A 71,837-nucleotide genomic window follows, 5' to 3' on the forward strand; every position below is an offset into this window, starting at 1 on the left:
AAAAACTGATCTTTGCAAATTGTAATGCTTAGGTGTTTACATAAATTTTAAAAAAAATGTTTGGAGACCTGGTTTTTATTACATGCTTTTTTCTGTAGTTGTATGATTAGCTTTCACCTGTTCATCTGTTTCTAGCCCAACGCAAAGAGCATTGCTTTCTTTTCAATAAAATCATTATCTCGTAAGAAGCTCTCTGTTTATTCTATTGACACGAGATCTAAGAACATAAGAGAAACCATGTTGTATCAGGCCATAGGCCCATCCAGTCCAACACGCAGTGTCACACAGTGGCCAAAAAACCAAAACAAAGCAGTTCCCATCAGGAGGTCCATCAGCGGGACCAGGACACTAGAAGCCTTCCCACTGTTGCCCCCCAAGCACCAAGAACACAGCATCACTTGTCCCAGACAGAGTGTTCCATCTATACCTTCTGGCTAATAGCCACTGATGGACCTCTGCTCCAGATGTTTCTCCAGTCTTGAAGCTGCCCATGCTTGTAAGACTGCTGAGCTAGCAGTAAACCCAGATGCCAGCTTTGCTGCCGCATACAGCCAGATAGTACAATCGCTAAACCTAACAACATCAGCTACACTATCTGAGGCTCGTTCACATGCTCACCTTCTAATTCTATAATTGCCATTGAATTCTATCCGGGCCTTTCTGTTCTCTGCACTGGGCAAGCAGGTCAAAACCTATGCCAAAGTTCCTGACCTGGGAAGCCGATGTCGTCAGATCTCAGAAGCTAAGCAGTGTCGAGTCTGTTAAGTTCTTGGATAGGAGACCACCCTGGAATACTGGGAGGTGGGGGCGGGCTCTATTCAGCCAGCTCCCTCAATATTCTCCTGCCCCCCAAATAGGGGGTCAGAGGTCGCCATGACTTCCAGGTACACTCACATGCACATATAAATATACAAGGATAACGAAATCCCTACACTGAAGGACAAATTGACAGAAATCCGATATCAAGAATCACAAGACTGAGAAACCTGAAGGAGAACACTTTGACCTTCCAGGACATTCAGTGTGAGACTCAGAATAGGTGTTTTGTTGCAAAGGGACTTCAGGAACTGAGTGGAAAGGAAAGTTGCTGAATTACAAATTACACAACCCTCGGGACAATGGGATCCCCAGGAAGAAGATGGTGATGATATTGGATTTATATCCCACCCTACACTCTGTATCTAGAGTCTCAGAGCGGTCACAATCTCCTTTACCTCCCTGCCCCCAAAACAGACACTGTGAGCCGTGTTCCCCCTAAGCTGAGTTAGCATGAGCTAGCTCACAGATTTGTAGCCTCCAGCTGACATGTTTTTGTCTTAGCTCAGGAAAAATGGTCCCAGAGCACAATTTATGCAGGAGCTCACAACTTTAATACCAGTAGCTCACATAGTGGAATTTTTGCTCACAAGACTGCAGTTTAGAGGGAACATTGTGAGGTGGGTGGGCCTGAGAGAGCTCTCCTAGAAGCTGCGCTTTCAAGGACAACTGCTGCGAGAGCTATGGCTGAACTAGGGTCATTCCAGCAGCTGGGGAGATTGGTTTCTACCTATGCTAACCACATTGAAAGCAGAGTCCTGTCCCCTCCCAGGCTCCACAAATAGGGCTGCCAGTTCCTCCCTGGCCCCCAAAGGGGGGTGGGTGTGGGGTGCCAGATCCAGGTTGGGAAATTCCTGGAAGTTTGGGGGTGACGCCGAGGGGGACAGAAACCTCAGTGGGACACAAGGCCACAGAGTTCACCCTCCAAAGCATCCCTTTTCTCCAGGGAAAGGGAGCTCTGTGGTCTGGAGATGATCTGATTTCTTCCCCTCCCCTCCCCCCCCCCCCCCACACGGATCCCGAGTCCACCTGGAGGCTGCTCCAAATCTGTTTCCAGAGAAGGACACCCCCCACCCCACCCTGGCATGATTCTCTCTCTGTCCCTTTGCTGGGAGAGATCAGAATGTCTTTCACTTATTTGCCTTTTTCTCTCTCCTGCTCTGCCTGCATTTTCCCTTCTGGCTCCCTGGAACGGCTGAAATGCTGAGAGATTCTGTGGGGTATCAGTCACCAGTAGGGTTGCCAATCCCCAGGTGGGGGCAGGGGATCCCCCGGTTTGGAGGCCCTCCCCCCTCCGCATCAGGATCATCAGAAAGCAGGGTGGGGGAGGGGAAATGTCTGCTGGGCACTCCATTATTCCCTATGGAGACCGAATCCCATAGGGTTTAATGGATAATTGAACTGCGGGTATTTGGGGCTTGGGGGGCTGTTGTTTGAGTTAGAGGCACTGAATTTGCAGCATCGCATCGAGTGCTTCTCCCCAAGAGGCTCTCCAAGTTTCAAAGGGATTGGACCAGGGGGTCCAATTCTATGAGCCCTCAAAGAAGGTGCCCCTAGTTTTCATTATTTCCAATGGAGGGAAGAACACTACAGATTTATACCCCGCCCTTCTCTCTGAATCAGAGTCTCAGAGCGGCTCACAATCTCCTTTACCTTCCTCCCCCACAACAGACACCCTGTGAGGGGGGTGGGGCTGAGAGGGCTCTCACAGCAGCTGCCCTTTCAAGGACAACCGCTGCCAGAGCTATGGCTGACCCAAGGCCATTCCAGCAGCTCCCGGTTCTCCCAGATAAGAGTCCACGCACTTAACCGCTACACCAGACTGGCTATAAAAGGTGCGCTATCCCTTTAAATTGATAGATCCAAGTGGGCAGCCTTGTTGGTCTGAAGCAGTTGAACAAAGCAGGAGTCAAGTGGAACCTTTAAGGCCAATCAGAAGTCTTAAGACCAACCAGAAATAAATAAAAATTGGTTGGTCTTAAAGGTGCCACTTGACTCCTGCTTTGTCGCTTTAAATGTGATGGCCACATCTCCCTTTGGAGTTCAGTCATGCTTGTCACAGCCTTGCTCCTGGCTCCACCCCCAAAGTCCCCAGATATTTCTTGAATTGGATTTGGCAGCCCTATCCTGGCCCCACCCCCAGAGTCTCCTGGCTCCACCCCCAAAGTCCCCAGATATTTCTTGAATTGGACTTGGCAACCCTATCCTGCCCCCCCCCCAAAGTCTCCTGGCTCCACCCCCACTCTTCTGGCTCCACCCCCAGAGTCCCCAGATATTTCTTGAATTGGACTTGGCAACCCTATCCTGGCCCCCCCCAAAGTCTCCTGGCTCCACCCCCACTCTTCTGGCTCCACCCCCAGAGTCCCCAGATATTTCTTGAATTGGACTTGGCACCCCTATCCTGGCCCCACCCCCAAAGTCTCCTGACTCCACCCCCACTCTTCTGCCTCCACCCCCAAAGTCCCCAGATATTTCTTGAATTGGACTAGTGAAATCTAGTCACCAGCGTGGACTGAAGCACCTTTTCTTTGGGGGGGGGGGGGGGTGTCCCAATTTTCAGGGAGGAACTGGGCGCCACCTTAGACAGGAATTTCTACCTCCCGCCCCCTTTCCCTTCTCCTGTTGCAAAAAGAGCCCCATCTCTAAGGGTTAAAGAGAGAGAGAGCCGCAGTCCTAGAGAGGTCAATGTTGGGGACTGGGGGGGGCGGAGCCATTTCCTCTTCCGCCCCTTGCCTTGGAGCCCCTTTAAACCCCGTCGGGCTTCTGCTCCACCGGCTGGGAAGGGATCAGGTGAGCTCCGAGAGGCTTTGGGTGGAGGGGGGGAAAGAGGGTTGGGGGCTGCAATGCAAGACCCAAAGCAGAGGGAGAGGAGGGGAGGGGGTGCAGCAGGGGCTGAAAGAGAGCCCCCCCATTTCTTCCTTGCCTCCCTGGGGAGAAGCCCCCCCCCACACACACACACACTCCTGTCCCAGGAGAGCCGCTTCTCCCCTTTGCGCGGAGCCACGTGGTCCCTGCAGCCGACTGGAGCGCAGGATCCGAATGCGGCACTTTGAGGGGTTGGAGGAAGTGCAAGTGGCTTCCGGAAGCACATTTTAGGAAGGCGGTGGGGGATGAGCAGGAGGGTGAGCTCTCCTCCCCACAGGTGATTTGCTGTGGCTTGGATGCTTCGGGGAGTTCATTGTTCCCACTTCCCCACAGCACCTGCAGCACTTGGGTATCTGCCGGGGTTTCCCTTGGCTTTTCTGCCATCTTGCCCAAAGCAGCTTTGGGGTGAAGTTGAATATGGCAAGAAAGGCAGGATGGCTGCCGTTTCAAACCCCCTAACAGCAGCAGCTTTTCCTTCCCGGGGTCCGAGGTGTGTGAGTCATATATGAACATATATATGAACATATGAAGCTGCTTTATACTGAATCAGACACTTGGTCCATCAAAGTCAGTATTGTCTTCTCAGACTGGCAGCTGCTCTCCAGGGTCTCAAGCTGAGGTTTTTCACACCTATTTGCTTGGAGCCTTTTTTGGAGATGCCAGGGATTGAACCTGGGGCCTTCTGCTTCCCAAGCAGATGCTCTACCACTGAGCCACCGTCACTCCCTAAGTCAGTTTTGTTTTTCTTTTAATTTGCAAGCTGACTGGTGTATCTGTGTAGCCACAAGACTCTCTGGCTGTACAGATATATTCATATAGAACTGATGGCTTTTAACACACTGGAACAGCCCACTCTGCAGAGAGTTTGCAAAAAGCAGGGAAACCCTGTCGCAGTGGGACAAGATGATGGGTTGGACAGAATTATTTTGTGCTTAAAATTTTCTCCTGCTTTTTCCATGCGTCGATTCAGAGTAGGTTCCCATGAGACGGCAGGCGGAGGAACGTTTTTGGGAGGCTCCCCTCTGCTGAAAGCTCCCTGCTACAAAAAGCATTCTGGTCAACCCAGGGAGAATTCAAAATCTTACTCCTTGAGGGGCTAGTTTTCTGTATGCGGGGAGAAATTAATTCTAAGCTGGCATCTGTCACCTTCCATCTCCATTCAGGCTCTCCATCCCATCCCTTTAGGGTTCCCTCACACCATTCCCAACACACTCCCCTAAAAACGGGGGGCGGGGTGGGGGAGGGCAGGCAGGAGTGTCATGGCCTCCCTCAGATGGGAAAAAGGCAGGGAAGGGGACTCATCTCCCAGAAAGGGGTTGATAGAGTTTGCGAGGAAGCCTTTCTAGGGGAGGAGGGAGATGGATGAATAAGGAAGGTAAGATCCCCCCCCCCCCAATGGCGGGTTGAGGGGAGAGATTGGGGGACCAAACACTCCTGAGAGATCAAATCCAGTATCTTGAATGGTGCCCTGAATCCAGACCGGAGAAAGGTTAGAACATAAGAGAAGCCATGTTGGATCAGGCCAGTGGCCCATCCAGTCCAACACTCTGTGTCACACAGTGGCCAAAAAAAGCTCCAAGAGGCACGGACAATGTGTGAGAAGCAAAAATGGATTTCCACCCTCTTTCTTTCTTTCTTTCTTTCTTTCTTTCTTTCTTTCTTTCTTTCTTTCTTTCTTTCTTTCTTTCTTTCTTTCTTTCTTTCTTTCTTTCTTTCTTTCTTTCTTTCTTTCTTTCTTTCTTTCTTTCTTTCTCTCTCTCTCCCTTCCAGGCAGGCAAGAAAAGCCTCCTTTGATGCCTCCTCCACCATTTCCTGTGTGTGCTGAAGGAAAAAGGGCTGCCATGAAGCCACCTCAGGTATGAGGGGAGAACATAAGAGAAGCCATGTTGGATCAAGCCAGTGGCCCATCCAGTCCAACACTCTGTGTCACACAGTGGCCAAAACCCAGGGGCCATCAGGAGGTCTACCAGTGGGACCAGGACACGAGAAGCCCTCCCACTGTTGCCCCCCCTCCCCTGCAAGCACCCAGGATCACTGTGGAGATGTGGCAGACAGTAGGGATACTTCCTTCTCCGTTGTGACACTCAGAGGAGCGGGAATTCTAGTGTTCTTTGCTGGGAAGGCAGAAAATCAGTCACCCCCTGTCTAGAATGGGTTTTTATTGATTATATTACAAATGTCAGGATTCCCTTATCTGCTAAAATCTGTCTCTTAAACGTTTGGGATAATTTTGAGATTCCTGTTTTAAAGGAGGAGTTAATTTCTCTGCAGCTTAACGGGGCTAAGTTCGCTATAGCCTTGCTTTGGCAATTAAAGACATGCCCTTCCATAGACGTTTGGTTGAATAAATGTCGGGAGCGGTGTTTCCTCTAAGCTGAGTTAGCGTAAGGTAGCTCATGGATTTTTAGCCTCCAGCTCACAGATTTTTGCCTCAGCTCAGGAAAGATGACCCCAGAAGACAATCATTTATGAAGCAACTCACAACTTTACAGCCAGTAGCTCACAAAGTAGAATTTTTGCTGACAAGTCTCTGCAGCGTAGAGGGAACATTGGTTGGGAGTACTTTCTTTTAGGTAAAATCACTTCTAATTTGGATGGTAGGAGGTCTTTAAAACAGAGGCCTAATATTTTAGTAAAGTGGTCCCCTTTTCTGGGTTATTTTTCACATGGAAATTTTGGTCCAGATGACGACGACTGCAGATTTATACCCCGCCCTTCTCTCTGAATCAGAGACTCAGAGCGGCTTACAATCTCCTATGTCTTCTCCCCCCACAACAGACACCCTGTGAGGTTGGTGGGGCTGAGAGGGCCCACAGAGCAGCTGCCCTTTCAAGGATAACTCCTGTGATAGCTATGGCTAATCCAAGGCCATTCTAGCAGCTGTATGTGGAGGAGCGGGGAATCAAACCCAGTTCTCCCATTAAGAGTCCACACACTTAACCACTACATCTCACTGTGAAGTGAGATGAACACAGATGAGCAATGTATGCTGGTTTGTGTTACTGGTTTGTATATGCTGGTTTGTGTTACTTGACTACTGTTAGTAACCTGGGTTTCTTCAGGGTTTTGTGTTTTTTTGGTGACTGGGTGGGTTTGATCTTGTCTATAATTCAGTAGATGATTCTGTGTGTATCTCTGTATCTCGAAATAAACTGAGAAGCAACAGAATTAGAACAGTACTTTTGATTGGGCCCAACTCCAAAAGTCTCTGTATCGATTCTGAATTTCCCACAGAAACCTATTTGGTCCTTTCTCCTATGGACTTCTCTGGGCTCTTTCTCACAAGGCTGCTAGCCCAATACAACTGAGGACAGCCCCTCTGGTTCCAAGATGCCCCCAAGGGGGGCTGATGCGGGGGGAGGTGTCCCCATGGGGCTCTTCTCATCACCTCTTCGTGCTGCTCTTCCACTGTGAATCGACTCTCTCTGTTTTTGGCTTCCCCCCTCCGGACCAGCTTTCCGGTGAGGTAAAAAATGCCTCCTTCTCCTTCTTGCAGGCGGGGGTGTCCTTCGAAGAGGTGGCCGTGATCTTCACCCCGGGGGAGTGGAGCCTGCTGCGCCCAGCCCAGAGAGCTCTGTACAAGGAAGTCATGCTGGAGAATTATGGGAACGTGGCCTCTCTGGGTGAGGAGCCTTTTCTTCTTCTTTCCGTGAGGAGTGGCTGTGAGGTGTTCCTTAGGGTGGAAGAAGGTGGTCAGGCTGTCTGCCCTGGTCCCAACAGCTGGTCTCTGCCCCCCTCCGCTCTCCTCCCTCTGGTGTGGGGAGGGTTCTGTGCTCTCCTTGCAGAGAGGGAGCTCCTGCCTGGCACTTCTGAGCCTGAACCTCCTGAGTGGACATCGGAAGAGGTGCCGAGGGAGTCCTGGGCTTGAAATGGGGGGCAATTTAAGCAGGGGGTTCCCTCCAGGCTGGGCCTGGGCTGAGATGAGGCTGTGGAAGGAACTCGGCTGTCATTTCAGTTCTCATCCAGCCTTTCCATCTCAGCCAGGCCCAGAACTGCTAGTGTAATGTCAGCAGGCCTCTGGTTGCCTAGGGCCTCAGTCACCAGGGGTGGAATTCTAGCAGCAGCTCCTTTGCATATTAGGCCACACCCCTCTGATGTAGCCAATCCTCCACAGCCCCGCAATTCTCTTGTGGGCTGGCCATGAATGAGACATAATTGGGCAACTTAATCCTTTCAGATTTTAGGAATGGTTGAATTCGGAATGACCTGAGTGGATATTTTTTTAAAAGTGTTTTGAGTGCCAGCTGCCTTTTATATATTCCTGTCTGTCTTGTCTCCGGGAGGACAACTCTTTTAAAAGAATGCTATTGCTACTCTGTGGGAAAATGCTGCACCCCCCCCTCCTCTGCAGTCTGTGCATGCAGAGGCTGAGGTCCCAAGAGGCTAGTTGTGTGGACGTGTGTGCAGGGCCTTTTTGGTCCGGGCCCCTGCCTGGTGGAATGAACTCCCTCTGGAGGTCTGGTCTCTGTGGGACTTATCAAGGTTTTGCAGGCTCTGTAAGACAGAGCTCTTCCACCAGGCTTTTAATTAATCCAGCGGGCGTCCTTTGAAAGTCATCCCTTCCCCAGCATTTCACCATTACGGTGTTACGTTATGCTTCTAGCCATCAGCCGCTTGCTGTTTACCGCCTCTGTCTGTAAGACTGTTTGCTGCCCTGCTCCTGTTTTGCAATGCCTGTTTTTACGATATTCTTTTAACACGGTTGTTTTATTGCTGTAAGCCGCCCTGAGCCCCCTTGCGGGACGGGGCAGGGTATAAATCTAAAAATTGAACATATATGAACATATGAAGAACATATGAAGCTGCCTTCTACTGAATCAGACCCTTGGTCCATCAAAGTCAGTATTGTCTTCTCAGACTGGCAGCGGCTCTCCAGGGTCTCAAGCTAAGGTTTTCCACACCTATTTGCCTGGACCCTTTTTTGGAGATGCCAGGGATTGAACCTGGGACCTTCTGCTTCCCAAGCAGATGCTCTACCACTGAGCCACCGTAAATGAGAGAGGGATGAGTCTTGACACCATACGGTACTCCATCCCAACCCTGTTACTTGCCTGTCGGGTGTTTCTGGAGGGGCAGTCCATTGGACGGAATGGTTGAATTGATGGGCATACAGAAGAGGCGCAATTTTGTGTGTGTGTGTTTTCCCTCCCTTATAAACAGGACCTCTGATGGCCAAACCTGACCTGATATCCCAGCTGGAAGAAGAGGAAGGGCTGTTTCTCGTGGGGTGTGATGAAGAGGCAGAATTGGCAGGTAGGGGTTGAAGAGATCTGTCCTTGGACTGTGCATTGCCTGGGCTCCCTTGGAACGGCTGGTGAATTTTTGTGACGTTGATAAGAACATAAGAGAAGCCATGTTGGATCACGCCAATGGCCATCCAGTCCAACACTCTGTGTCACATAAGAACAGAACAGAAGTCATGTTGGATCAGGCCCGTCCAGTCCAGGCCCATCCAGTCCAGTCCAGCACTCTGTCACACAGAGTGGCCAAAAAAAACAAGTGGGGGGAACATTTAAGCTTCCAAGACATTCAGTTTCTGACTCAAGAGTATAATTTCTGTTAAAAAGGGATTTCACAGGGAGATGAAGAAAGAGACTGCCGAATGGCACCCGATAAGGAAGGATTGAATTGACCCCGAGGTTCCCTGTCTCATTACCAAGACCTGCTTTTGTCCATTCAGAAGAAAAGAGCCAACAACGGTGTATGCAGAAAAAATAAAATCCAAAATCTTTAGTCTCTGTGTCAGTTTCTCTGTTATATATGCAGACACCACATCACAGCGTAGAAAATGATCTCATTCGCAAGGGAAGTTTCCACTGCAAGAGTCTCATGTAAAATTTTAGTCTGCTGTAAAAAATTTTGCTGCATGATACTGAAAATGTTTGCTTCGTTCTGACAATTTTGCTTCATACAGAAGATTTTTGCTCGATACTGCTTTTTAATAAGGAGCGTTGTGCTTTATGGAACAGATGGACTCTAGAAAAAGCATTGTTACGCGAAACGTGGTCCTGAGTCGACTGACACGTAAAGAGAGCCTTTCCCTTTGGAGGCAGATCTCTTCAGGGGACTACAGGATTCAACGCAGAAATCCTGGCAGAATTTTACATGAGACTGTGTGTCCCATATGACCTTTTGTATATGAACTTGGATGTCCTCAGTGAGGGCGGACTGTCTTCTTCTTGCGGTGGAACCTTTCCTTGAGAATGAAATTATTTTCTACTGTGTGATGTGGTATCTGTATATATAATAGAGAAGTTGACACAGACACTAAAAAAAATGTATTTTGTTTATTTTTCTGCATACACAGCTGTTTGCCCTTTTCTTCAGTTCCATATTGCAGAAGTGGCCAACGGTAGCTCTCTAGATGTTTTTTGCCTACAACTTCCATCAGCCCCAGCCACCATGGCCAATGGCTGGGGCTGATGGGAGTTGTAGGCAAAAAACATCTGGAGAGTTACCGTTGGCCACCCCTGCTTACTGTGTTGCCACTTGTTTCATCCATGCTATTGTCCTTTGGCATCTGAAATAAAAAAAAAGGGACTCGCGGCTATTTCTAAAGGAGTGAGCAGGGGCTCTCCAAAGCTCATGGCCTTCACAAATGTTGTTAGGTGCCACTGGACTCTTCTTCCTTGCTACTAAGAAAGATTGCAAAGTGTCCTGTTAGGTTTATTTCCCCCCCACCCCACCTTCGTCTGTTTAAACTGGAGAGTGAAATAAAGTGTTGATTTCAGACAGGGCAAAAGGCACTCAGCACTAACGATGATGGGAAAGGAAAGGAAAGCTCCCCTGTGCAAGCACCAGTCGCTTCCGACACAGGGGTGACGTTTCTTTCACAACGTTTTCACGTCAGACTTTTTGCGGGGTGGTTTGCCGTTGCCTTCCCCAGTCGACGATGATGACAGCAAAACAATTTTTAAAAGCAAAGGAGGAGGGAAGGCAGGCAGCCAGGGAGGTGGGAGCAGAGAAAGGGAGACATATTGAGCTGGAATATATGAAACCATAAAAGTCTTTTAAATACTTAGCCATCAAATTCCAGATATTAAACTGTAGTTCCGAAGGAAGAAGAAGCAGAAGAATTGCAGATTTATACCCCGCCCTTCTCTCTGAATCAGAGACTCAGAGTGGCTCACAATCTCCTTTACCTTCCTCCCCCACAACAGACACCCTGTGAGGTGGGTGGGGCTGGAGAGGACTTCCACAGCAGCTGCCCTTTCAAGGACAACCTCTGCCAGAGCTATGGCTGACCCAAGGCCGTTCCAGCAGGTGCAAGAGGAAGAGTGGGGAACCAAACTCTGTTCTCCCAGATAAGAGTCTGCACACTTAACCTCTTAACCACTACTATGTCAGTATTTTTAGTCTGTTGCTATAAAATAGGGCCGGTGCATGGGGTTCTGCTGCCTGAGGCAGAACCCTGATGCACACCCACCCCACTCCCATGGTGGAAAAATTTTGCGCACGCAGGCAACGTAACAACGTCACCCAGAGGTGACGTCATCACGATGGTCACTGAAACACCGTTTCTAGACACTGAGGGACCGGGGGAGTTCCTCCGATCCCTCAGCAGCCAGAAAGGACATGTGGCGCTCCAAGTTCGGAGAGGGCCGAGGCCTGAAAAGTGCCATTGTTTCTGGGCGCTATGCAGTCAGGGGAGTTCCTCCAATACCTCAGTGCCCCGAGAGAATGCGCTGCGCAGTCAGACCTCGCTGCTCTCCGAGTTCAGAGAGCGCTGAGGCTAGATTACAAAACACCATTCTTTCTGGGCACTGGGGGGTCTGGGAAGTTCCGCCGACCCCTCTGTGCTCAGAAAGAACAGACGGCGCATTCAGGCCTTAGCTCTCTCTGAGTTTGGAGAGCGCCAAGGCCTGAAAGCGGCATTGTTTCTGGGTGCATTCACAGGAAAACCTCAACCTAACTAGGGCTTCAAGTGTCCTAAAATAAAACGTTACTGGTAATCAAGGAGACACACCACGGGAATCAAATTTGCTCTCTCTTCTGCCTCCGGGATCTTTCCAACTCTCTCTCCCTCTCCCAAAAAGGGAATCCGCAGTCAGCCAATGGAGGGAACAGAAGCTTGGATTTGAATCTCGTTCACGCGAAGTAGGAGAGAGAGTTGGGAAAAAGCAGCCCTGGGAAAAGAAGTGAGAATAGCAGGTTGCGTATGGGAAGGATAAAAGCCCTGCAGGGGCTGGAGGCAACCTGTGTGCAGCATCACTGACATTCCTGCTTTAGGTGCTACTGGAGTAGGTACTTGTGGAAAGTGTCATGTTCTCATGCCAGGTATCCCTTTCTTTCAGCTGGAGACATGTGGCAGTCAGTGAATGGAGCAGAAGAACACCAATTGATGGGGAAAGAGAATGTACAACCACATGCAAAAAATAAGTTTGAAGATTTGGATGCACCCAGGAAGGAGGAGGGAAAACACCCACCAAAAGAGAAAAATAATTCCAGTCCTACACAGAGGGATGACTCCGTACAGCAAAACGTATGTCAAGGAGACACCAGGAAAGAGTGCACTGCAAGCAGGGGAAATTACACTGAAGTATCTGTTATTAATACTCAACCAAAGGTGTTTAACAAAAAGAAAATATATAAATGCCAGGAGTGCGGGAAAAGCTTCACTTACAGTTCCCGTCTTACTTCCCATCGAAGAATTCACACAGGGGAGAAACCATATCAATGCCTGGAGTGTGGGAAAAGCTTCAGAAAGAGTTCCCATCTTAGTTCTCATCGAAAAACTCACACAGGGGAGAAACCATACAAATGCCTGGAGTGTGGGAAAAGCTTCACTCAGATTTCGCATCTTAGTTCTCATCGAAAAACTCACACAGGTGAGAAACCATACAAATGCCTGGAGTGTGAGAAAAGCTTCAGGTTCGGTGCTGAACTTACTTCCCATCAAAGAATTCACACAGGGGAGAAACCATATAAATGCCTGGAGTGTGGGAAAAGCTTCAGGTTGTGTGCTAAACTTACTTCCCATCGAAGAATTCACACAGGGGAGAAACCATACAAATGCCTGGAGTGTGGGGAAAGATTCAGGATGTGTGCTAGACTTACTTCCCATCGAAGAATTCACACAGGGGAAAAACCATATAAATGCCTGGAATGCGGGAAAAGCTTCACTCAGAGTTCCAGCCTTACTTCCCATCAAAGAATTCACACAGGGGAGAAACCATATAAATGCCTGGAGTGTGGGAAAAGCTTCAGTCACAGTTCCACTCTTACCTCCCATTCAAAAACTCACACAGAGGAGAAACCATACACATGCCTGGAGTGTGGGAAAAGCTTCAGGAAGAGTTCCACTCTTACCTCCCATACAAAAACTCACACAGGGGAGAAACCATACACATGCCTGGAGTGTGGGAAAAGCTTCAGGAAGAGTTCCCATCTTAGTTCCCATCAAAGAATTCACACAGGGGAGAAACGCTATAAATGCCTAAAGTGTGGGAAAAGCTTCAGTCAGAGTTGCATTCTTACTTCCCATCAAAAAAACTCACACAGGGGAGAAAGCATATAAATGCCTGGAGTTTGGGAAAAGCTTCAGGAAGACTTCCCATCTTAGTTCCCATCGACAAAGTCACACAGGGGAGAAACCATACACATGCCTGGAGTGTGAGAAAAGCTTCAGGTTGCGTGGCAGTCTTATTTCCCATAGAAGAATTCATGCAGGGGAGAAAACATACAAATGCCTGGAGTGTTAAGAAAGGTTCACAAAGTGTTCCAGTCTAACTTCCCATCAAAGTGTGAGTTCCAATCTTCCCATCAAAGAACTCACACAGAGGGAAAAAGTATGAATGCCTAGAAAAGGGGTGTCAAACATGCTCTCTGGGCAGCCGAATGAGGCCCTTGGAGGGCTCCTATCAGGCTGTCATCTGCTTCCTTCTCCCTATATCTTGCTTCCTTCTGCATAACAGTTTGCTTTGCCAGCCTTGCGCAATTACACAGGAGCTATGGAGCAAAATGTTTATTTTCTCCATTGATTGAGGCTCCTTCCTTGGGGAGCAAGGCGGGGAGGCAGAGCTTGTTTTTCCAGGCTCTCTCAATCACAGAGCAGAGCTACTGAGCCAAGCCTCATTTCCTTCTATTGGCTGAGACTCCACCTCCCCCAGTCCCCTGGGGAAAGAAGGAAAGAGCCAGAACTTCCTTTGCCCAGTTTCCTGGATCTCATGGCAGAAACACAAAGAAAGCACTTTTAAGATCAATGAGTGCCAATGTTTTAAACATGTTTTATCTTAAATATTTTGTAACAAAAAAATCTTGAATTGTGTTTGTGTCCTTTATAAGACTATATCTCTGCCAGTTAATCTTAAATAGGAACACACATGGCCCGACCTGACATGGCCTGGCCCAACAAGGTCTCATTTATGTCAGATCCAACCCTCGTACCAAATGCGTTTGACGCCCCTGGCCTAGGTGGGAAAAGCTCCAGAAAGAGTTCCATTCTGTCTTCCCATGAAAGAAAGGACAGAATGAGTAGGCACATTGATGAACACGGGTTATTGAGGAAGACTCAGCATGGGTTCTGCAAGGGAAGATCTTGCCTCACTAACCTGTTGCATTTCTTTGAGGGGGTGAACAAACATGTGGACAAAGGAGACCCGATAGATGTTGTTTACCTTGACTTCCAAAAAGCTTTTGATAAAGTTCCTCATCAAAGGCTCCTTAGAAAACTTGAGAGTCATGGAGTAAAAGGACAGGTCCTCTTGTGGATCAAAAACTGGCTGAGTAATAGGAAGCAGAGAGTCAGTATAAATGGGCAGTCTTCGCAGTGGAGGACGGTAAGCAGTGGGGTGCCGCAGGGCTCGGTACTGGGTCCCATGCTCTTTAACTTGTTCATAAATGATTTAGAGTTGGGAGTGAGCAGTGAAGTGGCCAAGTTCGCGGATGACACTAAATTGTTCAGGGTGGTGAGAAGCAGAGAGGATTGTGAGGAACTCCAAAGGGATCTGTTGAGGCTGGGTGAGTGGGCGTCAACGTGGCAGATGCGGTTCAATGTGGCCAAGTGTAAAGTAATGCACATTGGGGCCAAGAATCCCAGCTACAAATACAAGTTGATGGGGTGTGAACTGGCAGAGACGGACCAAGAGAGAGATCTTGGGGTCGTGGTAGATAACTCACTGAAAATGTCAAGACAGTGTGCGTCTGCAATAAAAAAGGCCAACGCCATGCTGGGAATTATTAGGAAGGGAATTGAAAACAAATCAGCAAGTATCATAATGCCCCTGTATAAATCGATGGTACGGTCTCACTTGGAGTACTGTGTGCAGTTCTGGTCGCCTCACCTCAAAAAGGATATTATAGCATTGGAGAAAGTTCAGAGAAGGGCGACTAGAATGATTAAGGGGCTGGAGCACTTTTCCTATGAAGAAAGGTTGAAACGCTTGGGACTCTTTAGCTTGGAGAAACGTCGACTGCGGGGTGACATGATAGAGGTTTACAAGATAATGCATGGGATGGAGAAAGTAGAGAAAGAAGTACTTTTCTCCCTTTCTCACAATACAAGAACTCGTGGGCATTCCATGAAATTGCTGAGCAGGAAGGTTAAAACGGATAAAAGGAAGTACTTCTTCACCCAAAGGGTGATTAACATGTGGAATTCACTGCCACAGGAGGTGGTGGCGGCCACAAGTATAGCCACATTCAAGAAGGGTTTAGATAAAAATATGGAGCACAGGTCCATCAGTGGCTATTAGCCACAGTGTATGTGTATATAAAAAAAAATTTTTTTTGCCACTGTGTGACACAGAGTGTTGGACTTGATGGGCCATTGGCCTGATCCAACATGGCTTCTCTTATGTTCTTATGTAACTCCCTTAGGGGAGAAACCATATAAATGCCTGGAGTGTGGGAAAAGCTTCCGACAGAGCTACATTCTTAATTTGCATCAAAGAATTCCCATAGAAGTGAAACCATCGAGATGCCTGCACTATCGGGAAAAAGTTCTATCAGTAGGCGCACCTTCGTTTCCACTGAAGGATGCACATGGGGTAGAGGAAATGTCAGATATTCACGATTTTCATTATATTTATGAAGGTTTGTGCCTTTTGTTGTTTCATGATAAGAACATAAGAGAAGCCATGTTGGATCAGGCCAATGGCCCATCCAGTGCAACACTCTGTGTCACACAGTGGCCAAAAAAAATGTATACACACACACACACACACACATATATATATTCACATGGTGGCTAATAGCCATTGATGGACCTCTGCTCCATATTTTTATCTAACCTCCTCTTGATCTGTGCAAAGTTCAATTCGTGGTCACGAAAAGTACAAAAAGTTCGTAACCGGCTCTCAACCCTAAAAGTTCATTCGTAGGACTAGAAATAGGAGGTTTATTGCTCTGGGATTGCAAATTGCGCTCTGAGAATCTAAAGGCCGTCCTCAGGATTCATTCTAGTCCATGTCGTGGATTCACTCCTTTGCACAATCACTTTAGGAACAGATTGTTTTATTTCGAGCATGATTGCATGTTCAGGTTCAAAAGTTGTCTTTCTCTTCCTCCTCCTCTTCTATCCAGAGTGTTGCAGCAGGTTCTAATGAGGCTTTCTGCGGGTAACTTCCAGTCAGAAAAGACCTTATACTGGGTGAGCGTATCACGTGTGCATATTCCCGTTGAAGATAAACCATCCTGTTGTACATAGCTTTCTGCCAATCAGCTTTAAAAAAACTGATCTTTGCAAATTGTAATGCTTAGGTGTTTACATAAATTTTAAAAAAAATGTTTGGAGACCTGGTTTTTATTACATGCTTTTTTCTGTAGTTGTATGGTTAGCTTTCACCTGTTCATCAGTTTCTAGCCCAATGCAAAGAGCATTGCTTTCTTTTCAATAAAATCATTATCTCGTAAGAAGCTCTCTGTTTATTCTATTGACACGAGATCTAAGAACATAAGAGAAGCCATGTTGTATCAGGCCATAGGCCCATCCAGTCCAACACGCAGTGTCACACAGTGGCCAAAAACCCAAAACAAAGCAGTTCCCATCAGGAGGTCCATCAGCGGGACCAGGACACTAGAAGCCTTCCCACTGTTGCCCCCCAAGCACCAAGAACACAGCATCACTTGTCCCAGACAGAGTGTTCCATCTATACCTTCTGGCTAACAGCCACTGATGGACCTCTGCTCCAGATGTTTCTCCAGTCTTGAAGCTGCCCATGCTTGTAAGACTGCTGAGCTAGCAGTAAACCCAGATGCCAGCTTTGCTGCCGCATACAGCCAGATAGTACAATCGCTAAACCTAACAACATCAGCTACACTATCTGAGGCTCGTTCACATGCTCATCTTCTAATTCTATAATTGCCATTGAATTCTATCCGGGCCTTTCTGTTCTCTGCACTGGGCAAGCAGGTCAAAACCTATGCCAAAGTTCCTGACCTGGGAAGCCGATGTCGTCAGATCTCAGAAGCTACGAAGGGTCGAGTCTGGCAAGTTCTTGGATGGGAGACCCCCCTGGAATACCAGGAGGTGGGGGCGGGCTTTATTCAGCCAACTCCCTCAATATTCTCCTGGCCCCCAAATAGGGGGTCAGTCACCAGAGGTCGCCATGACTTCCAGGTACACTCACATGCACATATAAATATACAAGGATAACAAAGTCCCTACACTGAAGGAGAAATTGACAGAAATCCGACATCAAGAATCACAAGACTGAGAAACCTGTAGGAGAACACTTTAACCTTCCAGGACATTCAGTGTGTGACCTCAGAGTAGGTGTTTTGTTGTAAAGGGACTTCAGGAACAGAGTGGAAAGGAAAGTTGCTGAATTACAAATTACACAACCCTCGGGACAATGGGATCCCCAGGAAGAAGATGATGATATAGGATTTATATCCCATCCTACACTCTGTATCTAAAGTCTCAGAGCGGTCACAATCTCCTTTAACTCCCTACTCCCAAAACAGACACTGTGAGCCGTGTTCCCCGTAAGCTGAGTTAGCATGAGCTAGCTCACAGATTTGTAGCCTCCAGCTGACATGTTTTTGTATTAGCTCAGGAAAAATGGACCCAGAGCACAATTTATGCAGGAGCTCGCATCTTTAATACCAGTCGCTTGCAAAGTGGAATTTTTGCTCACAAGACTGCAGTTTAGAGGGAACATTGTGAGGTGGGTAGGCCTGAGAGAGCTCTCCTAGAAGCTGCCCTTTCAAGGACAACCGCTGCAAGAGCTATGGCTGACCCAAGGTAATTCCAGCAGCTGGGGAGATTGGTTTCTACCTATGCTAACTACATTGAAAACAGAGACCTGTTCCCTCCCAGGCTCCCCAAACACGGCTGCCAGTTCCTCCCTGGCCCCCAAAGGGGAGTGGGGTGGGGTGCCAGATCCAGGTTGGGAAATTCCTGGAAATTTGGGGGTGACGCCAAGGAGGACAGGAACCTCAGTGGGACACAAGGCCACAGAGTCCACCCTCCAAAGCATCCCTTTTCTCCAGGGGAAGGGAGCTCTAGTCTGGAGATGAGCTGATTTCTCCCCCCCACATACCCACACACGGGATCCCCAGAGTCCACCTGGAGGCTGCTCCAAATCTGTTTCCAGAGAAGGACACCCCCCACCCCACCCTGGCATGATTATCTCTCTGTCCCTTTGCTGGGAGAGATCAGAATGTCTTTCACTTATTTGCCTTTTTCTCTCTCCTGCTCTTCCTGCATTTTCCCTCCTGGCTCCCTGGAAAGGCTGAAATGCTGAGAGATTCTTTGGGGCATCAGTCACCAGTAGGGTTGCCAATCCCCAGGTGGGGGCAGGGGATCCCCGGTTTGGAGGCCCTCCCCTGGTTCAGGGTCATCCAAAGGCATGGGTGGGGGGAGAGGGAAATGTCTGCTGGACGCTCCATTATTCCCTATGGAGAACGATGTTCTTAGGGAATAATGGAGACTTGGTCCACGGGTAGGAAGGCTGTTATTTCGGGTAGAGGCACTGAATTTGCAGCATAGCATCTGATGCCTCTCCTCAAAACACCCTCCAAGTTTCAAAAGGATTGAAACAGGGGATACAATTCTATGAGCACCAAAAGAAGGTGCCCCTATCCTTCACTATTTCCAATGGAGGGGAGGCGTGCGGTCCCTTTCAATGTGATGGTCAGAAATCCCTTTGGAGTTCAATTGTGCTCATCACACCCTTGCTCCTGGCCTAGGGTTGCCAATCCCCAGGTTGGGGCAGGGGATCCCCCGGTTTGGAGGCCCTCCCCTTCACTTCAGGATCATCAGAAAGTGGCGGGCGGGGGGGGGGGGAGAATGTCTGCTGGTGCTCCATTATTGCCTATGAAGGCCGATTTCCATAGGGTATAATGGAGAATTGAGCTGCAGGCATTTGGGCCGGGGGGGGGGCATTGTTTGAGTTAGAGGCACCAAATTTGCAGCATGGCATCCAGTCCCTCTCACCAAAAGCCCCTCCAAGTTTCAAAGGGATTGGATCAGGGGGTCCAATTCTATGGGTCCTCAAAGAAGGTGCCCCTATGCTTCGTTATTTCCAATGGAGGGAAGGCATTTAAAAGAAGACTGCAGATTTATACCCCACCCTTCTCTCTGAATCAGAGTCTCAGAGCAGCTCACAATCTCCGATATCTTCTCCCCCCACAACAGACACCCTGTGAGGTGGGTGGGGCTGAGAGGACTCTCACAGCAGCTGCCCTTTCAAGGACAACCTCTGCCAGAGCTAACGCTGACCCAAGGCCATTCTAGCAGCTGCAAGTGGAGGAATCAAACCCGGTTCTCCCAGATAAGAGTCCACGCACTTAACTGCTACACCAGACTGGCTCTAAAAGGTGTGCTATCCCTTTAAATCCCTGAGCCACCTGGTGGGAAGGGTGGGATATAAATTACAAATAAATAAATAAATAAAAATAAATAAATTGATAGATCCAAGTGGGCAGCCTTGTTGGTCTGAAGCAGTTGAACAAAGCAGGAGTCAAGTGGCACCTTTAAGACCAACCAGAAGTCTTAAGACCAACCAGAACTAAATAAAAATTGGTTGCTCTTAAAGGTGCCACTTGACTCCTGCTTTGTCCCTTTAAATGTGATGGCCGCATCTCCCTTTGGAGTTCAGTCATGCCTGTCACAGCCTTGCTCCTGGCTCCACCCCCACTATCCTGGCTCCACCCTCAAACTCTCCTGGCTCCACCCCCAAAGTCCCCAGATATTTCTTGAATTGGACTTGGCACCCCTATCCTGGCCCCACCCCCAAAGTCTCCTGGCTCCACCCCCACTCTTCTGGCTCCACCCCCAAAGTCCCCAGATATTTCTTGAATTGGACTTGGCACCCCTATCCTGGCCCCACCCACAAAGTCTCCTTTTTATATATAAATATATTTATTGTTTTAGTCATTTACATTGAGCTTATCCTTTTTCTCATACAGAGTATACATCTAAATCTCTATCCCCCTTTACAAGGTATTCTTGCTCGGTCCTTTTAGTTTAAATGTTCTTATATCAGTCCATATTGAGGTCTTCTTGCTTTCAAGTAGTACCGTCGTTCTTTGGTCTTCTCCTTCTAGGCCTTATTAAGTCCATTTTCTCTTTCACCTTCATATTCTTGTCACTTCCGAGCTTTTCCTGCCCTGACGATAGGGATGAGAATGTTTTAGTACATAGGATTTGATTTCCTATCACATTCATCCCCCAAAGTCTCCTGACTCCACCCCCACTCTTCTGCCTCCACCCCCAAAGTTCCCAGATATTTCTTGAATTGGACTAGTGAACTCTAGTCACCAGCGTGGTCTGAAGCACCTTTTCTTTGGGGGGGGGGGGAGTCCCAATTTTCAGGGAGGAAGTGGGCGCCATCAGCGCTACCTTAGACAGGAATTTCTACCTCCCGCCCCCTTTCCCTTCTCCTGTTGCAAAAAGAGCCCCATCTCCAAGGGTTAAAGAGAGACCCACAGTCCTAGAGAGGTCAATGTTGGGGACTGGGGGGCGGAGCCATTTCCTCTTCCGCCCCTTCCCCTGGAGCCCCTTTGAATCCCAGGCGGGACTCTGCTCCACCGGCTGGGAAGGGGTCAGGTGAGCTCCGAGAGGCTTTGGGTGGAGGGGGGGAAAGAGGGTTGGGGGCTGCAATGCAAGACCCAAAGCAGAGGGAGAGGCGGGGAGGGGGTGCAGCAGGGGCTGAAAGAGAGCCCCCCCCCATTTCTTCCTTGCCTCCCTGGGGAGAAGCCCCCCCCCCCCCACACACACACACACTCCTGTCCCAGGAGAGCCGCTTCTCCCCTTTGCGCAGAGCCACGTGGTCCCTGCAGCCGACGGGAGCGCAGGATCCGAATGCGGCACTCTGGGAGGTTGGAGGCAGTGCAAGTGGCTTCCAGAAGCACATTTTAGGAAGGCGTTGGGGGTCGGGGAGAAGGAGGGAGCTGATCAAGGAGAGAGGCCGGTGGGGGGAGATTTGGGGGCAGAGGGGCTTAAGGAAAAGCTGAGGGAGGGGGGAAGGGGGGGTTCATGGGGGCACAGGGACTGGGTCAGGGGACCCTCAGGAGATCCACAACATGGAACTGAATCTGAAAAGTCCAGAGGTCCGTCATTCCTTCCTCTCTTTCTCCCTTCCCTCCATCTCTTTCTTTCTTTCTTTCTTTCTTTCTTTCTTTCTTTCTTTCTTTCTTTCTTTCTTTCTTTCTTTCTTTCTTGCTTGCTTGCTTGCTTGCTTGCTTGCTTGCTTGCTTTCTTTCTTGTTGTGTCCTAGGCTCAAATGGGAGAACTGTTATTTTTGGAGGGAACTGTTACTTTTGGAGGGAAGCCGAACAAGCCAGAGCTTGAACTCCACACCAGGGTTCCAGAGAAGGCCTAAGCGTGCCCAATCAGGGGAAGGATTGAAACATAAGTATCCAATCAACATCCAGGCTCATACTGTACCCTGATAGGCCCTTAGGGCCCTCTAAATAGCCAATCCATGTAGATAGTTAAGGACCAATCAGAAGGGGGGAAGAATTGTATAAAGGAGCGGGAAGTTTGAACAGAGCTCAGTCTGTGTGTGTGTGTGTTCTTGAAGTAAAGCTTGCTGAAATCACTCTCCAACTCTGGTCTCTTACTGCGCCGATCCCAGTACATAACTCTTTCTTTCTTTCTTTCTTTCTTTCTTTCTTTCTTTCTTTCTTTCTTTCTTTCTTTCTTTCTTTCTTTCTTTCTTTCTTTCTTTCTTTCTTCTTTCTTTCTTTCTTTCTTTCTTTCTTTCTTTCTTTCTTTCATTATGGAATATTCTGGGGTATAACAATATTAATATTATTCCTTCCTGCCTGCCTGCTTGCCTTCCACCATCGTTCCCTCCCTTCCTTCCTTGCAAGGATAAAATGGAATGGGACAGACTCATGTATGGTTTCTTGAGTGGGATAGAAATGAAATAAATATACGAAGTCCTCCCTCCCTCCCTCTCCTCCTTCCTTCCTTGCTTGCTTGATTTCTGTGTGGGGGGCATGGAAGCAGGAGGGTGAGCTCTCCTCCCCACAGGTGATTTGCTGTGGCTTGGATGCTTCGGGGAGTTCATTGTTCCCACTTCCACACAGCACCGTGCAGCACTTGGGCATCGGCCGGGGTTTCCCTTGGCTATTCTGCCATCTTGCCCAAAGCACCTTTGGGGTGAATTTGAATTTGGCAAGGAAGGCGGGATGGCTGCCGTTTCAAACCCCCTAACAGCAGCAGTTTTTCCTTCCCGGGGTCGGAGGTGTGTGAGTCAGTTTTGTTTTTGTTTTAATTTGCAAGCTGACTGGTGTATCTGTGTAGCCGCAAGACTCTCTGGCTGTACAGATATATTCACATAGAATGGATGGCTTTTAAAACACTGGAACAGCCCACTCTGCAGAGAGTTTGCAAAAAGCAGGGAAACCCTGTCGCAGTGGGATAAGATGATGGGTTGGACAGAATTCTTTTGTGCTTAAAATTTTCTCCTGCTTTTTCCATGCGTGGATTCAGAGTAGGTTCCCTTGAGACGGCAGGCGGAGGAACGTTTTTGGGAGGCTCTGCCCTGCTAAAAGCTCCCTGCTACAAAAAGCATTCTGGTCAACCCAGAGAGAGTTCAAAATCTTCTTCCTTGCAGGGGTAGTTTTTTGTGTGCAGGGAGAAATTAATTCTAAGCGGGCATCTGTCACCTTTTAGTCAGGCTCTCCATCCCATCCCTATAGGGTTCCCTCATGCCATTCCCCACACACTCTCCTAAAAACGGGGGGCGGGGTGGGGGAGGGCAGGCAGGAGTGTCATGGCCTCCCTCAGATAGGAAAAAGGCAGGGAAGGGGACTCATCTCCCAGAAAGGGGTTGATAGAGTTTGTGAGGAAGCCTTTCCAGGGGATGAGGGAGATGGATGAATAAGGAAGGTAAGATCCCCCCCCCCACCCAATGGCTGGTTGAAGGGAGAGATTGGGGGGCCAAACATTCGTGAGAGATCAAATCCAGTATCTTGAATGGTGCCCTGAATCCAGACCGGAGAAAGGTTACAACATAATAGAAGCCATGTTGGATCAGGCCAGTGGCCCATCCAGTTGAACACTCTGTGTCACACAGTGGCCAAAAAAACCCCAGGTTTGCTCCAAGAAGAGGCACGGAAAATGTGTGAGAAGCAAAAATGGATTTTCACCCTCTTTCTTTCTTTCTTTCTTTCTTTCTTTCTTTCTTTCTTTCTTTCTTTCTTTCTTTCTTTCTTTCTTTCTTTCTTTCTTTCTTTCTTTCTCTCCCTTCCAGGCAGGCAAGAAAAGCCTTCTTTGATGCCTCCTCCGCCATTTCCTGTGTGTGATGAAGGAAAAAGGGCCGCCATGCAGCCACCTCAGGTATGAGGGGAGAACATAACAGAAGCCATGTTGGATCAAGCCAGTGGCCCATCCAGTCCAACGCTCTGTGTCACATAAGAACATAAAAGAAGCCATGTTGGATCAGGCCAGTGGCCATCCAGTCCAACACTCTGTCACACACAGTGGCCGAAACCCAGAGTCCATCAGGAGGTCTACCAGTGGGGCCAGGACACGAGAAGCCCTCCCACTGTTGCCCCCCCTCCAAGCACACAGGATCACTGTGGAGATGTGGCAGACAGTAGGGATACTTCCTTCTCCATTGTGACACTCAGAGGAGCGGGAATTCTAGTGTTCTTTGCTGGGAAGGCAGAAATTCAGTCACCCCCTGTCTAGGATGGGTTTTTATTGATTATATTACAGATGTCAGGATTCCCTTATCTGCTAAAATTGTGGATAGTGGCAGCTGAAGTGATAAGGTTAACGGCTAAAACAGCTAATGAAAAACAGCTATCATATAACCAGTTACTAAAAATACAAAGTGGGAAAATAGAACTGAAAACTGCAGAAGAACTGAGTTATAAATATGATTGGTTTCAAATGCAACAAATAAAAAGCTTGATGGAGAATGATATTAAAGCCGAAGGAATAAGGAAAGAACAAACAGAAATGGAAAGAGTTCTGCTTGGAGATAATGAGAAATTAATCTCAAAAGTATACATATTGCTTTTACAATGGTCTACAGAAGATGAAGTAGTGAAATCTCAAATGATAAAATGGGCAATTAATGTAAATAAAGAAATAAAGATGGAATCTTGGGAATATTTGTGGAAGAACTCTATGAAACTCGCAACATGTCATAGTATTAAAGAAAACTGTTTTAAGATGATGTATAGATGGTATATGACTCCAAAAAAATTAGCAAAGATGAATAATAAGATGCCAGATAGGTGTTGGAAATGTAAAAAACATGAAGGTTCTTTCTACCATATGTGGTGGACTTGTGAAAGGGCTAAAATGTTTTGGCAGATGATTCAGCAAGAGATCTCTAAGATTCTGGGATATGAATTCAACAAAGAGGCAGAGACTTTTCTGCTGGGATTACAAATGGAAAAATTTCCAAAAGAAGATAGAACTTTAATATGGTACTTGCTCTCAGCTGCTAGTTATGGAAGCAAGAAAAAATACCAGAAAAATGGGACTGGATTACAAAAGTGATGTCATGGAGTGAAATGGACAAATTAACAAGAAAATTAAGAGATTATGATTTAGAACTTTTTAATGCGGAGTGGAAGAAATTTAGAAGATACGTAGAGAAAGAGTGGAAAATAAAAGGACATTGGACAATTTTTGATGATTAAGATTTTTATAGTTAAGGGTACCTTTAATGTTTTTTTTTTTTAAAATAACACTGGCGGGGGGTCAAGTAACGGAGGGAGGGGTGGGAGGAAAGTAAGATATGGGGTAGAGCGATTTTTTTTATTTTAAGCTCTTTATAAGTTGTAGATATAATTCTGCTACCATATGTTACTAATAAAAATTGTTTATACCAAGGATTCCCTTATCTGCTAAAATTTGTCTCTTAAACATTTGGGATGATTTTGAGATTCCTGTTTTAAAGGAGGAGTTAATTTCTCTGCTGCTTAACGCAGCTAAGTTCGCTATAGCCTTGCATTGGCAATTAAAGGCATGCCCTTCCATAGACGTTTGGTTGAATAAATGTCGGGAGCGGTGTTTCCTCTAAGCTGAGTTAGCGTAAGCTAGCTCACAGATTTTTGCCTCAGCTCAGGAAAGATGACCCCAGAAGACAGTCATTTATGAAGCAACTCACAACTTTACAGCCAGTAGCTCACAAAGTAGACTTTTTGCTCACACGTCTCTGCAGCGTAGAGGGAACATTGGTTGGGAGTACTTTCTTTTAGGTAAAGTCACTTCTAATTTGGATGGTAGGAGGTCCTTAAAACAGAGGCCTAATATTTTAGTAAAGTGGTCCCCTTTTCTGGGTTATTTTTCACATGGAAATTTTGGTCCAGGTGACGACGACTGTAGATTTATACCCCGCCCTTCTCTCTGAATCAGAGACTCAGAGCGGCTTACAGTCTCCTTTATCTTCTCCCCCCGCAGCAGACACCCTGTGAGGTGGGTGGGGCTGAGAGGGCTCTCGCAGCAGCTGCCCTTTCAAGGACAACTCCTGAGATAGCTATGGCTGACCCAAGGCCATTCCAGCAGCTGTAAGTGGAAGAGTGGGGAATCAAACCCAGTTATCCCAGATAAGGGTCCACACACTTAACCACTACACCAAACTGGCTCTACAGTTTGGTGTAGTGAGATGAACACAGATGAGCAATGTATGCTGGTTTGGCATTAGTTTGTGCTACTTACCGTAATTATTGTTTGTAACCTGGGTTTCTTTAGGGTTTTGTGGTTTTTTTGGTGACTGGGTGGGTTTGATCTTGTCTGTACAATTTGGTAGATGATTCTGTGTGTATCTCTGTATTTTGAAATAAACTTGTTTCATTTTTTTTTAAATGTTTTTTTCGAGAAGCAACAGAATTAGAACAGTGCTTTTGATTGGGCCCAACTCCAAAAGTCTCTGTATCGATTCTGATTTTTCCACAGAAACCTATTTGGTCCTTTCTCCTATGGACCTCTCTGGCCTCTTTCTCACAAGGCTGCTAGCCCAATACAGCTGAGGACAGCCCCTCTGGTTCGAAGATGCCCCCAAGGGGGGCTGATCCTGGGGGAGGTGTCCCCATGGGGCTCTTCTCATCACCTCTTCGTGCTGCTCTTCCACTGTGAATCGACTCTCTCTGTTTTTGGCTTCCCCCCTCCGGACCAGCTTTCCGGTGAGGTAAAAAATGCCTCCTCCTTCTTGCAGGTGGGGGTGTCCTTCGAAGAGGTGGCCGTGATTTTCACCCCGGGGGAGTGGAGCCTGCTGCGCCCAGCCCAGAGAGCTCTGTACAAGGAAGTCATGCTGGAGAATTTTGGGAACGTGGCCTCTCTCAGTAAGTATCCTTTTCTCCTTCTTGCTGTGAGGAGTGACTGTGAGGTGTTCCTTAGGGAGGAAGGAGGAGGTCAGGCTGCCTGCCCTGGTCCCATTGGTGGTCTCTGCCCCCCTCCACTCTCCTCCCTCTGGTGTGGGGAGGGTTCTGTGCTCTCCTTGCAGAGAGGGAGCCCCTGCCTGGCACATCTGGGCCAGAACCCGCTGAGAGGGAGGGAGGCCTGGGCTGGAGATTGTGGGGCCGTCTAAGCAGGGGCCTGGCCTGGCCTTTCATGCGCTGAGATGTGGCTGTGGAAGGAACTCTGCTGTCTCTGCTGTCATTTCAGTTCTCATCCAGCCTTTCCATCTCAGCCAGGCCCAGAACTGCTAGTGTAATGCCAGCAGGCCTCTGCTTGCCTAGGGCCTCAGTCACCAGGGGTGGAATTCTAGCAGCAGCTCCTTGGCATATTAGGCCACACCCCTCTGATGTAGCCAATCCTCTTCAGCCCCACAATTCTCTCGTGGACTGGCCACGAATGTGACATAATTGGGCATCTTAATCCTTTCAGATTTTAGGAATGGTTGAATTCGGAATGACCTGAGTGGATATTTTTTTAAAGTGTTTTGAGTGCCAGCTGCCTTTTATATATTTCTGTCTGTCTTGTCTCCGGGAGAACAACTCTTTTAAAAGAATGCTATTGCTACTCTGTGGGAAAATGCTGCACCCCCCCCCTCCTCTGCAGTCTGTGCATGCAGAGGCTGAGGTCCCAAGAGGTTAGTTGTGTGGACGTGTGTGCAGGGCCTTTTTGGTCCGGGCCCCTGCCTGGTGGAATGAACTCCCTCTGGAGGTCTGGTCTCTGTGGGACTTATCAAGGTTTTGCAGGCTCTGTAAGACGGAGGTCTTCCACCAGGCTTCTAATTAATCCAGCGGGCGTCCTTTGAAAGTCATCCCTTCCCCCAGCATTTCACCATTACGGTGTTACGTTATGCTACTAGCCATCAGCCGCATGCTGTTTACCGCCTATGTCTGTAAGACTGTTTGCTGCCCTGCTCCTGTTTTGCAATGCCTGTTTTTACGATATTCTTTTAACTCTGTTGTTTTATTGTTGGAAGCCGCCCTGAGCCCCCTTGCGGGACGGGGCAGGGTATAAATCTAAAAATTAAACTAAATTAAGTGAGAGAGGGATGAGTCTTGACCCCATACTGTACTCCATCCCAACCCTGTTACTTGCCTGTCGGGTGTTTCTGGAGGGGCAGTCCATTGGACGGAATGGTTGAATTGATGGGCATACAGAAGAGGCGCAATTTTGTGTGTGTGTGTGTGTGTGTTTTCCCTCCCTTATAAACAGGACCTCTGATGGCCAAACCTGACCTGATATCCCAGCTGGAAGAAGAGGAAGGGCTGTTTCTCGTGGGGTGTGATGAAGAGGCAGAACTGGCAGGTAGGGGCTGAAGAGATCTGTCCTGCGACTGTGCGTTGCCTGGGCTCCCTTGGAACGGCTGGTGAATTTCTGTCACCTTGATAAGAACATAATAATAATAATAAAATTTTATTTGTATCCCGCCCTCCCCGCCCGGGCAGGCTCAGGGCAGCCAACAGCATTTCATAAACATACAATGATAAATATAAACTTTAAATTTAACAAATATAAAACTTTAAGTTTAACATCATTTAAAAACTAATCAATACAATTAAAATTTTATAACTTAATCTGACAGTGACGATGGCATTTTCGACGCTAGTTCTGTCAGTTTACACAGTTTACACAATGACATAGGTCCTTAAATTGGGCCGTGTTGGCGGATCCTTAATTAACAACCTTATTCAGCAGTCCGTATATGCTAGCTTGAAGAGGATGGTCTTGCAGGCCCTGCGGAACTGATCAAGGTTCCGCAGGGCCCGCACCTCCTCTGGGAGCTGATTCCATAGGGCAGGGGCCGCGACTGAAAAGGCCCGTGCTCGGGTGTTCTGTAGTTTGGGATAGTCATTATATTTTTCCCGGCTGACCTCAGTGCTCTCTGGGGTTCATATGGGGAGAGATGGTCCCTCAGGTAGGCCGGTCCTCGGCCGTATAAGGCTTTAAAGGTAATGACCAACACTTTGTACTGGACCCGGTATGTAATCGGCAGCCAGTGCAGTCCACGTAGCCCCGGCTGTATATGCTTCCACCTCGGGAGTCCCAACAACAGCCTGGCCGCCTCGTTCTGCACTAGCTGCAGCCTCCGGGTCCGGTACAAAGGTAGCCCCAAGTAGAGGGCATTACAGTAGTCTAATCTTGAGGTGACCGTTGCGTGGAGCACTGTTGCGAGGTCCCGACGCTCTAGGAAAGAAGCCAACTGCCTTCCCCGCCTCAGATGGAAGAATGCTGACTTGGCAGTGGCTGCTATCTGGGCCTCCATCGATAATGAAGGCTCCAGTAAAACACCCAGGCTCTTTACCTGGCGTGCTGCTCTCAATGGCGCGCCGTCGAAGGCCGGGAGAGCTATTTCCCTTCCCAGGGCGCCGCGACCCACACAGAGGACCTCTGTCTTCGCTGGATTCAGCTTCAGCCCACTCAGCCTAAGCCACGTCGCAACAGCCTGTAAAGCCCAGTGGAGATTCCCTGGGGCGGAGTCGGGCCGGCCGTCCATTAGTAGATAGAGCTGGGTGTCATCTGCGTATTGATGGCAACCCAGCCCAAACCTCCGGGCAATCTGGGCAAGGGGGCGCACATAAGAGAAGCCATGTTGGATCAGGCCAATGGCCCATCCAGTCCAACACTCTGTGTCACATAAGAACAGAACAGAAGTCACTCTGTGTCACATAAGAACAGAACAGAAGTCATGTTGGATCAGGCCCATCCAGTCCAGTCCAGCACTCTGTCACACAGAGTGGCCAAAAAAACCAAGTGGGGGGAACATTTAAGCTTCCAAGACATTCAGGTTCTGACTCAAGAGTATAATTTCTGTTAAAAAGGGATTTCAAAGGGAGACGAAAAAAGAGACTGCCGAATGGCACCTGATAATGAAGGACTGAATTGACCCCGAGGTTCCCTGTCTCATTACCAAGGCCTGCTTTTGTCCTTTCAGAAGAAAAGAGCCAACAACGGTGTATGCAGAAAAAATAAAATCCAAACTCTTTAGTCTCTGTGTCAGTTTCTCTGATATATGCAGACACCACATCACAGCGTAGAAAATGATCTCATTCGCAAGGGAAGTTTCCACTGCAAGAGTCTCATGTAAAATTTTAGTCTGCTGTAAAAAATTTTGCTGCATGATACTGAAAATGTTTGCTTCGTTCTGACAATTTTGCTTCATACAGAAGATTTTTGCTCGATACTGGTTTTTAATAAGGAGCGTTGTGCTTTATGGAACAGATGGACTCTAGAAAAAGCATTGTTACGCGAAACGTGGTCCTGAGTCGACTGACACGTAAAGAGAGCCTTTCGCTTTGGAGGCAGATCTCTTCAGGGGACTACAGGATTCAACGCAGAAATCCTGGCAGAATTTTACATGAGACTGTGTGTCCTATATGACCTTTTGTATATGAACTTGGATGTCCTCAGTGAGGGCGGACTGTCTTCTTCTTGCGGTGGAACCTTTCCTTGAGAATGAAATTATTTTCTACTGTGTGATGTGGTATCTGTATATATAATAGAGAAGTTGACACAGACACTAAAAAAAATGTATTTTGTTTATTTTTCTGCATACACAGCTGTTTGCCCTTTTCTTCAGTTCCATATTGCAGAAGTGGCCAACGGTAGCTCTCTAGATGTTTTTTGCCTACAACTTCCATCAGCCCCAGCCGCCATGGCCAATGGCCGAGGCTGATGGGAGTTGTAGGCAAAAAACATCTGGAGAGTTACCGTTGGCCACCCCTGCTTACTGTGTTGCCACTTGTTTCATCCATGCTATTGTCCTTTGGCATCTGAAATCAAGAAAAAGGGACTCGCGGCTATTTCTAGAGGAGTGAGCAGGGGCTCTCAAAAGCTCATGGCCTACACAAATGTTGTTAGGTGCCATTGGACTCTTCTTCCTTGCTACTAAGAAAGATTGCAAAGCGTCCTGTTAGGTTTATTTCCCCCCCACCCCACCTTCGTCTGTTTAAACTGGAGAGTGAAATAAAGTGTTGATTTCAGACAGGGCAAAAGGCACTCAGCACTAATGATGATGAGAAAGGAAAGGAAAGCTCCCCTGTGCAAGCACCAGTCGTTTCCGACACCGGGGTGATGTTGCTTTCACAACGTTTTCACGGCAGACTTTTTTGCGGGGTGGTTTGCCGTTTCCTTCCCCAGTCGACGATGATGACAGCAAAACGATTTTTAAAAGCAAAGGAGGAGGGAAGGAAGGCAGCCAGGGAGGTGGGAGCGGAGAAAGGGAGACATCTTGAGCTGGAATATATGGCACCATAAATGTCTTTTAAATACTTAGCCATCAAATTCCAGATATTAAACTGTAGTTCCGAAGGAAGAAGAAGCAGAAGAATTGCAGATTTATACCCCGCCCTTCTCTCTGAATCAGAGACTCAGAGTGGCTCACAATCTCCTTTACCTTCCTCCCCCACAACAGACACCCTGTGAGGTGGGTGGGGCTGGAGAGGACTTCCACAGCAGCTGCCCTTTCAAGGACAACCTCTGCCAGAGCTATGTCTGACCCAAGGCCGTTCCAGCAGGTGCAAGTGGAAGAGTGGGGAACCAAACTCGGTTCTCCCAGATAAGAGTCTGCACACTTAACCTCTTAACCACTACTGTGTCAGTATTTTTAGTCTGTTGCTATAAAATAGGGCCGGTGCATGGGGTTCCGCTGCCTGAGGCAGAACCCTGATGCGCACCCACCCCACTCTCATGGTGGAAAAGTTTTGCGCACGCAGGCAACGTAACAACGTCACCCAGAGGTGTCGTCATCACGATGGTCACTGAAACACTGTTTCTGGGCACTGAGGGACCGGGGGAGTTCCTCCGATCCCACAGCGGCCAGAAAGGACATGTGGCGCTCCAAGTTCGGAGAGCGCCGAGGCCTGAAAAGTGCCATTGTTTCTGGGCGCTATGAGGTCAGGGGAGTTCCTCCAATACCTCAGTGCCCCGAGAGAATGCGCTGCGCAGTCAGACTTCGCTGCTCTCCGAGTTCAGAGAGCGCTGAGGCTTGATTACAAAATGTCGTTCTTTCTGGGCACTGGGGGGTCTGGGGAGTTCCGCCGACCCCTCTGTGCTCAGAAAGAACAGACGGCGCATTCAGGCCTTAGCTCTCTCTGAGTTTGGAGAGCACCAAGGCCTGAAAGTGCCATTGTTTTTGGGTCATTCACAGGAAAACCTCAACCTAACTAGGGCTTCAAGTGTCCTAAAATAAAGCTTTACTGGTAATCAAGGAGACACACCACGGGAACAAAATTTGCTCTCTCTTCTGCCTCCGGGATCTCTCCAACTCTCTCTCCCTCTCCCAAAAAGGGGATCCGCAGTCAGCCAATGGAGGGAACAGAAGCTTGGATTCGAATCTCGTTCACGTGAAGTAGGAGAGAGATTTCGGAAAAAGCAGCCCTGGGAAAAGAAGTGAGAATAGCAGGTTGCTTGTGGGAAGGATAAAAGCCCTGCAGGGGCTGGAGGCAACCTGTGAGCAGCATCACTGACATTCCTGCTTTAGGTGCTACTGGAGTAGGTACTTGTGGAAAGTGTCATGTTCTCATGCCAGGTATCCCTTTCTTTCAGCAGGAGACATGTGGCAGTCAGTGAATGGAGCAGAAGAACACCAATTGATGGGGAAAGAGAATATACAACCACATGCAAAAAATAAGTTTGAAGATTTGGATGCACCCAGGAAGGAGGAGGGAAAACACCCACCAAAAGAGAAAAATAATTCCAGTCCTACACAGAGGGATGACTCTGTACAGCAAAACGTATGTCAAGGAGACACCAGGAAAGAGTGCACTGCAAGCAGGGGAAATTACACTGAAGTATCTGTTATTAATACTCAACCAAAGGTGTTTAACAAAAAGAAAATATATAAATGCCAGGAGTGCGGGAAAAGCTTCAGTCACAGTGGAAACCTCACTTCCCATCGAAGAATTCACACAGAGAACAAACCATACAAATGCCTGGAGTGCGGGAAAAGCTTCACTTACAGTTCCAGTCTTACATCCCATCGAAGAATTCACGCAGGGGAGAAACCATATAAATGCCTGGAGTGTGGGAAAAGCTTCACTCAGATTTCCCATCTTAGTTCTCATCGAAAAACTCACACAGGGGAGAAACCATACAAATGCCTGGAGTGTGATAAAAGTTTCAGGAAGAGTTCCCATCTCAGTACCCATCAAAAAACTCACACAGGGGAGAAGTCATACAAATGCCTGGAGTGTGGGAAAAGCTTCAGGTTCGGTGCTGAACTTACTTCCCATCGAAGAATTCACACAGGGGAGAAACCATATAAATGCCTGGAATGCGGGAAAAGCTTCACTCTGAGTTCCAGTCTTACTTCCCATCAAAGAATTCACACAGGGGAGAAACCATATAAATGCCTGGAGTGTGGGAAAAGCTTCAGAAAGAGTTCCCATCTTACTTCCCATAAAAAAACTCACACAGCGGAGAAACCATACACATGCCTGGAGTGCGGGAAAAGCTTCACTTACAGTTTCAATCTTACTTCCCATAGAAGAATTCACACAGCGGAGAAACCATACACATGCCTGGAGTGCGGGAAAAGCTTTACTTACAGTTCCAGTCTTACTTCCCATCAAAGAATTCACACAGGGGAGAAGCCTTATAAATGCCTAAAGTGTGGGAAAAGCTTCAGTCAGAGTTCCCATCTTAGTTCTCATCAAAAAACTCACACAGGGGAGAAAACATATAAATGCCTGGAGTGTGGGAAAAGATTCAGTCAGAGTTCCAGTCTTACTTCCCATAAAAAAACTCACACAGCGGAGAAACCATACACATGCCTGGAGTGCGGGAAAAGCTTTACCTACAGTTTCAATCTTACTTCCCATAGAAGAATTCACACAGCGGAGAAACCATACACATGCCTGGAGTGCGGGAAAAGCTTTACTTACAGTTCCAGTCTTACTTCCCATCAAAGAATTCACACAGGGGAGAAGCCTTATAAATGCCTAAAGTGTGGGAAAGGCTTCAGTCAGAGTTCCCCTCTTAGTTCTCATCAAAAAACTCACACAGGGGAGAAGCCATACAAATGCCTGGAGTGTGGGAAAAGCTTCACTCAGATTTCCCATCTTAGTTCTCATCGAAAAACTCACACAGGTGAGAAACCATACAAATGCCTGGAGTGTGAGAAAAGCTTCAGGAAGAGTTCCCATCTCAGTACCCATCAAAAAACTCACACAGGGGAGAAGTCATACAAATGCCTGGAGTGTGGGAAAAGCTTCAGTCAGAGTTCCCATCTTAGTTCTCATCAAAAAACTCACACAGGGGAGAAACCATATAAATGCCTGGAGTGTGGGAAAAGATTCAGTCGGAGTTCCAGTCTTACTTCCCATAAAAAAACTCACACAGCGGAGAAACCATACACATGCCTGGAGTGCGGGAAAAGCTTTTCTTACAGTTCTAATCTTACTTCCCATAGAAGAATTCACACAGCGGAGAAACCATTCACATGCCTGCAATGCGGGAAAAGCTTCACTCAGAGTTCCAGTCTTACTTCCCATCAAAGAATTCACACAGGGGAGAAGCCTTATAAATGCCTGGAGTGTGGGAAAGGCTTCAGTCAGAGTTCCCATCTTAGTTCTCATCAAAAAACTCACACAGGGGAGAAGCCATACAAATGCCTGGAGTGCGGGAAAAGCTTTACTTACAGTTTCAATCTTACTTCCCATCAAAGAATTCACACAGGGGAGAAACCATATAAATGCCTGGAATGCGGGAAAAGCTTCACTCAGAGTTCCATTCTTTCTTCCCATCAAAGAATTCACACAGGGGCGAAACCATATAAATGCCTGGAGTGTGGGAAAAGCTTCAGTCAGAGTTCCCATCTTACCTCCCATACAAAAACTCACACAGGGGAGAAACCATACACAAGCGTGGAGTGTGGGAAAAGCTTCAGGTTGCGTGCCAGTCTTATTTCCCATAGAAGAATTCATGCAGGGGAGAAACCATACACATGCCTGAAGTGTGGGGAAAGCTTCAGGTTTGGTTCTGATCTTACTTCCCATTCAAAGAATTCACACAGGGAAGAAACCCTATAAATGCCTAAAGTGTGGGAAAAGCTTCAGGAAGAGTTCCCATCTTAGTTCCCATCGACAAACTCACACGGGAGAAACCATACACATGCCTGGAGTGTGGGAAAAACTTCAGGTTGTGTGCCAGTCTTATTTCCCATAGAAGAATTCATACAGGGTAGAAACCATACAAATGCCTGGAGTGTGAAGAAAGGTTCACAAAGTGTTCCAGTCTAACTTCCCATCAAAGTGTGAGTTCCAATCTTCCCATCAAAGAACTCACACAGAGGAAAAAACATGAATGCCTAGAATAGGGGTGTCCAACATGCTCTCCAGGCAGCCGAATGAGGCCCTTGGAGGGCTCCTATCAGGCTGTCATCTGCTTCCTTCTCCCTATATCTTGCTTCCTTCTGCATAACAGTTTGCTTTGCCAGCCTTGCTCAATTACACAGGAGCTATGGAGCAAAATGTTTATTTTCTCCAATGACTGAGGCTGCTTCCTTGGGGAGCAAGGCGGGGAGGAAAGCTTGTTTTTCCAGGCTCTCTCAATCACAGAACAGAGCTACTGAGCCAAGCCACCTTTCCTTCTATTAGCTGAGGCTCCACCTCCCCCAGTCCCCTGGGGAAGGAAGGAAAGAGCCAGAACTTCCTTTGCCCAGTTTCCTGGATCTCATGGCAGAAATACAAAGCAAGCACTTTTAAGATCAATGAGTGCTAATGTTTTAAACATGTTTTATCTTAAATATTTTGTAACCAAAAAATCTTTTAATTGTGTTTGTGTCCTGTATAAAGTCTCTATCTCTGCCAGCTAATCTTAAATAGGAACACACATGTCCCGACCTGACATGGCCTGGCCCAACAAGGTCTCATTTATGTCCGATCCGGCCGTCATAACAAATGCGTTTGAGGCCCCTGGCCTAGAAGGTGGGAAAAGCTCCAGAAAGATTTCCATTCTGTCTTCCCTTGAAAGAACTCCCCTAGGGGAGAAACCATATAAATGCCTGGAGTGTGGGAAAAGCTTCCGACAGAGCTACATTCTTAATTTGCATCAAAGAATTCCCATAGAAGTGAAACCATCGAGATGCCTGCAGTATCGGGAAAAAGTTCTATCAGTAGGCGCACCTTCGTTTCCACTGAAGGATGCACATGGGGTAGAGGAAATGTCAGATATTCACGATTTTCATTATATTTATGAAGGTTTCTGCCTTTTGTTGTTTCATGATTAGAACATAAGAGAAACCACGTTGGATGAGGCCAATGGCCCATCCAGTCCAACACTGCGTCACACAGTGGCAAAAAAAAAAATGTATATATATACACACACACATATAAATACACACACGGTGGCTAATAGCCATTGATGGACCTCTGCTCCATATTTTTATCTAACCCCCTCTTGATCTCTGCAAAGTTCAATTCCTGGTCAGGAAAAGTACAAAAAGTTCGTAACCGTCTCTAACCCCGAAAGTTCATTCGTATAACTGTAGAAATAGGTTTATTGCTCTGGAATTGCAAATTGCTCTCTGAGAATCTAAAGGCCGTCCTCCGGATTCATTCTAGTCCATGTCGTGGATTCACTCCTTTGCATAATCCCTTTAGGATCAGATTGTTTTATTTGGAGCACGATCCCATGTTCAAGTTCAAAAGTTGTCTTTCTCTTCTTCCTCCACTTCTATAAAAAAAGTGTTGCAGCAAGTTCTAATGAGGCTTTCTGCGGGTGACTTCCAGTCAGAAAAGACCTTATACTGGGTGAGCGTATCCCGTGTGCATATTCCCGTAGAAGATAAACCATCCTGTTGTGCCTAGCTTTCTGCCAATCAGCTTTAAAAAACTGATCTTTGCAAATTGTAATGCTTAGGTGTTTACATAAATTTAAAAAAAAATGTTTGGAAACCTGGTTTTTATTACATGCTTTTTTTCTATATGAAAAAATCTGTATGATTAGCTTTCACCTGTTCATCAGTTTCTAGCCCAACGTAAAGAGCATTGCTTTCTTTTCAATAAAATCATTATCTCGTAAGAAGCTCTCTGTTTGTTCTATTGACACGAGATCTAAGAACATAAGAGTGGAAAGGAAAGTTGCTGAATTACAAGTTACACAACCCTCGGGACAATGGGATCCCCAGGAAGAAGAAGAAGATGATGATGATATAGGATTTATATCCCACCCTACACTCTGTATCTAGAGTCTCAGAGCGGTCACAATCTCCTTTACCTCCCTGCCCTGAAAACAGACACTGTGAGCTGTGTTCCCCTTAAGCTGAGTTAGCATGAGCTAGCTCTCAGATTTGTAGCCTCCAACTGACATATTTTTGTCTTAGCTCAGGAAAAATGGTCCCAGAGCACAATTTATGCAGGAGCTCACAACTTTAATACCAGTAGCTCACATAGTGGAATTTTTGCTCACAAGACTGCAGTTTAGAGGGAACATTGTGAGTTGGTTGGGCCTGAGAGAGCTCTCCTGGAAGCTGCCCTTTCAAGGACAACTGCTGCAAGAGCTATGGCTGACCCAGGGTCATTCCAGCAGCTGGGGAGATTGGTTTCTACCTATGCTAACCACATTGAAAGCGGAGTCCTGTCCTTTTTAAAAAGTGATCGGCAAGGCCCCTCCCAGGCTCCCCAAATAGTGCTGCCAGTTCTTCCCTGGCCCCCCAAAAGGAGTGGGGGTGGGGTGCCAGATCCAGGTTGGGAAATTCCTGGAGATTTGGGGGTGGCGCCGAGGAGGACAGGAACCTCAGTGGAGCAGAAGGCCACAGAGTCCACCCTCCAAAGCATCCCTTTTCTCCAGGGGAAGGGAGCTCTGTGGTCTGGAGATGAGCTGATTTCTCCCCCCCCCCCCCACATACACACACATGGGACCCCTAGAGTCCACCTGGAGGCTGCTCAAAATCTATTTCCAGAGAAGGACACCCCCCACCGCAACCCGGCATGATTCTCTGTCCCTTTGCTGGGAGAGATCAGAATGTCTTTCACTTATTTGCCGTTTTCTCTCTCCTGCTCTGCCTGCATTTTCCCTCCTGGCTCCCTGGAAGGGCTGAAACGCTGAGAGATTCTGTGGGGCATCAGTCACCAGTAGGGTTGCCAATCCCCAGGTGGGGGCAGGGGATCCCCCGGTTTGGAGGCCCTCCCCTGGTTCAGGGTCATCCGAAGGCAGGGGTTGGGGGAGAGGGAAATGTCTGCTGGGTGATCCATTATTCCCTATGGAGAACGATTACCTTAGGGAATAACAGAGACTTGGTCCACGGGTATTTAGGAAGGCTGTTATTTCGGGTAGAGGCACTGAATTTGCAGCATAACATCTGATGCCTCTCCTCAAAACCCCCTCCAAGTTTCAAAAGGATCGAACCAGAGGATCCAATCCTATGAGCACCAAAAGAAGCTGCCCCTATCCTTCATTATTTCCAATGGAGGGGAGGCGTGCGGTCCCTTTCAATGTGATGGTCAGAAATCCCTTTGGAGTTCAATTGTGCTCATCACACCCTTGCTCCTGGCCTAGGGTTGCCAATTCCCAGGTGGGGGCAGGGGATCCCCCAGTTTGGAGGCCCTCCCCCCCGCTCCAGGATCATCAGAAAGCGGGGGGCGGGGGGACAATGTCAATATCAAAGCTTTTGATAAAGTTCCTCATCAAAGGCTCCTTAGAAAACTTGAGAGTCATGGAGTAAAAGGACAGGTCCTCTTGTGGATCAAAAACTGGCTTAGTAATAGGAAGCAGAGAGTCAGTATAAATGGGCAGTCTTCGCGGTGGAGGACGGTAAGCAGTGGGGTGCCGCAGGGCTCGGTACTGGGTCCCATGCTCTTTAAATGATTTAGAGTTGGGAGTGAGCAGTGAAGTGGCCAAGTTTGCGGATGACACTAAATTGTTCAGGGTGGTGAGAACCAGAGAGGATTGTGAGGAACTCCAAAGGGATCTGTTGAGGCTGGGTGAGTGGGCGTCAACGTGGCAGATGTGGTTCAATGTGGCCAAGTGCAAAGTAATGCACATTGGGGCCAAGAATCCCAGCTACAAATACAAGTTGATGGGGTGTGAACTGGCAGAGACTGACCAAGAGAGAGATCTTGGGGTCGTGGTAGATAACTCACTGAAAATGTCAAGACAGTGTGCATCTGCAATAAAAAAGGCCAACGCCATGCTGGGAATTATTAGGAAGGGGATTGAAAACAAATCAGCCAGTATCATAATGCCCCTGTATAAATCGATGGTGCGGTCTCATTTGGAGTACTGTGTGCAGTTCTGGTCGCTGCACCTCAAAAAGGATATTATAGCATTGGAGAAAGTCCAGAGAAGGGCAACTAGAATGATTAAAGGGCTGGAGCAATTTCCCTATGAAGAAAGGTTGAAACGCTTGGGACTCTTTAGCTTGGAGAAACGTCGACTGCGGGGTGACATGATAGAGGTTTACAAGATAATGCATGGGATGGAGAAAGTAGAGAAAGAAGTACTTTTCTCCCTTTCTCACAATACGAGAACTCGTGGGCATTCGATGAAATTGCTGAGCAGACAGGTTAAAACGGATAAAAGGAAGTACTTCTTCACCCAAAGGGTGATTAACATGTGGAATTCACTGCCACAGGAGGTGGTGGCAGCCACAAGCATGGCCACCTTCAAGAGGGGGTTAGATAAAAATATGGAGCAGAGGTCCATCAGTGGCTATTAGCCACAGTGTGTATGTGTGTGTGTGTGTGTATATATATATATATATTTGGCCGCTGTGTGACACAGAATGTTGGACTGGATGGGCCATTGGCCTGATCTAACACGGCTTCTCTTATGTTCTTATGTGCCCCTAGGTGCCCCTTCCATGATTCTCTCTCTGTCCCTTTGCTGGGAGAGATCAGAATGTCTTTCACTTATTTGCCTTTTTCTCTCTCCTTCTGCTCTGCCTGCGTTTTCCCTCCTGGCTCCCTGGAACGGCTGAAATGCTGAGAGATTCTGTGGGGCATCAGTCACCAGTAGGGTTGTCAGGGGCGTAGCTAGGGCTTTGGGGGCCTGGTGCCCAAGATTTATGTGGGCCCCCCTATGTGTGTGCACGCCGCCAGAAACAGGATATGATGTAACTTCCGGTGATGTCACTTCCACAAGATGGCCACCGCTTGCGAGAGAGCCCTGCTGGAAACAGGAAGTGATGTAACTTCCCCAAAACGGCCACCACTTGTACTTGTATTAAAGTTGTGAGCTGCTGCATAAATAAGTTTGCTCTGCGGGCAATCTTTCCTGAGCTAAGACAAAAATGTGTGAGCAGCGGCTAAAAACCTGTGATCTAGCTCACACGAACGCAGCTTAGAGGAAATGCTGCCCACAAGTGAATTCAGATATTCTAAACAGCTTGGATAATGGGAACTCTAGCATGGCAAGGATGATTCTGTTGGTTCAACTCATTACTCAGAATTCAATGACTTTCCACAGATAGATTTACACAAGAGGTACCTCTGATCCACACATTAGTTAGGAAACTAAGAAAATCAATAGTATTGTTGAACCAACCAACAAAATTACCCAAAATTAAACACTTAAGTTTGCCTTTAAAATAAATGCTTACTATTGTGAATCGTTTTCCCCTTTATTTCTCAAATAGAGCCATTCTTCCGTCTTAGATGGCTTTTTTTTTTTTAAAGGAAGCTCGTTAACAGCGCCTCCTGAAATCCAAGGTGCCAATATAAAGAAGGGCCACAAATAAAAGCAAGGCCTGCTTCTTTCCCAGCACCTTAAGGACCCCGGGGGAAGGCATGGCAGGAAGACCTGCTTGCAGGATTGATGGGCACTCCTCGGAAGGCTGCCGGCGGGGTTCAAACAGCGAATCATAACTATAGTGGAGGGGAATCACTCCCCCTTCTTTATTTCTGGTTTCTGTCTTTTTGAAAAAAAAAAATAATTTTACAGGGTAGCAAAAGAAGGGTGCTTTTAAGGCAGATCTGAATTAACACGAGATCCTTTTTCCTTCTGCCATGCAGCCCCCACCCCCGGCAGACAGCCAAGAGACACTCTGGCCACAGAGCAAGAGTGGGTGCATTTTTCTTTGCAAAGTGGCGGGGCAGCCATCAATCCCTGGAAATATTCGTGGGACAACAACAACAACAAAACCCAGCAAGAAGCTGGGCTGGGCTACCCCTCCCTTAATTTTTTTTTGTGTGTGTGTGATTTGCCTTAAAGTGCAGGGCAGGTGAAGTCCATTCACAGTAGTCCAAGGCGGGTTCCCTTGCACCCCCCCCCCAAGTGCTCTCCGGCCTCCGAACCCTGGAATAGCCGGTGCCTTGGAAAAGAAGCCTCGGCGTGGATTGGCTCGTCCTCCCACTCTCCTGTCACCTCCCCTCTTCACCTCCCTCCCTTGGCCAGAGAAAGAGGGCACTGCAGAGCCGCAGCCTTATATTACCTCCGGCAGCCTTTCCCACCGCTCTTACCCCGGGAGGGGCACGCACGCCCCCCCCCGCCCTGTCTGCCTTCCTCCCCTCCACAGAGGCCTCCGCCTCCCCTCCTGTCCCGAGACAATTGTTATACCTGCAACGGGATCCAAGCATGCAGCCCCGGCCGGCGCCTTTCGGGTGTCTTGCAGTCCCTGCTAAGGCTGCTGCTGCTGTTGCTGCTGCACCGAGCGCCGCGCGCTGCAATGAAGCCGATCGAGCGCCTCGTCCTCTCCCGAGCCTCTCTGCCCCGGCCATGCACAGGGACCCCCCCTTGGCAATGCGGGGACCCCCCAGACCTGGGGCGACCCGCCCCCCACGCCCCCCCTCCCTACACCACACGTTTTGCTTTCTGTCCTGAATGGGCCCTCTCTCACACTCTTCCCCTTCCCCACCCTGCCTCCCAAAAATGAATACCTCAGCCAGCCAGTGGAGGGAACTGAGACTTGACTTCATACCTCTTACATGCGAAACAGGATAGGGAGCTGGGAAAAAGCCTGGGAGAAAGCAGCAGGAAGGGTCAGTGGCTCATGGGCCAGATAAAAGCCCCGGCCTGCAGGCTGTATGTTTGATGTTGGGGGGTGCACAGTGGGAGGGCTTCTAGTGTCCTGGCCCCACTGGAGGACCTCCTGATAATGCCTGGTTTCTTTGGCCACTGTGTGACACAGAGTGTTGGACTGGATGGGCCACTGGCCTGATCCAACATGGCTTCTCTTATGTTCTTATGTGACACAGAGTGTTGGACTGGATGGGCCTTTGGCCTGATCCAACATGGCTTCTCTTATGTTCTTATGTGACACAGAGTGTTGGACTGGATGGGCCTTTGGCCTGGTCCAACATGGCTTCTCTTATGTTCTTATGTGACACAGAGTGTTGGACTGGATGGGCCTTTGGCCTGATCCAACATGGCTTCTCTTATGTTCTTATAATGCCTCTCCTTTAGTTGCTGCTGGAGTAGGTGCTTGTGGAAAGTGTCACATCCTCACACCAGGTATCCCTTTCTTTCAGCAGGAGACGTGTGGCAGTCAGTGAACGGAGCAGAAGAACATCGATTGATGGGAAAAGAGGATATACATTCAGAAACGTAAAAGAATTTTGAATGTTTGGATGCACCAAGGAAAGAGGATGGAAAACATCCACCTAAAAAGAGAAATGTGTCCAGTCTTTGACAGGGGAATGGCTCTCTATGACAAAATGTATGTCAAGGAGACACTAGGAATGAGTGCACTGCAAGGAGGGGAAATTTCACTGAAACATTAGTTATTAATATTCAACCAAGGATGTGTAACCGAAATAAAAGATATAACAGCTTAGAGTATGGGAAAAGCTTCAGCCAAAGTGTGCACTTTGCTTCCAATCAAATAATTCCCACAGGGGAGAAACCATATAAATGCCTGGAGTGTGGGAAAAGCTTCAGGAAGAGTTTCAGTCTTACTTCCCATCAAAGAATTCACACAGAGGAGAAACCGTATAAATGCCAGGAGTGTGCAAAAAGCTTCCGTCTGAGTTCTGCTCTGACTTCCCATCAAAGAATCCACACAGGGGAGAAGCCATATAAATGCCTGGAGTGTGGGAAAAGCTTCAGGAAGTTTTCCAGTCTTGCTACCCATTGCAAAATCCACACAGGAGAGAAACTGTACAAATGCCTGGAATGTGGGAAAAGCTTCAGCCAGAGTTCCAGTCTCACTTCCTATTGAAGAATTCACACAGGGAAGAAACCATATAAATGCCTGGAGTGTGGGAAAAGCTTTGCTGACAGTTCCAGTCTTACTTCCCATGGAAGAACTCACACAGGGGAGAAACCATATAAATGCCTGAAGTGTGAGAAAAGCTTTAAGAAGAGTTCTAGTCTTCCAGTCATCTAAAAATTCACACAGGAGAGAAACCATATAAATGCCTGAAATGTGGAAAAAGCTTCAGTGTGAGTTCCAGTCTAACTACCCATAAAAGAACTTACACAGTGGAGAAACCATATCAATGCTTGGAGTGTGGGAAAAGCTTCAGTGTGAATTCCAGTCTTACTTCCCATCGAAGAACTCACACAGGGGAGAAACCATACAAATGTTTGGAGTGTGGGAAAAGCTTCAGCCAGAATGGACACCTTACTTCCCATAAAAAGAATTCACATGGGGAGAAAACATACATATGACTGCAGTATGCGAAAAGCTTCACTGAGATTTCCACTCTTACTTCCCATGAAAGAATTCACAGACAGGAGAAACCATATAAATGCCAAGAGTGTGGAGAAAGCTTCTGTCAGAGTTCCAGTCTTATTTCCCATGTCAAAGAACTCACACAAAGAAGAAACCATATAATTGCCTGGAGCATGGAAAAGGCTTTCGTTGGAGTTCCAATCTCACTTTCCATTGAAGAATTCACACAGGGCAGAAACCACACAAATGCTTTGAGTGTGGGAAAACCTTCATACAGAGTTCCGTTCTGTCTTTCCATCAAAGAATACACACAGAGGAGAAACCATATAAATGCCTAGAATGTGGGAAAAGCTTCTGTTGGAGTTCCAATCTTACTTCCCATCTAAGAATTCACATATGGTAGAAAACGTAAATGCCTGGAGTGTGGGGAAAGCTTCAGGAAGAGTTCCAGTCCTATTTCCCATCAAAGAATTGACATAGGGGAGAAACCATACTAATCCCTTTAGTGTGGAAAAACTTTGGTTGGAGTTGAAACCTTTGCTGTCATCAGAATATTCAGAGGGGAGAAATAGAAATGTCTGGACTGTGGGAAAAAGTTTCAGATAGAGCTACTTTCTTAATTTGCATCAAAGAATTAATGCAGAGGAGGAATTCTTGTAATGTGGGGAAAAGGTTCTGTCAGTGGGCACACCTTACTTCCCCCTGAAGCAGGGCTTTTTTTGGAGCAGGAACTCCTTTGCGTATTAGGCCATCCCCCCAAGAGCTTACAGGGCTCTTAGTACAGGGCCTGCTGTAAGCTCCAGGAGGATTGGCTATGTCAGGGGTGTGTGGCCTAATATGCAAAGGAGTTCCTGCTAAAAACAAACAAACCCTTCACTGAAGAATGTGTTTAGGGAAGGAAATGTGTTTAATTAATTAATTAATTAATTCAATTTTTTAGCCCGCCCTTCCCATAGAACAGACTCACAAGGTATTTTCCTCCCCCACAAAAGATACCCTGTGAGGTGGGTGGGGCTGAGAGAGCTCTCACAGCAGCTGCCCTTTCAAGGACAACTCCTGTGAGAGCTATGGCTGACCCAAGGCCATTCCAGCAGCTGCAAGTGGAGGAGTGGGGAATCAAATATGGTTCTTCCAGATAAGGGTCTGCACACTTAACCACCACACCAAAAAAAAGTGCACAATTGTATCATTCCAAAACCATCACCCCCTGCCTGTGGTCTGGAAAAATTGTCTTCCACAAAACCAGTCCCTGGTGCCAAAAAGGTTGGGGACCACTGAACTAACAGACACAGCAAACCAGCAGTCAAAACAACCAATACACTACACACCAGAAATAGATTGAGGTGATTTGAAATTCCAAATGTTGAGAAGAGATTCAGAAGAGGAGACTCTTGGAAGAATTCCTGAGAGGAATATTGTGAAGATGGGCAGGCATTTATCCTATAACAAGTACTAAGAAGCCACACAAACCACGATTTGATAGGACATTACATTTAATGCTTGGAAAAGAAAATCGCAGGCCATTAAGCTGATTAAGAACTGTGGAGGATAAACAGGAGACAGAAGTTGTTGATATCCTAATAATTTCTGTGCAGGCTAAAATATTGCCCTCAGCGCTTATTTTTTTTTTTTTGGCCTGGGTGGTTACTTTTTCAGAAGCTGAGGCGGTGCTGTCTGCACTTGTTCCATCTGACAGATTTCAGGCTGTCTGCCAGAACAACAGGTTTGCTGAGGTGGCGGGCGGTAGTTGCACACCGGAACGGAAGTTTGCTGTACCGGAGGAGAACACTGCTGTACGGGAGGACAATACTTTTGCTGAGGCGGACGGCAGGGCGGAGGACAATACTTCTGTTGTGGCGGACAGCGGGGCGGAGGACAATACTTCTGTTGTGGCGGACAGCAGGGCGGAGGACAATACTTCTGTTGCGGCGGACAGCGGGGCGGAGGACAATACTTCTGTTGTGGCGGACAGCGGGGCGGAGGACAATACTTCTGTTGTGGCGGACAGCGGGGCGGAGGACAATACTTCTGTTGTGGTGGTGGATAGCAGACAGGAGGGCGATACTTCTGTTGTGGCGGGCAGCAGGGAGGAGAGTAAACCTTTTGCTGTGGTCGGCAGCACTTGGGCGGGGGGCACGGAGGAGGGAAATACTTCCGTTGTGGTGGCTTGCACTTTACCGGGGGGCAGCACTGTTCCACTGGGGGACAGTACTTTTGCATAGGATGCGTAGAAGGGAAGAGGCCGCCCCCCTGACAACTGGAGCTCACAGAATCATGGAGATCACATGATAATTCGTAGGTTCCATACGATGGTTCCGATTCCCAATGCAGCCCGGCAGAAAGAGATCTTCGGTAGGCGCTGGTTGAGCCTTCGATGTCCCCGTGGGCAGGACTATACATGTTCTTGGATGAGAGAGAAGAGCTGCCAAGAAACAGGAGAAGAACATCACAAAAAGAGGCAGACTATAACCAATGTTCCCTCTAAGCCTCAGAGTTTTCTGAGCGAAAATTCTACTTTGTGAGCTCCTGGCATTAAAAGTTGTCAGCTACAGTATATATCAGTGTGCTTTGGGGTCATCCTTCCTGAGCGAAGACAAAAATGTGTGAGCTGGAGGCTAAAAAATCTGTGAGCTAGCTCACGCTAACACAGCTTAGAGGGAATGCTGATGATAACCATAGAGGAAAGAAGGCTGAGAGTAACTCGAAAGTTATCTGGCCTACTGTGGCAGTAGAAAGTGCCCTGAACTCACAAGCGACTTTGGGCGTTTCAAGTGTAGGTGTTTCAAGGCAAGAGACGAACTGAATGGCTTGTCATCACTTTCCTCTGAATCATAGAATCCTAAAGGGACCTCCAGGGCCATCTAGTCCACCCCCCCCCCCCCCGCACAATGCAGGAAACTCTCAAATACCACCATCCCCGATACCCCCAGTGACACCTGCTGCACAACCAGAAGATGACAAGGAGCCTGCATAGCAACCCTGGATTTCCTTGATGGGAGGGCTTCTAGTGTCCTGGCCCCACTGATGGACCTCCTGAAGGTGCCTGCTTTTTTTTTGTTTTGTTTTTGGCCACTGTGTGACCCAGAGTGTTGGACTGGATGGGCCACTGGCCTGATCCAACATGGCCTCTCTCATGTTCTGTTATGTTCTTGGTATTTTTGGGGTTATACCGCCGGACATTCGGTCGCACCATGACGTAGCAAACTCTGTGAAAACGAATGTCCGGCGGTATAACCGGATGGGCAGGCTGGGCCCACCAACCTCGCCAGCCTAAGAGAAGGAAAACTCTAACATCAAACCCGGGCAGATAGAGCTCCTTAATGTAACACCTACCACCTGGAGGACTCGCTGCCGGCGTCCCGGCTTACTGGGCCATGGCAGATGACCCCCAGGTGAAAGGGTGGAGCCAGTACCGCGCACACTGCGCTTCACCTAAAAAATTCCTCTGCGCAGGCCTGAAGGGCATATCCACATACACAACCCACAACGCATCAAGTCCTGCAGCGATGGGCAAGGGGCGAAACGGCAGGTGGAAGGTGCCACTGGAAGCCGCAGTCCCGATCCTGCATGTAGGCGGTTCAGGGTATTGGTCGCCTGATGCTAACCCGGAGACGAAAGCATTTTTCGGCAGCACCCTGAACGACCAAGCAGCCTTATCTAGGGACAGCACTGCTTGCTCCACACGGAGAGGGGCCTAGAAAAGGTGGCCTAAACAAAGCTCGTCTCCTCCACCCCAGTTGGCTAGCCGCGGTCAACGGGCATCCTTACTTGCGGTCGAAAAATAACAACAAAGAAAAGGCATGCACCTGCCTCACAAAGTGTGCAACGACTAAAGCTTGCGTGTTGGAACATCAGAACCATGCTTGACACAGTAGGCAGTGGTCGCCCTGAACGACGCTCTGCTCTAGTTGCCCACGAACTTCTCAGGTTGAATATCGACATAGCAGCTCTCAGTGAGGTCCGTTTCCCTGAGGAAGGTAGTCTTCAAGAACACGGTGCTGGCTATACCCTCTACTGGTCGGGTAAGTCAAAGGCTGAGAGCCGCCTTTCTGGCGTTGGCTTCATGGTCAGGAACTCCATTGCCTCCAAACTCGAAAACCTGCCAACAGGTCACTCAGATCGCATCATGTCCATGCGCCTCCCACTTCAAAACAAGCAGCATGCAACACTCTTCAGTGTGTATGCCCCAACCCTTCAAGCAGATCCTGCAGAAAAGAACAAGTTCTATGCTGATCTACGCAACCTCGTACGGAAGACCCCTACAGAGGACAAGGTGATCATCCTTGGCGACTTCAATGCCAGAGTAGGTAAAGACTCGGAAGCCTGGAAAGGAGTACTTGGCAAACACGGCATTGGCAACTACAATGACAACGGGCGCCTCCTGCTAGAATTCTGCATGGAGCACCAGCTCACCATCACCAACACTATCTTCCAGCAGAAGAACAGTCTGAAGACAACCTGGATGCACCCACGGTCCAAGCATTGGCAACTTATCGACTACATTCTGGTGCGCCAGAGAGACCTTCGAGATGTCTTACACACCCGAGTAATGCCCAGCGCAGAATGTCATACGGATCATCGTCTTGTACGCTGCAATCTCCGTCTTCACTTTAAACCCACACCCAGGAGAGGAGGTATCCCTCGGAGGAAGTTTCAGGTTGGCAGCCTCCAGTCAGCCGAAGTTAAAGCTGCCTTCCAGGCAAAACTCCAGTCAAGAATTGAGGACCCCAGTTGCCCCACAGACCCTTCTCCAGAAGCACTCTGGGAACACCTAAAAACTACCGTCCTGCAGATCTCTGAAGAAGTCCTCGGGTTCTCCACAAGGAAGAACAAGGACTGGTTTGATGAGAACAATCAAGAGATCCAAGAATTACTGGCAAAAAAGAGATCTGCCTACCAAGCACATCTTGCTCAGCCCTCCTGTCCTGGGAAAAAAGCAACCTTTCGCGCTGCATGTAGCAACCTCCAGCGCAAGCTTCGAGACATTCAGAACGAGTGGTGGACCAAGCTTGCAGAGAGAACCCAGCTGTGTGCAGACACTGGTGATTTAAGAGGGTTCTACGAAGCCCTGAAGGCAGTATATGGTCCATCATATCAGGCTCAGAGTCCCTTGCATAGTGCAGACGGCCAAGTGCTCCTCACAGACAAGGCATCCATACTGAACCGGTGGTCGGAGTATTTTCAGGTTCTCTTCAGTGCCAACCGCGTAGTTCAAGATTCAGCAATCCACCCCACCCCACTTCAACCGGTGAAAAAAGAGTTGGATGAGATCCCCACCCTAGAAGAGACTGTTAAAGCCATCAAGCAACTGAAAAGTGGCAAGGCAGCGGGAGTTGATGGAATTCCACCAGAGATCTGGAAGCATGGGGGCACAGTACTACATAGCTCACTTCACAAAGTACTTGTCACCTGCTCGGAAAAAGGCAAATTACCACAGGACTTTCGCGATGCAATCATCATCACCCTATACAAGAACAAAGGGGAAAAGTCAGACTGCTCCAACTACCGGGGGATAACCCTGCTCTCCATCGCAGGCAAAATCCTTGCCAGAATACTCCTGAACAGACTGGTGCCCACCATTGCAGAAGAACTCCTCCCAGAGAGCCAGTGCGGCTTCAGAGCTAACAGGAGCACCACCGACATGGTATTTGTTCTCAGGCAGCTCCAAGAGAAATGCAGGGAACAGAACAAGGCTCTGTATGTGACTTTTGTCGACCTTACCAAAGCTTTCGATACCGTTAGCAGGAAAGGCCTGTGGCAAATCTTGGAACGTTTAGGATGTCCCCCAAGGTTCCTCAGCATGATCATCCAGCTACACGAAGACCAGCGAGGCCAAGTCAGACACTGCAACGACCTCTCGGAGCCCTTCCCAATAGGCACAGGTGTAAAGCAAGGCTGCGTTCTCGTGCCAACTCTCTTTACGATCTTCTTTAGCATGATGCTTCAAAGAGCTGCAGTAGATCTAGATGATGACGATGGTGTATACATCCGCTATCGCACCGATGGCAGCCTGTTCAACCTGAGGCGACTAAAGGCACACTCCAAGACAATGGAAAAACTCATCCGAGAGCTACTATTTGCTGATGATGCTGCACTCGTCTCCCACTTGGTATCAGCTCTGCAGCATATGACGTCCTGCTTTGCAGAGGCTGCCAAGCTATTCGGCCTAGAAGTTAGTCTGAAGAAGACAGAAGTTCTCCACCAGCCTGCACCCCAGGAAGATTATCACCCCCCCTGCATCACTGTGGGTGAATCAGTTCTGAAGACAGTCCAGCAGTTCAGCTACCTGGGGTGCATCATCTCCTCAGATGCCAAGATCGACAAGGAGATTGACAACAGGCTGGCAAAGGCAAACCGTGCCTTTGGCCGACTGCACAAAAGAGTGTGGAGCAACAAGCATCTGAAAAAAGGCACAAAGATCAATGTTTACAAAGCGGTTGTGATGACAACCCTCATCTACGGCTCCGAATCGTGGGTTTTATACCGTCATCACCTGCGACTCCTCGAGCGCTTTCATCAGCGCTGCCTTCGCACCATCCTCAACATCCACTGGAGTGACTTTGTGACCAACACTGAAGTCCTCAAGCGGGCGGAGGTTACCAGCATTGAGGCACTGCTGTTGAAGACGCAGCTGGGCTGGGCAGGGCATATTTCCAGGATGGAAAACCACCGCCTTCCCAAGATTGCCCTGTATGGCGAACTCTCCACCGGTCATCGAAATAGAGGGGCACCAAAGAAGAGGTACAAGGACTCCTTGAAGAAATCCCTTAGCACCTGTCACATCAACCATCACCAGTGGTCTGACCTAGCCTCAGATCGCAAAGCATGGAGGCACACCATCCACCAGGCTGTCTCTTCCTTTGAGAACGCATGCATAGCTGGTCTTGAGGACAAAAGGAGATTGAGGAAGAATCGCACTGCTGCAGCACCAACCCTAAATCAGACTTTTCCCTGCAGCCGCTGTGGCCGGACCTGCCTGTCCCATATTGGTCTTGTCAGCCACCAGCGAGCCTGCAGCAAACGTGGACTATTGCACCTTTCTTAAATCTTCGTTCGCGAAGCCAAGCCGAGATTTTTGGGGTGGGGCACAAGGAGACGGCTTCTACTGTCCTGGCCCCACTGATGGACCTCCTTATGGCACCTGGTTCTTTTGGCCACTGTTTGACACAGTGTGTTGGACTGGATGGGCCACTGGCCTGATCCAACAAGGCTTCTCTTATGTTCTGTTATGTTCTTGGTGCTTGGGGGGCACAGTGGGAGGGCTTCTAATGTCCTAGCCCTACTGGTGGACCTCCTGATGGCACCTGGTTCTTTTGGCCACTGTGTGGCACAGAGTGTTGGACTGGATGGGCCATTGGCCTGATCCAACATGGCTTCTCTTCTGTTCTTATGTGACACAGAGTGTTAGACTGGAGGGGCCATTGGCCTGATCCGACATGGCTTCTCTTATGTTCTTATGTGACACAGAGTGTTGGACTGGATGGGCCACTGGCCTGATCCAACATGGCTTCTCTTATGTTCTTATATGACACAGAGTGTTGGACTGGATGGGCCCTTGGCCTGATCCAACATGGCTTTTCTTATGTTCTTATGTGACACAGAGTGTTGGACTGGAGGGGCCACTGGCCTGACTCAACATGGCTTCTCTTATGTTCTGTTATGTTTTTGGTGCTTGGGAGGCACAGTGGGAGGGCTTCTAATGTCCTAGCCCTACTGGTGGACCTCCTGATGGCACCTGGTTCCTTTGGCCACTGTGTGGCACCGAGTGTTGGACTGGATGGGCCATTGGCCTGATCCAACACGGCTCCTCTTATGTTCTGATGTGGATGGTTTCCTGCCAAAGTGCAAATTAGAGCGAACCTTTCGGAGTTTCTGAGACCTGACAAGATCAAGCAAATTCAGGCCATTACAATCATTTATGCCCAGATGTTATTAAAGTACAAAACTCTCAAAATGCTGAACTTTAGTGCTGACTATTCTAATTGTTCTTTGAGGGGGGAAAGCCTCATTTTCTGATTAGGTATCAATTTTCTGATTAGGTATTAGGAGCTCTTATCTTAATATTCCTTAAGGGGAACCCAATATTCTTCAATACCAGGCCTCGTTTTGGGCAGGAGCTCACAGGAGCGAAGCTCTCAAATTTTATTCTGCTCTTTCTTTCTTAACCAGCCGCCCCCCCCAAAAATACTTGCTTCTGGGCTCCATTGTTCAACCCCCCCCCCCCCCCCGTGAGAATTTTGCTGAACTCTTAAGATTTGACAAACTTTTTAACATTTCCCCCCCACAACATATGAGGAAATAACCAAAACATATAAGGCAGATAGATGGAAATCTTCCTCATGCCCACTGTGGCTGCATTGGAGAAAATAATTTTAAAAGTATGATGGGAGTCAGGTTTTCTTACGGCAATTATAATTCAAGAAGCCTTTTAAGGTAGATGCCAAACTGATAGAATTTAGTCCACCTTCTGCTCATGTCAGGGTGTGTGTGGCATATGCAAATGAGTTGTGCTCATGAGCTCCGGCACCTCCTTTTCTACAAAACAACCCCAGTTCAGTACTGGTATTCCTTAATATTCCTCAACGTAAACTTATTTCCAGTTCCCCAGGGCCATTTAGTGCTCAATCGGCTCTCGTAACGGACGCAGGCTTACCGCTGCACATTAATGCTTTGACCTCTTTTCCCGGTTAGTGTCCTAACCGAAACAGTTTATGCCAGTTAAGAAGAAGAAGATGAAGATGATATTGGATTTATATCCCACCCTCCACTCCAAAGAGTCTCAAAGCGGCTTACAATTTCCTTTCCCTTCCTCCCCCACAACAGACACCCTGTGAGGTAGATGAAGATATTGGATTTATATCCCACCCTTCACTCTGAAGAGTCTCAGAGCGGCTCACAATCTCCTTTCCCTTCCTCCCCCACAACAGACACCCTGTGAGGTAGATGAAGATATTGGATTTATATCCTGCCCTCCACTCCGAAGAGTCTCAGAGTGGCTCACAATCTCCTTTCCATTCCTCCCGCACAACAGACACCCTGTGAGGTGGGTGGGACTGAAGAGGGCTCTCACAGCAGCTGCCCTTTCAAGGACAACCTGTGCCAGAGCTATGGCTGACCCAAGGCCATACTAGCAGGTGCAAGGGGAGGAGTGGGGAATCAAACCCGGTTCTCCCAGATAAGAGTCCGCACACTTAACCACGACACCAAACTGGCTCTCCAGCTCTTAAGCTGAGTTAGTGTGAGCTAGCTCACAGTTTTTCAGCCTCCTGCTCACACAGTTTTGTCCTAGCTCCGGAAGGGTGGCCCCAGAGAAGGCCAATTTATGCAGTAGCCAAATTGCTTGCTCACAACTTCAATGCCAGTAGCTCATGAAGTAGAATCTTTGCTTACAAGACTCCGCATGACGCGCCGTAATGATTCTGTTCATCTGCCCACCTTCCAGCAGCCAGTGCAATGAATCAGGCATGAGGAAGCGCACCGCAGGAGTTGACCGTACGTCCCATACTGGTTTTACTGGAGTCAACTATTCGTGGAAATAAATATTATAAAATTGTGTAGGAAATGTCTTTGTCCAACCTCATGGGAAACCTGTTCCACAATGAGTGGGTTTGACTGAGGGTTACGTATTTAAGCAGTAAGCATGTTCTGGTCATTAGAGAGTTGGAAGACCCAGGTTCGAATCCCCAGTCTGCCATGGAAGTTTGCTGGATGACCTTGAGTTACCTCTCTCAACAGCCCTTGCCCCCAAGACCCACTAGAGGTCGCTAGAAGTCAGCAAGAGAAAACCACTCACTCCATCCTCTCTATGACAGCCCTTCAAGTACTTGGAAGGTGGTGATTGTATCACCTCTCAGTTGTCTGCTCTCCAGGCTAAACATACCCAGATCCTTCAACCTTTCCTCTTCAGACTTGGTCTCCAGACCCCTTACCATCTTTGTTGCCCTTCTCTGGACATGACTGAGCTTGAACGGCTGTGCTGAAAACAGTCTTTGTGCCCAAAACTCTAGAACGTTGTGCAGGGATAAAAAGAGTGAGGCTTCTTCATTTATTTCTGTTTCTGTTCTACCACCATCCCACCTTTCTGTGAATGGTGTGTCGTCTTTGTTCTTAAAGAAACTCCTTGAGGTGGGCTAGGCTGAGAATGAGGGAGAGGGAGGCCAAGTCAACAACAGTAAACTTTTGAGTTTGGAAAGGGTTTTGCACTGAGATCTTCCCGGGGTCATATTTGACAATCTATCCATTCAAGGCTTTTTCTTTTCTTTTCTTTTTTGTAGCAGGAACTCCTTTGCATATTAGGCTACACCCCCCCTGTTGTAGCCAATCCTCTAAGAGTTTACAGTAGGCCCTGTAATAAGAGCTCTGTAAGCTAAGGAGAGCCAGTTTGGTGTAGTGGTTAAGTGTGCGGACTCTTATCTGGGAGAACCGGGTTTGATTCCCCACTCCTCCACTTGCACCTGCTAGCATGGCCTTGGGTCAGCCATAGCTCTGGCAGAGGTTGTCCTTGAAAGGGCAGCTGCTGTGAGAGCCCTCTCCAGCCCCACCCACCTCACAGGGTGTCTGTTGTGGGGGAGGAAGGGAAAGGAGATTGTGAGCCGCTCTGAGACTCTTCGGAGTGGAGGGCGAGATATAAATCCAATATCTTCATCTACCTCACAGGGTGTCTGTTGTGGGGGAGGAAGGTAAAGGAGATTGTGAGCCGCTCTGAGACTCTTCGGAGTGGAGGGCGGGATATAAATCCAATATCATCATCATCATCATCATCATCATCATCATCATCATCATCATCATCATCTTCTTCTTCTTCTTCTTCTTCTTCTTCTTCTTCTTCTTCTTCTTCTTCTTCTTCTTATTATTATTATTATTATTATTATTATTATTATTATATGAGGGGTGTGGCCTAATATGCAAAGGCTATATAAGAGGGGTGTGGCCTAATATGCAAAGGAGTTCCTGCTACACCCCCCCGGTATCCATTCATATCACACTGATTCTGGATTGGTTCTAAACCTTTAGAGACGAGGGCAGGTGGCAGAAGCCAATCAGAATTCTTTACAATATTACCCTTAATCTGACTTCCAAGGTCTAGATGAATAGATGATTTAGTAGCTGATCTGAATGTTCAAATGCTAGTAGATCTCTTAGCTACCAGCTGGTCCTTACTGTTTCTTTCTTTTTTTAAAATTGATTTTAAAAATCTAGGTTTCCCAAGTCCTTCCCCTCACTTTGTTCAGCCGCCATCTTGGAAAATGCCCATCGTTTGACAACCTACATTTTTTTAAAAAAATAGCATTCTTTAAAGTACAAATAAACCAGATTACTACTGACCACCCACCAGGCCTACACATTTTCCAGAAATTAGTCCCGAAGAAACTGATATGGAGTTGGAATTGCATCATTATAAAGGGCAAAGGTACGCCCCTGTGCAAGCACTGGGTCATTACCGACCTATGGGGTGATATCAGTTCAGGACTTTTTCATGGCAGACTTCTTACGGGTTTGCCATTGCCTTCCTCAGTCATCTACACTTTCCTCCCAGCAAGCTGCATACTCGTTTTACCCACCTTGGAAGGACAGAAGGCTGAGTCAACCTCGATCCAGCTACCTGAACCCAGCTTCCACTGGGATTGAACTCAGGTCATGAGCAGAGCTTGGACTGCAGTATTGCAGCTTTACCACTCTGTACCCACCCACAAACATTTTATTGGCCTGGACATGTTCTATCACATCTCCAGACATTAGGGTTGCCAAGCCCCCAGCTTCCCGCAGCGGGAGACTCTCACGTGTGGAGCATGCGCGCGACACGATGACATCGCCCAGAAGTGACATCATAAAAATGGCAGTGCCCATGTGGGACCGCTTTAGGCGTTTCCGGGAAAACTCTGTGGTTTTCCCGGACGCTGTAGCCATTTGGGAGGTAAAAACTCTACGGTACACCTGGAGCAGCCCGCATGGGCACCGCCATTTTTATGACATCACTTCCAGGTGACGTCATCGCACCAGCGACGTTGGGGGAGATTCCCCCTGCCGACCCTACCAGACGTGGAGCTGACTCATACTGAATCAGACCATTGGTCTATCAAGGCCATTATTATCTACCCAGGCTAGCAGCAGCTTTCCAGGGTCTTCGGCAAAAGCCTTTCTTATCAATTACCACCTGAGTCTTTCAACTGGAGATGCTGAGGATTGTACATGGGAGCTTCTGTCTGCCAAGCGGATGCTTTGCCACAAGAACTCCTTTGCATATTAGGCCACACACCCCTGAAGTAGCCAATCCTCCTGGAGCTTACAATAGGCCCTGTACTAAGAGTCCTATCAGCTCTTGGAGAGCCAGTTCGGTGTAGTGGTTAAGTGTGTGGACTCTTATCTGGGAGAACCGGGTTTGATTCCCCACTTCTCTACTTGCAGCTGCTGGAATGGCCTTGGGTCAGCCATAGCTCTGGCAGAGGTTGTCCTTGAAAGGGCAGCTGCTGTGAGAGCCCTCTCCAGCCCCACCCACCTCACAGGGTGTCTGTTGTGGGGGAGGAAGGGAAAGGAGATTGTGAGCCGCTCTGAGACTCTTCAGAGTGGAGGGCAGGATATAAATCCAATATCTTCATCTACCTCACAGGGTGTCTGTTGTGGGGGAGGAAGGTAAAGGAGATTGTGAGCTGCTCTGAGACTCTTTGGAGTGGAGGGCGGGATATAAATCCAATATCTTCATCTACCTCACAGGGTGTCTGTTGTGGGGGAGGAAGGTAAAGGAGATTGTGAGCTGATCTGAGACTCTTTGGAGTGGAGGGCGGGATATAAATCCAATATCTTCATCTACCTCACAGGGTGTCTGTTGTGGGGGAGGAAGGGAAAGGAGATTGTGAGCCGCTCTGAGACTCTTCGGGGTGGAGGGTGGATATAAATCCAATATCTTCATCTACCTCACAGGGTGTCTGTCGTGGGGGAGGAAGGGAAAGGAGATTGTGAGCCGCTCTGAGACTCTTCGGAGTGGAGGGCGGGATATAAATCCAATATCTTCATCTACCTCACAGGGTGCCTGTTGTGGGGAAGGAAGGTAAAGGAGGTTGTGAGTCGCTCTGAGACTCTTCGGAGTGGAGGGCGGGATATAAATCCAATATCTTCATCTACCTCACAGGGTGTCTGTTGTGGGGGAGGAATGGAAAGGAGATTGTGAGCCACTCTGAGACTCTTCGGAGTGGAGGGCGGGATATAAATCCAATATCTTCATCTACCTCACAGGGTGTCTGTTGGGGGGGAGGAAGGGAAAGGAGATTGTGAGCCACTCTGAGACTCTTCGGAGTGGAGGGCGGGATATAAATCCAATATCTTCATCTACCTCACAGGGTGTCTGTCGTGGGGGAGGAAGGGAAAGGAGATTGTGAGCCACTCTGAGACTCTTCGGAGTGGAGGGCGGGATATAAATCCAATATCTTCTTCTTCTACTACTCTTCTTGAATACTGACCACTAACCATACTGATTAATAAAAGATATATGCTTACTAACTCGTATTAGTGTAGTAGTAGAAGTGGGGCCAAGTAGGGGCTAGTTCAAGAGTAGCTTCCCAGGAATATCAAAGGTTGTTAGCCGGTCTTTGAAGTAGAAAGTGCCTGGGCAGATTCTCACCTCCCCCTTAGAGGCGGCAAGGAGATTGCCGCCGAGAAATGTAACCACCAACCGTAGAAGATAAGGGGGAGCCGTGTGAAATGTCTCACATGCAAAGACAGCCTTTGTTTTGGGAATTAGGGGATAGATGTGAATGCTTTGATGTGTAATGTTAAATTACCAATGACTCGATTTGCTCGCCATCAGTTCCAATGTCTTTCATGCTGAAGTAACTTTGGAGAATACAATAAATGCAACTTTGTTCCCAAGAACTAAGCCTGCTCATTTGGGGAACTTCAATGAACCTTCGCTGACACCTACTGTATTCTATTCAGTCCATGGGATAGGGTGGAGTGGTGCATTCAACCGGAAGACGGCACAAATTATAGCGTTCCCCATAAAACAACAACAACGACACAGCTCATGATGATAATGGAGCTTAAGCAAGTGGCAGGAAGGAGCAAAGAGTTGTCGTGCTAGGCACGTGCCTCTAAATGATACATTTTGCCTAGTGCGCCTATCTGACTCCAGCTGGTAACCCCAGGTCAGAAACATCTCAGCTGAGGATGATCTTTCCAAACATGTGAGAGACAGGCTTTGGGGCAGATCTGAGTGGTATCAGATTCTATAGATCAATAAAGTGTCCCCCCTCCTCCGCAGTTACAGGTGATTTATGACAACTCCAGCTTAAGGGCTTTCAAGTCAAGTGAGAAGCAGAGGGGTTTTGGTTTCCCATTGCCTTCCTTTGCAGAATCTTCCTTGGTGGTTTCTCTTTCCTGCTTAGCTTTCAAGCTGTGATGACATCAAGATACACCATGGCACCTTCCCAGTTTGGTGGAGTGGTTAAGTGTGTGGACTCTTATCTGGGAGAACCAGGTTTGATTTGCTCCTGGAATGGCCTCGGGTCAGCCATAGCTCTCGCAGAGCTGTCCTTGAAAGGGCAGCTTCTGCCAGACCTCTCTCAGCACCACCTACACCACAGGGGAGGAAAGTAAAGGAGATTGTGAGCTGCTCTGAGACTCTGAGATTCAGAGTATAGGGCAGGGTATAAATCCAATAGCTCCTTCTTCTTCTTCTTCTTCTTCTTTCCCTGCTTAGCCTCCAATTGTTGGAACTCTCTGAGGCAGTGATGCTCTGTATTCTTGGTGCCTGTGGGGGGCACAGTGGGAGGGCTTATAGCCCCACTGGTGGAGCTTCTGATGGCACTTGGTTTTTTGGCCACTATGTGACACAGAGTGTTGGGCTGGATGGGCCATTGGCCTGATCCAATATGGCTTCTCTTATGTTCTTATAGAATGACCATATTATGTATGGAAATGTGGAATAAGTACAGCAGCGTCGTGTTCAAATTCTTCCCTTGCTGCACAGAAGAAATCATCAGGGGCATTGGTCTCTGTGGAAAACTTCATCTGTGGAATTACTGCCTGCAGCCACGTTCTAAATTTTGGACATTTATTGCCTTCAAAGTGACTTTGGGCGAGAGACTGATGTTCCTCATGCACTTTTTTCTATGAAATGATATGGTTTAATATGAAGAATTAATTTTAGATGTTGTTTAGTAAATTCAAGTTTGTATAATTTCTGAGGCTGGTTTACACGGTCTGCTAAGCCACTTGTCCCGTCCCACCTGGGGATTGACATCCTATGGAGGTCCCTTCCAACTCTATGATTCTACTAGCTGGTATGGTGCAGTGGTTTGTGTGTCAGGCTAGGACTTGGGAAACTCATGCTCCAAACCCCGCTCTTCCAATGAAGTCTGCTGAGTGGACGGTGGGGAGGGACGGTGGCTCAGTGGTAGAGCATCTGCTTGGGAAGCAGAAGGTCCCAGGTTCAATCCCCGGCATCTCCAAAAAAGGGTCCAGGCAAATAGGTGTGAGAAACCTCAGCCTGAGACCCTGGAGAGCCACTGCCAGTCTGAGAAGACAATACTGACTTTGATGGACCAAGGGTCCGATTCAGTATAAGGCAGCTTCATATGTTCATATGAGTGACAGGCCAGTCACATGCTCTCAGCCTAATGTACCTCACTGGATTGTTGGGAGAATACAACAGAAGAACAGGGAAGAGGCGTAAACTGTTCTGGGCCCACACGGAGGAGAAGAAGGGTGGCGTATAAGCGTAGTTTCAGACTGCCTACAGATGCAAAGCTTGTGCCTCCTGGGTTCTTCCGAAGTGCTGCCCGATCCAAGGAGTTGGAGGAGAGGAAGCATTGGCTCTTTGCTTTGCGGAAGATGTACTTCGTCAAGGAAGCACACGGGTGACAGGCAGGGTTGGAATTAGGGTTGCCGAGTCCAATTCAAGAAATATCTGGGGACTTTGGGGGTGGAGCCAGGAGCAAGGGTGTGACAAGCATGACTGAACTCCAAAGGGATGTCCGGCCATCACACTTAAAGGGGCCGCACGCCTTTTAAATGCCTTCCCTCCATTGGAAATAATGAAGGATAGGGGTGCCTTCTTTTATGTGAAGCTGCTGCACACTGAGATAGACCCTTGATCCCTAGAGCTGAGATGTCTACACACCGAATACTGCTGACCAGAGGTTCAGAGACAGGCCTTTCCCAGAATTGCTACTTGAGATCCTTGAACTTGAGATGCCAAAGAGTAACTGCCTTTCTGATCAATAAGGGCTTCCAAAGCAGCTAATCATATTAACATATGAAGAAGCTGCCTTATACTGAATCAGACCCTCGGTCCATCAAAGTCAGTATTGTCTACTCAGACTGGCAGCGGCTCTCCAGCTGAAGTTTTTCACATCTATTTGCCTGGACCCTTTTGAGTTGGAGATGCCGGGGATTGAACCGGGGCCCTCCTGCTTCCCAAGCAGATGCTCTGCCACTGAGCCACCGTCCCTCCCCAAACATATTAACACATGAAGCTGCCTTCTACTGAATCAGACCCTAGGTCCATCAAAGTCAGTATTGTCTACGCCGACTGGCAGCGGCTCTCCAGGGTCTCCAGCTGAGGTTTTTCACCCCTATTTGCCTGGACCCTTTTTTTTGGAGATGCCGGGGATTGAACCGGGGCCCTTCTGCTTCCCAAGCAGATGCTCTGCCACTGAGCCACCGTCTCTCCCCATTCCGGGGAGCTCCCCCCCCGCAAGCGGTTGCAGCAGCGCCTCCCTTCTTCCCAGCTTTGCACAGCGCCAGGCGCTTCCCTGCGCAGCGCTGCAAACAGCCCCCGCTGCTGTCCTTCTAGGCATCAGGCGGCATCATCTATCTATCTATCTATCTATCTATCTATCTATCTATCTATCTATCTATCTATCTATCTATCTATCTATCTTCATCATCATCATCTATCATCAACTATCTCTCTCTCGGCTTGGCTTCGTGAACGAAGATTCAAGAAGGGTGCAATAGTCCACGTTTGCTGCAGGCTCGCCGGTGGCTGACAAGACCAATGCGGGACAGGCAGGTCCGGCCACAGCGGCTGCAGGGAAAAGTCTGATTTAGGGTTGGTGCTGTAGCAGTGCGATTCTTCCTCAATCTCCTTTTGTCCTCAAGACCAGCTATACGTGTGTTCTCAAAGGAAGAGACAGCCTGGTGGATGGTGTGCCTCCATGCTTTGCGATCTGAGGCTAGGTCAGACCACTGGTGATGGTTGATGTGACAGGTGCTAAGGGATTTCTTCAAGGAGTCCTTGTACCTCTTCTTTGGTGCCCCTCTATTTCGATGGCCGGTGGAGAGTTCGCCATACAGAGCAATCTTGGGAAGGCGGTGGTTTTCCATCCTAGAAATATGCCCTGCCCAGCGCAGCTGCGTCTTCAACAGCAGTGCCTCGATGCTGGTAACCTCTGCCCGCTTGAGGACATCTATCATCAACTATCTCTAATTATTATTATTATTATTATTATTATTATTCAACATAAATAGTCATACAACAAAATACAACGTAGCGGCATAAAAACAGCAGAAGACTTCATTAAAATGGCTCCCTATAGGTATTTTACTATTCTTATCCCAGATTATTTCTATCTATCTGTCTGTCATCTTACATATCCTTAAGCCTATAAAAACAATTAAATCCAAAACTAAAATACATATGTCAAAGAATATAACACAGTAATTGAAACACAGGGCGCGATAGAGGACTCATTGGGGAAATTGCTAAATTAATCCCAAAAAAGTCCCTTGAATCATTGGTAAAAGGTAGTGAGAGAAAGGACGAATATCATCATTTAGGTACCATGGACCAGAAGACCCACTCTTGAGTTGCTGCCACCCACCTAAAGTTATTTATTTATTTATTTAGTAAGTTTATACCCTGCCCTTCCTGTAGAAGCAGGTTTAGGGCAGTTTAGAATCATAGAGTTGGAAGGGTCCTCCGGGGTCATCTAGTCCAACCCCCTGCACAATGGAGGAACTTCACATATACCTCCCCCTAAATACACAGGATCCGCATTGCTGTCCGATGGCCATCCAGCCTCTGTTTGAAAACCTCCAAGGAAGGCGAGCCCACCACCTCCCGAGGAAGCCTGTTCCACTGAGGAACCGCTCTAACGGACAGGAAGTTCTTTCTAATATTAAGCCGGAAACTCTTTTGATTTAATTCCAACCCACTGGTTTTGGTCCGACCTTCTGGGGCCACATACAGCAATTCTTATTGATTTTATTTATTTAGTAGGCTTATGTTCCGCCTTTTCTCGTAAAAGGGCCCAAGGCGGATCAAAGCAGATTCTGCTTACAAGGCCAATATGCAGAAACAACACATTAAAAACTCTAACTAGTAACAATAAAGCAACGCACTGCTATTCGAACATTAATAATGGCGGGTACAGCAGATCTTACTCCAAAATGCTGCATCCAAGCACAACCAGATGGAAATGGGACCACACTTCAAGATTACTCTAGTTGGAAGACAGGTCCAAGTCTGTGCTTCAGGCAGTCAGAATCTTCAGGCAGCATTCTCTTGATTTTAGTTCATTTAGCTATTAAAAAAATTCTGAAGGTGGTGGCACGAAAGGCGGGGTTTCAGAAGACCATTAATCTTAGCAGTTGGGTAAGTTCATATGGGGAGGGACGGTGGGTCAGTGGTAGAGCATCTGCTTGGGAAGCAGAAGCTCCCAGGTTCAATCCCCGGCATCTCCAGCTCAAAAGGGTCCAGGCAAATAGGCGTGAAAAACCTCAGCTTGAGACCTTGGAGAGCCGCTGCCAGTCTGAGTAGACGATACTGACTTTGATGGACCGAGGGTCTGATTCAGTAAAGGCAGCTTCATATGTTCATATGGGAGTAGACAGTCTTTCAAGCATGCTGTACCCGAGCCATATTAGTATTGAAAGGCTAGCACCAGGGGTCATTTTGTAGAAAAATAGGTGGTGGAGCTCATCCAGGGATTGTTATACAGCTGCGCCTACTAGTCAATGGACGAGGAGGTGGAACTCTCAGAAGGAGGAGGTGGAACTCTCAGAAAGGTTCAGGAGCTGTGCTCCTGTGAGCTCCCACTGAATCCAAGGCCAGGCCAGCACCAACAACCTGAATTGGGAGCCAATGTAGATGAACCAACACTGGAGTTGCAGCATGAGCCAGATTCTCTCCCCAGTTTCAAACCCCTATTTTCTCGGGGTTCCAGCTCAAATCACTAGGGATTCTACTCGTGTAATCATGCAGCGCTGTTTTCACAGCCCTGCGGCGACGCAATCAAATGCACAAACCGGTTAACGCATTTAGGCTCAACCACAGTCCGACTCCCACACCGTAAATCCCTGAAACAGGGAACCCTATTGCATACTACTGAGAAAGTAATGCCCTCTTTTTGACCCAGGCTTATATAATAGAGTGATTGACAGCAGAGCTTTCTTTGTCGCAAAAGCCCAGCAGGAACTCATTTGCATATTAAGCCACACCCCCTGGCATCACCAGTGTTTCACACAGGGCTTTTTTTGTAGAAACAGCCTAGCAGGAGCTCGTTTGCATATTAGGCCACACCCCCTGACACCACCAGTGTTTCACACAGGGCTTTTTTGTAGAAAAAGCCCAGCAGGAGCTCATTTGCATATTAGGCCACACCCCTGACATCACCAGTGTTTCACACAGGGCTTTTTTGTAGAAAAAGCCCAGCAGGAGCTCGTTTGCATATTAGGCCACACCCCCTGACATCACCAGTGTTTCACACAGGGCTTTTTGTGTAGAAAAAGCCCAGCAGGAGCTCATTTGCATATTAGGCCACACACCCCGGACACCAAGCCAGCCAGGACTGCGTTTCTGTGCGTTCCTGCTCAAAAAAGCCCTGATTGACAGACATTCTCAAATTTTGACATGCTACTGTTTTATTGCTTTCTCATTCTCTTGCTACCCAGATCAACGGTTTGCTCAGATTGTTAATTTTACTATTCTGTCATTGGATCTTCAATTTGTACCGTTTTGCATTCGAAACCACTGCCGACCAGCTATATATAGCCCTGCTCGCTGTACCTGATTCTCGGTCTGATGAAGTGTGCTTGGAGCGCACGAAAGCTGACGTCCTGAATGAAAGATAGATCCAAGAGGGCAGCCGTGTTGCTCTGAAGCAGTTGAACAAAGCAGGAGTCAAGCGGCACCTTTAGGACCAACTAAGTTTTATTCAGAACGTAAGCTTTCGTGTGCTCTCTAAGCACACTTCATCAGACTATACCTGATCCCCTCGTCTGAAGAAGTGTGTCTTTAGCACATGAAAACTTACGTTCTGAATAAAATTAGTCGGTCTTAAAGCTGCTACTTGACTCCTGCTTTGTTTCGGAATAAAACTTAGTTGGTCTTAAAGGTGCCATTTGATTCCTGCTTTGTTTCTGATTAAAACTTTGTTGGTCTTAAAGCTGCTACTTGACTCCTGCTTTGTTTTGGAATAAAACTTAGTTGGTCTTAAAGGTGCCATTTGATTCCTGCTTTGTTTCTGATTAAAACTTTGTTGGCCTTAAAGCCGCTACTTGACTCCTGCTTTGTTTCCGAATAAAACTTAGTCGGTCTTAAAGGTGATACCTGACTCCTGCTTTGTTTCCGAATAAAACTTTGTTCGTCTTAAAGCTCCTACTTGACTCCTACTTTGTCCTATTGCCTAAAATTGACTCACGCGCTTGAAAAGCTTTCTCCGTCCTTGTTTTGCCTGGGGACTGAAAGGTGACGAGGGCAGCTCATATAAAACAGCACGTTTCCTTCTTCTTTATCACCCGCAAACACCCAAAGTAGCTAGTTGAGTTTGTCTTACCTGATGGATTAGCAGCAATTGCCTGTTGAGAAGTTCAGTTCTTTCCGACAGTGAGGAACCATCACCTTGAACGACTTTTATAGGGTTCAGGGACACTCCTCGGTGACTGGACAGTTCAGTTCTTCAAATGCTGGAGCTATTTTTTTTTTTAAAAAAAAAATCCCCATAAATCTGATTCCTGTGATGCGCTGTTTTGTCACCCCGTTTTTGTTCCAATGCCACCTCATGCTTTTTTGCATATTCAAAGGGATTATTCAGCCAGAGGACAGTCAGTCTTTCAGTACCTGCCTGGTGATTCTACCTAGGAACAAAGAACCAGGTGACTCCCGAAATTTGCCTAAGAGATGCAATTAGAACTTGCTCCATTGTGTTCGTCGTGGCTCTTAATTCTCCTGATCATGATGAAATCGGCAGGGACTTAGCAGAAAGCAATCAGAAATATGTGAGCTGATTTGGTCCCATCTGATCGGCATGCGTTAGAGGCGTGTAATGGGTTTGATGTGTGCTATTATTTTCACAAGGGTGGCATGAGCCACCCACACCTCAAGTCATAGAGATAAGATAGCTGGATGGACAATTTCTTTGTCCTCAAGGGCACAGTTCTCCAACTGGTGGTCTACAGAATAAATTCTACCTTCCAGTCTACCTGCCCGCTTACAAATGCTTTTGTTGTTGAGAGAACCCTTTTGTCAACGTTGAGTCCGCAGTTTCGCTCCATGAAATATACAGAAAAGGTTCCAACGGTAAATCTGGACTGAAGAAGTTTTCAAAATTTGATGCTCACCTAGGATGTGTCTCATCTGTGTTCATCTTCATCCTTGTCCTTGGCCAGAACAATTCTGACTACAATTATGGGGGCCTTGATAAGTCTATCGGACACCTCAAGTCGATGTTTTGGATTATTGCTGTTTTTTTAGTAAATATTGTGGAACAGGGTTGTTGGAATTGCGCTTTCCACGTGGCCCTGTGGCGCAGAGCGGTAAAGCAGCAGTACTGCAGTACTGTGATCTGAACTCTCTGCTCACGACCTGAGTTCTATCCCAGCGAAAGCTGGATTCAGGTAGCCGGCCCAAGGTTGACTCACCCTTCCATCCTTCCGAGGTCAGTAAAATGAGTACCCAGCTTGCTGGGGGGGGGGGGGGAAGTGTAGATGACTGGGTTTTGGCCACTGTGTGACACAGAGTGTTGGATTGGATGGGCCATTGGCCTGACCCAACATGGCGTCTCTTATGTTCTTATGTGACACAGAGTGTTGGACTGGATGGGCCACTGGCCTGATCCAACAAGGCTTCTCTTATGTGACACAGAGTGTTGGAATGGATGGGCCATTGGCCTGATCCAACATGGCTTCTCTTATGTGACACAGAGTGTTGGACTGGATGGGCCATTGGCCTGATCCAACATGGCTTCTCTTATGTTCTTATGTGACACAGAGTGTTGGACTGGATGGGCCATTGGCCTGATCCAACAGGACTTCTCTTATGTTCTTAAGGATACTTTGTATAGACAAATTAAAATTTCATACACTGTTTATTATATATACTTTATTGAAAGGTTATTTTCCTCAGAGTTCTTTCTTATAGTTGTAATTTGCATGTCAGACAAGCCAAACTGAAAGGAGCACTGCTTCCACTCTGGAAATCCTCTCTGCATCAGCAGTGATATACAGTCTCAGTAAAGAAGAGAATACCGGTGATACAGAATCGTAGAGTTGGAAGGGATCTCCCAAGGTCCAACCACCTCCACAATGCAGAAAATTCACAAATACCTCCCCCTAAATTCACACGATCAGCATTGCTGTCAGATGGGCATCTAGCCTCTGTTGAAAAACCTCCAAGGAAGGAGAGCCCACCACCTCCCCCGAAGCCCATTCCACTGAGGAACCGCTCTAACGGTCAGGAAATTCTTCCTAATGTTGAGCCGGAAACTCTATCTATCTATCTATCTATCTATCTATCTATCTATCTATCTATCTATCTATCTATCTATCTATCTATCTATCTATCTATCTATCTTCTAAATTGTCATTCATGAGCAAACTGAACTTCTAATTTGGCAAAAAAAAAAAAATAATGGGCAAAAATAGTTACTAACTTTATAGGGCCTAACAGGAAACCAAGAATTAAAAACTCTTCATGAAATCAGATTTGGCATACTGGTTATCATTCTCCTTTGCAATAATGCCTGTGAATGTTTTTCCTATGGGTTTAAGATGCAAAAGAAGAGGATATTATGATGAAGACAGGTTCACTATACATTATTCGTTGATACCTTGCTAGGATGCAGAAATAATAAAAACATAAGACCATCAGAGAAGCCCTATTGGATCAGGCCAATGGCCCATCGAGTTAGGGTTGCCAATCCCCAGGTGGGGGCAGGGGATCCCCTGGTTTGCAGGCCCTCCCCCCACTTCAGGGTCATCAGAAAGTGCTGGGGAAGGGAAATGTCTGCTAGGCACTCCGTTATTCCCTAGGGAGACTGATTCCCATAGGATACAATGGAGAATTGATCCATAGATATCTGGGGCTCTGGGAGGGCTATTTTTTGAGGTAGAGGCACCAGATTTTCAGCATAGTATCCTGCACCTCTCCTCAATATACACTCCACGTTTCAAAAGGATTGGACCAGCGGGTCCAATTCTATGAGCCCCAAAAGGAGTTGCCCCTATCCTTCATTATTTCCAATAGAAGGAAGGCATTTAAAAAGTGTTCAGTCCCTTGAAATATGATGGCCAGAACTCCCTTTGGAGCTCAATTATGCTTGTCACACCCTTCTTCCTGGCTCCACCCCCAAAGTCTTCTGGCTCCACCGCCAAAGTCCCCAGATATTTCTTGAATTGTACTTGGCAACTCTACATCAAGTCCAATACGCTGTCACACAGCTGCCAAAAAAACAGGTGCCATCAGGGGATCCACCAGTGGGGCCAGGACACTAGAAGCCCTCCCACTGTTGCCCCTCTCAAGCACCAAGAATACAGAGCATCGCTGCCCCAGAGAGAGAGTTCCAACAATACGCTGTGGCTAATAGCCACTGATGGACCTCTACTCCAGATGTTTATCCAAACCCCTCTTGACACTGGCTATGCTTGTAGCCGCCGCCACCTCCTGTGGCAGTGAATTCCACATGTTAATCACCCTTTGGGTGAAGAAGGACTTCCTTTTATCCGTTCTAACTCGACCGCTCAGCAATTTCATTGAGTGCCCACGAGTTCTCGCATTCTGAGAAAGGGAGAAAAGTCCTTCTTTCTCCGTCTTCTCTATCCCACGCATAATCTTGCAAACCTCTAAATCTTCTGCCATCCACCTTCTTGTCTGCATCAGAAGATACAGATTGTAACTCTGATAAGCAGCTGAGTAATTTCACCCCAGGGGAGAGGTGGGCAGGCTGGGCAGTGGCATGATGTCACTGAGTCACGTGGGGGGGGCATTTTGGTAGCCCCCCGAATGCTGGCGCCCTAGGTAATCTCCTAGTTTGCCTAGCGGAAGGCCGGCCCTGTGCCCATCTTAGGGTTGCCAATCCCCAGATGGGGGCAGGGGATCCCCTGGTTTGGAGGCCCTCCCCCCGCTTCAGGGTCGTCAGAAAGCGGGGGGAGGGGAGGGGAATGTCTGCTGGGAACTCTGTTATTCCCTAGGGAGACTTATTCCCATAGAAAATAATGGAGAATTGATGCGTGGGTATCTGGGCTCTGCGGGAGCTGTTTTTTGAGGTAGAGGCACCAAATTTTCAGTATAGCATCTAGTGCCTCTCCCCAAAATACCCCCCAAGTTTCAAAACGATTGGACCAGGGGGTCCAATTCTATGAGCCCCAGAAGAAGGTGCCCCTATCCTTCATTATTTCCTATGGAAGGAAGGCATTGAAAAGGTGTGCCGTCTCTTTAAATGTGATGGCCAGAACTCCCTTGGAGTTCAATGATGCTTATCACAGCCTTGCTCTTGGGTCCACCCCAATGTCTCCTGGATCCACCCCCAAAGTCTCCTGGCTCCACCCCCAAAGTCCCCAGATATTTCTTAAATTGGACTTGGCAACCCTGGCCCATCTCTATATAGCAACCCTGGAATTCTTCGATGATCTTCCACCCAAGTACTAACAAGGGCTGGCCATGTTTAGCTTCTGTGATCCAATGGCGGTTGGCTGCCATTACCTGTCTCTGTCTAGCAACTCCCATCCAAGGGCTAACCTGGTCCAACCCTGCTTAGCTCCCAAGATCTGATGAGATCAGATTAGTTTGGGTCATCCAGTTCATAACCAATGACTTCCTTTACTTATACACCACTTCTCTTGCAGAGACTCAAGGCGGAATCTAGATGTCAAAACACATGCCCAATAAAAAGCAACCTCAAATTTACCTCTAAGATTAGGATGACACAACGTTTCCTTCATTAAAAAGTCCCTCCTGAACAATTCCTCGTGACACATAAAGCAGGGGTGTCAAACGTAGGGTTGCCAAGTCCAATTCAAGAAATATCTGGGGACTTTGGGGGTGGAGCCAGGAGACATTGGGGGTGGAGCCAAGATCAAGGCTGTGACAAGCATAATTGAACTCCAAAGGGAGTTCTGGCCATCACATTTAAAGGGACCGCACACCTTTTCAATTCCTTCCTTCCAGAGGAAATCATGAAGGATAGGGGCACCTTCTTTTGGGGCTCATAGAATTGGACCCCCTGGTCCAATCATTTTGAAACTTGGAGGATATTTTGGGGAGAGGCACTAGATGCTATACTGAAAATTTGGTGCATCTACCCCAAAAAACAGCCCCCCCCCAGAGCCCCAGATACCCATGGATCAATTCTCCAGGATTTTCTATGGGAATAAATCTCCCTAGGGAATAACAGAATTCCCAGCAGACATTTCCCTCCCCTCCCCCAGCTTTCTGATGACCCTGAAGCGGGGGGGGGGGGGGGCCTCCAAACCGAGGGATCCCCTGCCCCCACCTGGGGATTGGCAACCCTAGTCGAACGTGGCCCAGGGGCCGAATCAGACCCCCGGAGGGCTCCTATCAGGCCCCTGAGCAACTGGCTCCTGTCTGCTTCCTTCTCCCTCTCTCTTGCTTCCTTCTGAGTCTCCGCTTGCTTTGCAAGGTTTGCTTCATTGCTCAGGAGCTACAGAGCAAAACCTCGATTTTCTCCATTGGTTGAGGCTCCTCCCCCTCCTGGTCCCCTGGGGAGGGAGGGAAAGAGCCAGAGCTTCCTTTGCCCAGTTCTCCTGGATCCCATGAGAGAGATACAAAGCAAACACCTTTAAGACTAACAAGCGCTAATCAGGGATCGTTTTGTAGAAAAATAGGTGGTGGAACTCATCCAGGGATTGTTATGCAGCTGCACCTTCTGTTCAATGGACAAGGTGGGAAAGAGGAGGGGGAACTCTCAGGAAGGTTCAGGAGCTGTGCTTCTGTGTGCTCCCACTGAATCTGAGACCTGGTGCTAATGTTTTTATATATCTATATCTTAGGCTTCCCAATCCCCAGGTCCCGGAGGGGGATCCCCCGGTTTTACAGGCTTCCCCCCTCCCCCAGCCAGCTGGCCGGCGGGGGAAGCCCCGCCCCCAGAGCCATCATGCACCTCCATGAACGATTCCCATAGGGAATGATGGGGAATTGATGTGCGGGTATCGGGGGCTCGGGGGGGACTGTTTTTCGAGATAGAGGCACCAAATTTTCAGTATAGCATCTAGTGCCTCTTCCCAAAATACCTACCAAGTTTCAAAAACATTGGACCGGGGGGTCTAATTCTATGAGCCCTAAAAGAAGGTGCCCCTATCCTTCATTATTTCCTATGGAAGGAAGACATTTAAAAATTTGTGCAGTCCCTTTAAATGTGATGGCAAGAACTCCCTTGGAGTTCAATTATGCTTGTCACAGCCTTGATCTTGGCTCCACCCTCAATGTCTCCTGGCTCCACCCCCAAAGTCCCCAGATATTTCTTAAATTGGACTTGGCAACCCTAAGGTACATACATATTATATTATGTGTATTATATTATGTTATGTGTTATATTATATTATACACATATTATATTATGTGTGTACCTAATATTAAATAGGTACACACATGGCACGGCCCAACACAGTCCGGCCCGGCCCGACAAGGTCTCATTTATATCAGATCTGGCCCTCATAAGAAATGAGATTGACGCCTCTGGTCTAAAGAATAAACAGAACCTTCCCAAATTCCTGTCAGGCAGGCCTTTCTACCAAGCGGGAACAGCAGCAAAAGGCAGGTAAAAGCAGACATTCATATTACCTGTTTATAAGGATCTCCCTTTCACAAAATCAAGAAATTAGCATCGAATGGGACTTCAGAAGGTTTGATCGGCGTGTGGAAACCTGAGGCGGACCTAACAAAACCGCATCGGTTAAGCCCTAAGATTTTTACAAAAGGTTCAAATCAATGGCATACAAACAAGGGACGAATAGCATCGGAGGTATTTGCATACTTCTTTTAAATATATGCTTTCCATCTCCTAATTAACAGGACTCAAAGCAGCAATTAATTGAGCATTTTTCCTCCTGGATAAGAACATAAGAGAAGACATGTTGGATCAGGCCAATGGCCCATCCAGTCCAACACTCTGTGTCACACAGTGGCCAAAAAATTTATATATATATATATATATATATATATATATATATATATATATATATATATATATATATATATATACATACATACATACATACATACACACATACACACACACTATGGCTAATAGCCACTGATGGACCTCTGCTCCATATTTTTATCTAAACCCCTCTTGAAGGTGGGTTAATTATTAAAAGAAGGTGGGTTAATTATTAAAAGGATGGGTTAATTATTAAAAGAAAAAAATGATTTGGAATACCTTTGAGCAAAGCAGGAGTCAAGTTGTACCTCTAAGTCCAACAAAGTTTTATTCAGAAAATTTCTGAATCCTTCCCCAACTGGTCCCGTGGGGAGGGAGGGAAAGAGCCGGAGCTTCCTTTGCCCAGTTCCCTGGATACAAAGCAAGCACCTTTAAGACCAACAAGTGCTAATCAGGGGTCATTTTGTAGAAAAATAGGTGGTGGAACTCATCCAGAGCACACCTAAAAAGCACACCTCTTCAGATGAGGGAATAAAGTACAGTGGGCTGAAATAGATGTCGTTGGTGGGTTAAGAGGGCAGACCAACACGGCTGCCCACTTGGATTTATCTACTTGGAATACCTTTGTCTGAGAATATATCTATAGTCTCCCTTGTATTGATTTTGTGCGGTATATTAGAATCACAGAGTAGGAAGGTACCTCCAGGGTCATCTAGTCCAACCCCCTACACATTACAGGAAACTCACAAATACCTCCCGCACATACCCTTCACGTATTGCCAATCTATATACACTTTTCAGTAAACCATAGTGTGCCATTAGGTTCAACCCACGGAATTTTTTTCTTGTCCCCTGCAAACTGGGGTAAAAGTGATCTTGGAATTCTGCTTTACAGAGAAGAAGAACAGTGACAGTCCATGTGTTAATCACCCTTTGGGCGAAGAAGTACTTCCTTTTATCCATTCACTGAGTAGCTCAGACCACCATGGAGTAGTGGTTAGAGCAGGGATGTCAAACATGGTGCCTGGGGGCTGAATCAGGCCCCTGGAGGGTTCCTATCAGGTCCCCAAGCAGCTGGTTGTCATCTGCTTCCTTCTCCTTTTCTCTTGCTTCCTTCTCCATCGTTTCTGCTGGGCACTCCATTATTCCCTATGGAGCCTGATTTCCGTAAGATATAATGGAGAATTGATCCATGGGTATCTGGGGCTCTGAGGGGGGCTATGTTTTGAGGTACAGACACTAAATTTTCAGCATAGCATCCAATGCCTCTCCTCAAAACACCCTCCCAGTTTCAAAAAGATTGGACCAGGGGGTCCAATTCTGTGAGCCCCCCCAAAAGGTGCCCCTATCGTTCATTATTTCCAATTTCAAGGGAAGACATTTAAAAGGTGTGCGGTCCCTTTAAATTTGATGGCCAGAACTCCCTTTGGAGTCCAATTGCACTTGTCACAACCTTGCTCCTGGC

The 71,837-nt window shown here is 47.7% G+C and overlaps 1 protein-coding gene across 1 annotated transcript; it reads left to right on the forward strand.

Annotated features, from left to right (window-relative positions):
* The first annotated feature begins 7,030 nt into the window (after nt 1-7,030).
* Nucleotides 7,031-45,262, forward strand: LOC132583598 (zinc finger protein 91-like). The gene is given in 10 exon segments (XM_060255251.1): nt 7,031-7,142; nt 8,842-8,934; nt 11,976-13,156; nt 26,046-26,220; nt 27,704-27,796; nt 32,036-34,460; nt 42,221-42,738; nt 42,741-43,001; nt 43,086-43,228; nt 44,744-45,262. Coding segments are annotated over 10 exon segments (5,520 nt in total).
* Nucleotides 45,263-71,837: the final 26,575 nt, after the last annotated feature.

Source organism: Heteronotia binoei, chromosome 1, assembly GCF_032191835.1.
Source record: "Heteronotia binoei isolate CCM8104 ecotype False Entrance Well chromosome 1, APGP_CSIRO_Hbin_v1, whole genome shotgun sequence".
Taxonomy (NCBI): domain Eukaryota; kingdom Metazoa; phylum Chordata; class Lepidosauria; order Squamata; family Gekkonidae; genus Heteronotia; species Heteronotia binoei.